The 72,089-nt window shown below is 42.4% G+C and overlaps 2 non-coding genes across 2 annotated transcripts; both read right to left on the bottom strand.

The window, feature by feature from the left end:
- Positions 1-30,199: 30,199 nt before the first annotated feature.
- LOC130959184 (small nucleolar RNA R71) lies at positions 30,200-30,307 on the bottom strand. The gene has a single exon (XR_009078279.1). It is a non-coding gene; the product is annotated as a small nucleolar RNA R71 (small nucleolar RNA).
- Positions 30,308-63,014: 32,707 nt separating this feature from the next.
- Positions 63,015-63,122, bottom strand: LOC130958855 (small nucleolar RNA R71). The gene has a single exon (XR_009077957.1). It is a non-coding gene; the product is annotated as a small nucleolar RNA R71 (small nucleolar RNA).
- Positions 63,123-72,089: the final 8,967 nt, after the last annotated feature.

The following is a 72,089-nucleotide window of genomic DNA, read 5'->3' as shown; positions in this document are numbered from 1 at the left end:
CTTCAACTTTGTCCGACCTCTTTGGTGTGAGGTGGACCTTCAACTTTGTCCGACCTCTTTGGTGTGAGGTGGACCTTCAACGCGTCTGACTTCTTTGGTGTGAGGTGGACCTTCAATTCATCCGACCTCTTTGGTGTGAGGTAGACCTTCAACGCATCCGACCTCTTTTGTTTTTGATTGGGCGAGTTGATGGGATCTTCTCAGTATTGCATATTTCTCGGTAGACATCTACAACAGACACCCAAAGGGGGTGTGATTGTGGTATTTTCAAGGCTTCTCTCCATGCTGATCTTCTTTTTTCTTGGACTCTTTATCCTTATCCCGAGAGGAGTAGGAATGTTCGGTTTTTGAGATCTCTCCTAGTCGAGAGTTTTCCTCCATGTTGATGTACTTCTCTGCTCGTTCTTGTACCTCGTTTAGAGATGTTTGGGTGCTTCCTGGATATTGAGTGGCTAAAAGGTCCTTCTCGTAGACCATTGATGAGGCCCCTGATAGCTGCTTCTATTGGCAGACTTTGTATGTCCATACATGTTTTGTTGAATCTTTCCATGTTGTTGCGAAGGCTCTCTCGATCTTCTTGCTTGATCCCTAATAGGCTCGGTGCGTGTTTGGCTTTGTCCTTCTGGATGAAGAATAACGGATTGCATCTGAGGCCTCCGTGAAATACATCCTGTTTCTGAAATTGCTAAGATGATGGCTTGGATCTGATGTGCCGTCGTACGGGGTCATGTCTGGAGCTTTGAAGTCCTTTGGGACCTTTAGCTTTCATGATCTCTTTGGTGAATGGATCTTGGTCCTTGCAGGATCATCATAAGAGGATTGATTAGCTTTGGCCTTGAGATCGGCTTCGAGTTTTAGGAGTTTGTCCTCCAATTCCTGGCGTCGCTTTATCTCCCTTTGTAGGTCTTTCTCAGCCTCTCGTTGATGTAGGGCTTCTTCTTCCAGTTATTTTAAACGGTCTTGAAGTGCCTCCATGGCTCCCGTATTTGGAGAATCCTTTTCATTGTTAAGTTGAGGAGTATCCTTTGGTGTAGTGTTTGCGTTTTTGTGCGGCGTTCTATCCTCTAGATCTGAATCGTGGTTATTGTCATGATTGTCTGCCATGGTGGTGGGACGACTTCCAAGTTCCCCGGTAATGGCGCCAATGTTTAGAGGGTTACCTGAAACTAGAGGTCGATCTCGGACGAGATCTTCTATGCTGGTCGGAGCTGCGGAGTCTGATCTTGATAATGGTGATCGGAGTCACTGTGCCCGACTCATTGGTCTTGGTGATGATGCTGATCCTTCATCCCCGGAGGGTGGGGGGTAACTGCAAGGGACTCCGATGCTTAAGTTAGCAAGGGTATTAAGCAGGTATTGAGTAGAATCAGAGTATGAGTTATACCTGGGTGCTCCAGTATATTTATAATGGTGAGGAGTGACCTTTCTGGAGATAAGATAATTATCTTATCTTATCTTATCTTTATCTTTGAGTGAGGTCATCTTATCTTTAGGGAAACCGCCTTTATCTTTCTGCGCTTTGGCTGCCTTTAGATTGGGCTGTGTTCCTTCGTTTTGGGCATGCTTTGGGCTCCTTTGGCGATTTGGCCAAGCTCTTTGAAAAGAGGTCGGGCATTGGCCGAGCTCTTTGAGAAGAGGTCGGATAGTCTGACCTGAAGAGGTCGATCGGCTTGTCGCTAAACATCCCGGGTCGGACAGCTTGACCCAGGGTATGAACAGGCTTGAAGCTCTTCCTTAAAATAATTGACCCTGTTTCAGTACCTGTTTCGAGGGTTACTTGAAACTGTAGGTCAATCTCGGACGAGATCTTCTGTGTGGGTCGGAGCTGTTGTGTCTGACTTGTTGGACTTGGTGATGGTGCTGATCCTTCGTCCTCGGAGGGTGGGGGGTACCTGCAAGGGACTCCGATGCTTAAGTTAGCAAGGGTATTAAGCAGGTATTGAGTAGAATCAGAGTATGAGTTATACTTGGGTGCTCCAATGTATTTATAATGGTGAGATGTGGCCTCCTGTGGATAAGATAAGTTAGTTATCTTATCTTTAAGTGAGGTCATCTTTATCTTTTAAGGGAACCGCCTTCATCTCTACGGGCTTGGGCTGCCCTTGGATTTGGGACGTGTTCCTCTATTTGGGCCCTTTGTTTGGGCTTTCCTGTGGCTTGGCCGAGCTCTTTAAGAAGAGGTCAGGTTGTCCTGACCTGAAGAGGTCGGTCGCTTTGTCTGTAGAACATCCCGGGTCGGACAGCTCGACCCAGGATATGAACAGTACCCATAAGTGTTTTTTACCATTGAGGATTTTTTCCTACTCCAATTTTTTTTTGTATAGACATTGTACTTCTTATTCTTACTTGGGCCTGCATCTCAACCAGCCTATTATGCATGTCCAAATCTTCATGGGGTTCCTCCTGTTTCTAATTCATATTCACATCATCCACGTGATCCTCAAATAGAGCATTGAAACACGATCCACTTTCCATGCTAGGATTAGGTACCAAAATTTTCTCCTCCCTAATATGGTGGGATTCGATACTACTCAGAGCCACCTTTTTATCTGGAATATGTCTCTCTTGCTTCTTCTAGATATACCGTTTCACAATCATTCAAAACCCAAAATTAGGAGGTTCTTGGTTAATGCTAGAATCACGACCCGAGTTGGGATCCTTGATATTGTTAATCCCGATGGGAACTACAAACACATACACCACACACTCTTGGTGGACCTTCCAATTAGTATTATTGTGGTGGCCCTTGAATTCTTGGGAGAGGTTGTTATTAATTTTGGTGGATTTGTTTAAGGATGGTGGTCATTTCTCCCAAAGTCTTGATAAGGGCAGATTCACTTGGGGAAACTTCCATAATAGCCCTTGATGGAGGGTTTCTCACTCACACATGTTGAGTGGATTCGGCTAAGTCAGAGATGAGTTGCCAAGCTTCCTCTGTTGTCTTGTACTTCACAAGAGAGCCATTACTAGAGGTATTTAGGAGGATCTTGTCTTGAGGCTTGAGACCTTGGCAAAAGTAGCTTATCAAAACCAAATCATCTATCTGGTGATGAGGACAAGCATCAAGTAGCTTCTTGAACTGTTGTTAGTACTCATGGATCATCTCTGACTCACTTTATATAATGCGAAAATCTCCTTCCTCAATCGACTAGTCACCTTAGGAGGGAATCTAAGTCAGGATAGCGGACTTAGAGCAATTGAAGAGTGATGTCAGGTGTGCCCACCTCCTTGAGAGTAATTCTCCTTGCAGCAGCTAGAAGAGTCAATAAGGGAATAAAGAGTTCCTTCATTGAATGATGATTCTAAGTCAACCTCAAAAGGGGTTGGTGAATCGATGAAAGCCGCTTCACTACTCCAAAGGCCAACTGACACCGAGCTTGCCTAATATGCAATAAGGTTCGTTCAATTTCATAATCAAATGGGGCTAAGCTCAGTTCTGGCAACTAACGCGTTATTCAACATAGGAAACATAGAGTTCATGCAAGTATTGTGACAAAAGAGATAACCAAGGAAAGGTAACTACCAACTACTACTAACTATAAATCTTAACTATTAACCACAAACTAAGAAACAATAAAAAAGTAGCTATTAACATATATATGCACATATGCACATATTCATACTAACCAATAATATGGCACGCATGCAAGTCCCTAGCAACAACGCCAAAAACTTGATGGAAAATTAATGTCGGTTTAGAAATTTCACAAGTTTCCAAATCCAATTGTGTCGCAAGTATAGTCTAAACCGACAAGCAACTCTTAATCAAAGTTTAGAAAAGGTGTCACAAAAGTCAAATCAAATTCCAGGAGTAGAATCCCGAGTCATTTTTCCTAGGACTTACAATCGAATGCACATCATTGGTTAGAAAATTTAGGGAGTTTGAAGGCAAATGTGCAAAAAGTAAAGCAACTAGAAATTAAGAGCAATTAACAATTAACCAATAAATTGCAACAACTAGAAATTAAGAGCAATTAACAATTAACCAATAAATTGCAACAAGAAAATGATAAGCAAGTAAATAACTATCTAGCAAGCATGTAATTAAAATGATAGCAATAAAAATATAACTATTCCAGGAAATAGCGGAGTTATGCTAAAAGAACAAAAAAGACAAAGCCAACAAAAGGGATATCAATCAAGGGGCGCGTACGCGGCTATAGTCTCGTGTACACGAGACTGTCAAAATTCAGGCAATGCATACGCGGCTGTGATCTCACGTACGCGGGCTGGCAAAACTCCCAAGCTATTAATCTTCATGATTCCCCACTTTTGCATGCTCTTCTTCACTTTTCCGCGCCATTCTTACCCTATATATCCTGAAACACTTGACATACATATCAAGGCATTGAATAGAATGAAAAAGTGAAATAAATTAATCAATTAAAGCCTCAAAAAGCATGCTTTAGTCATTTAAGCAAAATAGGAGGGAATCATAAAAACATGCAAATTCAATGAACAAGTGTGAGAAGAACCGACAAATTCCACCCAATTAAAGCAGATAAATACCATGAAATGTGGATTATCAATACGTGTTACAAATCCCGAATAGTTAGATAATGAACTTAACAAATTCTCTGTTAATTTTTGTGTTAACCTATTAATTTAAATCGATCAATCATAGTCATTATTAACTGAAAAAGAAAGTATACAACAATTACTCTGGTGGTCTTTATAGTTTTACCAAATTTGTAATTAGGTTCTTGTTCATACCCTGGCCTAAAAACATAAAGTCAGACCCAAAAAGAATAAAAGCTCACCCAGAACGGTGGCCTCATCTACCTACCCAATGTTATAGAGGTCGGATATAACAACAGTAGGCCAGTCTTAATTATCTGAATGATTAACTAACTCCTAAGATATCTCCCACCTTTCTAGAAGGAAGATATCATCAACTTCCCTAGAAAAAGAAAATAGTTATCCACCAATAAAGGTGAAACTACTCTAAAAGGTGGTTCAACATTCTATTATAAGTACACTAACACTCTCAGGTATATTTCAAACTCGATCTACTAAAAAAACTGTTTAAACCGTTGCTAACTTAGGCATCGGAGTCTCTTGGAAGTACCACCCCCCACCTCCACACAAGAAACTCGGACAATGGCACCTCGGCGCTAAAAAAAGTTAGACACTGCCACAAAGGGAGCCTGGAGCTCACGTCTTGGCCCCAAAAACAACCCAGTTTTAGGTAACCCACGGAATATTGGCACCGTTGCCGGAGACCTGGAAGTCTACACCTACATATGGCGGACAATCAGTTTGAGGATGGTCATACGACATCCGAATCAAAACCAGAGCCTTACAATCATGACCGAGCACTTGCATTACCTCCACCACGGGAAAGAACAGGCACCCTCCATGGGGAAGAAATATCACGAAACCCCTATCCATGATAAATTCACTCAAAAGTCCATTCACTTGAAGAAGAAGAACCTCCTCATCCGACGAAGATATTAGGACTGCTACATACACATCGTGACCGATTGGAATAGCTCGAGAAGGAGGCCGAATGACAGCGAGAAGCAGAAAGAGAATTACGAAAAGTAGTGTGGTGACGAAGAGAGCTGGAGAAAAAGCTCTTGAAGTTAGAGGGCGACCTTCGAAGCTGGAGCAATCGGGCGAATCGGGAGGAAAGTCCAGTCGGGGGGGGGGGGAAGATATGTTTATCGAAGAAATCATGTAAGTCAGAGTACCCAGGAACTTTAAAACCCCCAGCATGGATCTCTATGATAGAACGACCAACTCGAGACACCACCTTAGCAATTTCAAAAGTCGGATATACTTAGCTGATGTGTCTGATGTGACTTATTGCAAGGCCTTCCCAACAACGCTGACCAAAGCAGCGATGAAGTGGTTTGATAAATTACCATTCAGGTCAGTGGCTTGCTTTGATGACTTGGCAAGGAAGTTCCTTACCCGATTTTTAATTCAGAAAGATAAAGTCAAACATGCTCTAAGCCTCTGTGGAGTCAAACAAGAAGTCAAAGAAACACTCCAAGATTATATGAAAAGATTCAACAAAGCTTACTTGAAAATACAAAATTTACCTCCTGAAGCAGTGATAATGGGGTTGGTTAACGGCCTTAGAGAAGGGTCATTTTCCAATCTATATCTAAGCGACACCCGACTTTTTGTACGAAGTACAAGAACGGGCAGAGAAATATATCAACATAGAAGAGAACTCCCGACTTAGAGATCCAGCCCCAAGGCCAAACCTTCTCTATGAAGCTTGGGATAAGGAGAATGAGACAAAGAAAAAAGAGGAGTATAGCTCGGAGAAATCTCGAAAGTATCACAACTACACCCACTCCAAGTTTTTCTTCTTGATATATATAGAGAGATCTATCACACTAAAAAACTTTTGCCTCCTCGTCCCATTAAGCACAAAAAGGCTGGAAGTTGGACAGAATATTGCGAGTATCACAAGCTATATGGACATTCTACTAACGACTGTTATGACTTAAAGAATGTCATAGAAAGCTGGTTAGAGAAGGTCGGCTAGAAAGGTACCTGATTGAGAGGTCAGACGACGAAAGAAAAAGGAAAAGAGATAACGATGACGGAGGGCGGCGTGATCGACTCCCCCAAACTTCTAAGAGGAACATACACATGATAAATAGAGGATTTTAGGAGGGAGAATCACTAAATCCTAGCATAAAAGGCATCCTAAAGAAGTGTATCAAATCAGGGAAGATAGTAGAGTTCCCGACTTACTAACAATCTCATTCACCAAAAAGGATACACATGGGGTAACATCTAGCCACGATGACCTTGTGGTAATTACCATGACCCTTGCTAATGCAAACCTCTATAGAACTTTGGTGGACCAAGAGAGTTCGTCCGATATACTATTTAAACCCGCTTTTGGCAAGCTCGGGTTAGAAGAAAAGGACTTGAATGCGTACCCGGACAACCTTTTTGGGTTAGAGGATACACCGGTCTGACCTTTTGGTTTTATCTCGCTGTATACAACCTTTGTCAAAGGCATACAGTCAAGGACTTAAGCATTAATTACATCATGATTGATGTCATCTCCACTTACAATGCCTTAATAGGTTGGACTACCTTAAACCGACTAGCTGCTGCTGTCTCTACACCCCGCCTATGTATGAAATTTCTAACTATAGAAGGAATCGCTATTGTAAAAGGAGACTAGAAGTTGGCAAGAAAATGTTACAATAAAACTCTCAATTTAAGGGGTAATACAAGTGGTAAGGAAGTCAATACTATTGAGCTCGGCAGTGTCCGAGTTCAGGAAGAACTACTCCTCCAACTTGAAGGAAAGATAGAAAAGGTACAAATCAGAGATTAGGCAGAAAGGACAATGAGTATAGGGGCCAACTTGGAGGAAGATCTAAAAGCATAACTCGTTGATCTCTTACAAAGGAATTCCGACTTCTAAAAAGCCTCCGACATGCCTGATATAGATCCCGACCTCATGTCTCACAAGCTTGCCATTTATCCAGGTTTCCGACCTGTTCAATAGAAGCGACGGAAGCTCGATCCTGAAAGAACACAGGTCGTGAAAGAACAGGTGCAAGCCTTATTAAAAGCTGGGTTTATAAGGGAGGCAAAGCATCCCTTGTGGTTGGCTAATGTGGTCCTTGTTAAAAAACAGAACGGGAAATGGAGAATGTGTGTTGACTACACTGACCTCAATAAAACTTGTCCTAAGGATCCATACCCTCTCCCCATTATTGATGCCCTGGTTGACTCAACCTCAAGCTATAGATACCTGTCCTTTATGGATGCGTACTTGGAATACAACCAAATTCTGATTTACAAATTGGATTAAGAAAAAACCTCTTTTATTACTCCAAAGTCTAACTACTGTTATGTAGTAATGTCTTTTGGATTAAAGAATACCGGAGCTATATACCAATGACTGATGAAGAAGGTATTTTCATCTCATCTTCAAAAGATAATGGAGGTATATGTGGATGATATGTTCATCAAGATCAGAGATGATGTTGCCCTTTTGACTGACTTGTCCGAGGTGTTCTCCACAATAAAGAAGTAAGTTATGAGATTGAATCCCTCAAAATGCACCTTTGCAGTGGAGGTCAGGAAGTTTTTAGGCCTTATGCTCACTCAAAGAGGCATTGAGGCCAACTCGGATAAGTGCACATTGATATTAGAGATAAAAAGCCTGACTTGTCTCAAAGAAGTCCAATACTTAAATGGGAGGTTGGCTGCGTTGTCCAGGTTCCTAGCAGGATCAACCCAAAGTCCCTACCCTTGTTCTCAATTCTTAAAAAAGGGAACTATTCATACCCTGGGTCGAGCTGTCTGACCCGGGATGTTCTACAGACAAAACGACCGACCTCTTCAGGTCAGGACAACCCGACCTCTTCTCAAAGAGCTCAGCCAAGTCACAGGAAAGCCCAAACAAAGGGCCCAAATAGAGGAACACATCCCAAATCCAAGGGCAGCCCAAGCCCGTAGAGATAAAGGCGGTTCCCTTGAAGATAAGAGGACCCCATTCAAAGATAAGATAAAGATAAGATAAGATAACTAACTTATCTCATCTAAAGAGGTCACTCTACACCATTATAAATACACTGGAGTACCCAGGTATAACTCATACTCTGATTCTACTCAATACCTGCTTAATACCCTTGCTAACTTAAGCATCGGAGTCCCTTGCAGGTACCCCCACCCTCCGGGGACGAAGGATCAGCATCATCACCAAGTTGGACACAACACCCCCGACCAGCACAGAAGATCTCGTCCAAGATCGATGATGAGCGGATAATTTATACGCTTTTTGGCATTGTTTTTAGTATGTTTTTAGTATGATCTAGTTAGTTTTTAGTATATTTTTATTAGTTTTTAATTAAAATTCACTTTTCTGGACTTTACTATGAGTTTGTGTGTTTTTCTGTGATTTCAGGTATTTTCTGGCTGAAATTGAGGGACCTGAGCAAAAATCTGATTCAGAGACTGAAAAGGACTGCAGATGCTGTTGGATTCTGACCTCCTTGCACTCTAAGTGGATTTTCTGGAGCTACAGAAGCCCAATTGGCGCGATCTCAACGGCGTTGGAAAGTAGACATCCTGGGCTTTCCAGCAATATATGATAGTCCATACTTTGCCCAAGATTTGATGGCCCAAACCGGCGTTCAAAGTCACCTTCAGAATTCCCAGCGTTAAACGCCGGAACTGGCACCAAAGTGGGAGTTAAATGCCCAAACTGGCACAAAAGCTGGCGTTTAACTCCAAGAAGAGTCTCTACACGAAAATGCTTCAATGCTCAGCCCAAGCACACATCAAGTGGGCCCGGAAGTGGATTTTTATGTCATTTACTCATCTTTGTAATTCTTAAGCTACTAGTTCCCTATAAATAGGACCCTTTACTATTGTATTTTTCATCTTTGGACATCTAGTTCTTAGATCAGATCTTGGTTTTTCTGGTTCCCTCTCTGGGACCGAAGCCAATAATCACTCTTGTTCTTATGTATTTTCAACGGTGGAGTTTCTACACACCATAGATTAAGGTGTGGAGCTCTGCTGTACCTCGAGTATTAATGCAATTACTATTGTTCTTCTATTCAATTCAGCTTGTTCTTGTTCCAAGATATCACTTGTTCTTCAACTTGATGAATGTGATGATCCGTGACACTCATCATCATTCTCACCTATGAACGTGTGACTGACAACCACCTCCGTTCTACCTTAGATTGGGTGAATATCTCTTGGATTCCTGATACACGATGCATGGTTGATCGCCTGACAACCGAGCGCTCGCCTGACAACCGAGCCAGCCATTCCGTGAGATCAGAGTCTTCGTGGTATAGGCTAGAACTGATGGCGGCATTCAAGAGAATCCGGAAGGTCTAACCTTGTCTGTGGTATTCTGAGTAGGATTCAATGATTGAATGACTGTGACGTGCTTCAAACTCCTGAGGGCAGGGCGTTAGTGACAGATGCAAAAGAATCACTGGATTCTATTCCGGCCTGATTGAGAACCGACAGATGGATAGCCATGCCGTGACAGGGTGCGTTGAATATTTCCACTGAGACGATGGGAGGTAGCCACTGACAACGGTGAAACCCTTGCATAAGCTTGCCATGGAAAGGAGTAAGAAGGATTGGATGAAGACAGTAGCAAAGCAGAGAGACGAAAGGGACCAAGCATCTTCATACGCTTATCTGAAATTCCCACCAATGAATTACATAAGTATCTCTATCTTTATCTTTATGTTTTATTCATCATCCATTACCAATTGAGTCTGCCTGACTAAGATTTACAAGGTGACCATAGCTTGCTTCATACCAACAATCTCTGTGGGATCGACCCTTACTCGCGTAAGGTTTATTACTTGGACGACCCAGTACACTTGCTGGTTAGTTGTGCGAAGTTGTAGTGATCACAATTTCGTCCACCAAGTTTTTGGCGCCGTTACCGGGGATTGTTTCGTGTATGGACAACTGACGGTTCATCTTGTTGCTTAGATTATGTATTTTTTTTTCAGAATTTCTTTAAGAATGAATTCTAGAGTTTTATGATGATCTGTTGAAATCTGGCTGGCTGTGAAGCCATGTCTAATCTTATTGGACCGAGGTTTCAACTCATCATCACAAGAGCTTATTGATTTCTATCAATCTTGCTGTTGGAGCAATGATCTGCTGAGGCTTGGCTGGCCATTGGCCATGTCTAGTGTTTTGGACCGAAGCTTTCTTTGAAAGCTTGGCTGGCTGTAAAGCCATGTCTAATTCCTGGACCAGAGTCTTAGACTAGCATTGCAATGATTCCTGGAATTCTAATTAAGAATTCTGAAACCTTTATTTTCTATTTTCATATAATTTTCGAAAAACCACAAAAAAATTACAAAATCATAAAAAACCAAAAAAGATTTTATGTTTCTTGTTGAGTCTAGTGTCTCATTTTAAGTTTGGTGTCTTGCATGCATTGTTTAATTGATCTTGGTTCTATTTTCAAGTCAATAGTACAGGGAACTGAAGATTCAGAACATGCAGCAGAGGAATTACACAGAAAAAGCTGGGCGTTCAAAACGCCCAGTGAAGAAGGACAGACTGGCGTTTAAACGCCAGCCAGGGTGCCTGGTTGGGCGTTTAACGCCCAAAAAGGTAGTGCATTGGGCGTTAAACACCAGAATGTGCACCATTCTGGGCGTTTAACGCCAGGATGGCACAAGAGGGAAGATTCTGTTTTTAATTCAGATTTTTTTCAAGTTTTCAAAGTTTTTCAAAATCAAATCTTTTTCAAATCAAATCTTTTCAATCAAATGTTTTCAAAATCAATTTCTTTTCTTTTTCAAAGATACTTGCTAACAATTAATGATTTGATTGAACATCTTAAGTATGTTGCCTTTTCTGTTGAGAAAGGTTTAATGTTTGAAACATATCTTTTCTTGTTAGCCAAGTCATTAATTTTAAAATCAAATCTTTTTAAAATTGTTTTCAAATCATATCTTTTCAATCATATCTTTTTAAAAGCATAATTTTTCAAACATATCTTTTTAATCACATCTTTTTCAAAAATAGTTTTCAATCATATTTTTTTCAAAAATCACTTGATTTCTTTCCCACTTTTAGTTTTCGAAAATTATCAATCAATTTTTCAAAATGTTCTTAAAATCTTTTTAACTTAATTTTCGAAAAATCTCTTCCCCTCTTCTCACATCCTTCTATTTGTGGAGTACCACTCCTCCTCAATGCACAATTCGAACTCTATCTCACTAAGTTTGAATTCTCTACTTCTTCCTTCTATTTTTCTTTTCCTCTGACACCTCAAGGAATCTCTATACTGTGACATAGAGGATTCCATATTTTCTTGTTCTCTTCTCTTTCATATGAGCAGGAACAAAGACAAAGGCATTCTTATTGAAGCTGACCCTGAACCTGAAAGGACCTTGAAGCGAAAGCTAAGAGAAGCTAAGGCACAACTCTCTGTAGAGGACCTAACAGAAATCTTCAAAGAAGAAGAAACCATGGCAGCCGAAAACAACAACAATGCCAACAATGCAAGGAAGGTGCTTGGTGACTTTACTGCACCTACTCCCGACTTCTATGGGAGAAGCATCTCTATCCCTGCCATTGGAGCAAACAACTTTGAGCTTAAGCCTTAATTAGTTTCTCTAATGCAACAGAATTGCAAGTTCCATGGACTTTCATTGGAAGATCCTCATCAATTCTTAGCTGAATTCTTGCAAATCTGTGACACTGTCAAGACTAATGGGGTTGACCCTGAGGTCTATAGACTAATGCTATTCCCTTTTGCTGTAAGAGACAGAGCTAGGACATGGTTGGACTCACAACCTAAAAAAAGCCTGAACTCATGGGAAAAGCTAGTCAATGCCTTCTTGGCAAAGTTCTTTCCACCTCAAAAATTGAGTAAGCTTAGAGTGGAAGTCCAAACCTTCAGACAAAAGGAAGGAGAATCCCTCTATGAAGCTTGGGAAAGATACAAACAATTAATCAGAAAGTGTCCCTCTGACATGCTTTCTGAATGGAGCATCATAGGTATTTTCTATGATGGTCTGTTGATGAGCGGATATTTTGTACGCTTTTTGGGGGTAATTTCATGTAGATTTTAGCATGTTTCAGTTAGTTTTTAGTAAAATAATATTAGTTTTTAGGCAAAAATCATATTTCTGGACTTTACTATGAGTTTGTGTGTTTTTCTGTGATTTCAGGTATTTTCTGGCTGAAATTGAGGGAGCTGAGCAAAAATCTGACTTAGGCTGAAAAAGGACTGCTGATGCTGTTGGATCCTGACCTCCCTGCATTCGAAATGGATTTTCTGGAGCTACAGGAGTCCAATTGGCGCGCTCTCAACGGCGTTGGAAAGTAGACATCCAGGGCTTTCCAGCAATATATAATAGTCCATACTTTGCGCAAGGATAGACGACGTAACTTGGCGTTGAACGCCAAGTACATGCTGCTGTCTGGAGTTAAACGCCAGAAAAACGTCATGATCCGGAGTTGAACGCCCAAAACACGTCAAAACCTGGAGTTTGACGCCAAGAAAGGCCTCCACACGTGGAAAGCATTAGTCTCAGCCCCAGCACACACCAAGTGGGCCCCAGAAGTGGATTTCTACACCAATTATCTTAGTTTATCCATTTTCTGTAAACCTAGGTTACTAGTTTACTATTTAAACACTTTTACAGACTTATCTTGCACCTGATGACATTTTCAGATCTGAATTACATACTTTGTGACGGCATGAGTCTCTAAACTCCATTGTTGGGGGTGAGGAGCTCTGCAGCGTCTCGATGATTTAATACAATTCCTTTGTTTTCCATTCAACACGCTTGTTCTTATCTAAGATGTTTATTCGCGCTTAATTGTGAAGAAGGTGATGATCCGTGACACTCATCACCTTCCTCAATCCATGAACGTGTGCCTGACAACCACCTCCGTTCTACATCAGATTGAATGAATGTCTCTTAGCTTCCCTAATCAGAATCTTCGTGGTATAAGCTGGATTGATGGCGGCATTCATGAGAATCCGGAAAGTCTAAACCTTGTCTGTGGTATTCCGAGTAGGATTCCGGGATTGAATGACTGTGACGTGCTTCAAACTTTAACCTGCTGGGCGTTAGTGACAGACGCAAAAGAGGGATTCTATTCCAGTAGGAGCGGGAACCAACCGGTGATTAGCCGTACTGTGACAGAGTGCGTGAGCATAGTTTTCACTGCGAGGATGGGAAGTAGCCACTGACAACGGTGACACCCTACATAGAGCTTGCCATGGAAGGAACCTGCGTGTGAGAAGAGGAATTCAAGGAAGAGTTGAAATCAAAAGACAAAGCATCTCCAGAACTCCAACATATTCCACAATCCTTTACAAACAAATAACTCCATTGCTCAAGTAATATTGTTCCCTCTTTTATTTTTATAATCAAATCTAGTAATTTCACTTTTAATCCAAATAATCCTTGCTGACATCCTAACTAAGATTAATAAAATAAATATTGATTGCTTCAAACCAATAATCTCTGTGGATTCGACCCTTACTCACGTAAGGTATTACTTGGACGACCCAGTACACTTGCTGGTTAGTTGAACGGAATTGTGAAAGGGAAGTAATCAGTTAGTTGAGTTAGTTTAACTTTTTGGCACATGCCAAGGAGCCACTAATCAAGAATCACAATTTCGTCCACCATCTGTCTGAACTGTCCAAGATGTCTTTGGATAGCTCTGCTGGAGGATCGCTTCATCTGAAGAAGACGCCTACAGAAGCTCAAGAGCTCATTGAAATGGTTGCAAATAACCAATTCATGTACACTTCTGAAAGAAATCCTGTGAACAATGGGACAAATCAGAAGAAAGGAGTTCTTGAGATTGATGCTCTGAATGCCATACTGGCTCAGAACAAAATATTGACCCAACAAGTCAATTTGATCTTTCAAAGTCTGTCTGGAATGCAAAATGCGCCAAGCAGTACTAAGGATGCTTCATCTGAAGAAGAAGCTTATGATCCTGAGAACCCTTCAATGGAAGAGGTGAATTACATGGGAGAACCCTATGGAAACACCTATAATTCTTCATGGAAAAATCATCCAAATCTCTCTTGGAAGGATCAACAGAGACCTCAACAAGGTTTCAATAACAATAATGGTGGAAGAAACAGGTTTAGCAATAGCAAGCCTTTTTCATCATCTTCTCAGCAACAGACAGAGAATTCTAAGCAGAGCCACTCTGATTTAGCAACCATGGTCTCTGATCTAATCAAAACCACTCAAAGTTTCATTACTGAAACAAGGTCCTCCATTAGGAATTTGGAGGCACAAGTGGGACAGCTGAGCAAGAAAATCACTGAACTCCCTCCTAGTACTCTTCCAAGCAATACAGAAGAAAATCCAAAAGGAGAGTGCAAGGTCATCAACATGGCCGAATTTGGAGAGGAGGAAGAGGCAGTGAACACCACTGAGGAAAACCTCAATGGACGTCCACTGGCCTCCAATGAGTTCCCCAATGAGGAACCATGGGAATCTAAGGCTCAAAATGAGACCATAGAGATTCCATTGGACTTACTTCTGCTTTTCATGAGCTCTGATGAGTATTCTTCCTCTGAAGAGGATGAGTATGTCACTGAAGAGCAAGTTGCTAAATACCTTGGAGCAATCATGAAGCTAAATGACAAGTTATTCGGTAATGAGACTTGGGAGGACGAACCTCCTTTGCCCACCAAAGAACTGGATGACTTGTCTAGGCAGAAATGACCTCAAAAGAAACAAGATCCTGGAAAGTTTTCCATACCTTGCACCATAGGCACCATGACCTTCAAGAAGGCTCTGTGTGACTTAGGGTCAAGTGTGAACCTCATGCCTCTCTCTGTAGTGGAGAAGCTAGGGATCTTTGAGGTACAAGCTGCAAACATCTCACTAGAGATGGCAGACAACTCAAGAAAACAAGCTTATGGACTTGTAGAGAATGTTCTGGTAAAAGTTGAAGACCATTACATCCCTACTGATTTCATAGTCCTAGAGACTGGGAAGTGCAAGGATGAATCCATCATCCTTGGCAGACCCTTCCTAGCCACAGCAAAGGCTGTGATTGATATGGACAGAGGAGAATTGATCATTCAAGTGAATAAAGAATCCTTTGTGTTTAAGGCTCAAGGATATCCCTCTGTCACCATGGAGAGGAAGCATGAAGAGCTTCTCTCAAAACAGAGTCAAACAGAGCCCCCACAGTCAAACTCTAAGTTTGGTGTTGGGAGGCCACAACCAAACTCTAAGTTTGGTGTTGAACCCCCACATTCAAACTCTAAGTTTGGTGTTGGAAGGTTCCAACATTGCTCTAAGCATTTGTGAGGCTCCATGAGAGCCCACTGTCAAGCTACTGACATTAAAGAAGCGCTTGTTGGGAGGCAACCCAATGTTATATTTTATCTATTTTCCTTTGATATTTTATGTTTTCTGTAGGTTGATGATCATGAGAAGTCACAAAATCAATTGAAAAAGCAAAAACAGAATGAAAAACAGGAAGAAAAACAGCACACCCTGGAGGAAGAACCTACTGGCGTTTAAACGCCAGTAAGGCTAGCAGGTGGGCGTTTAACGCCCAGTCTGGCACCATTCTGGGCGTTTAACGCCAGAAAGGGGCACCAGACTGGCGTTAAACGCCAGGAAAGGGCAAGAACCTGGTGTTAAACGCCAGAAATGGGCACCAGCCCGGCGTTTAACGCCAGAATTGGCTCAAAACGCATTTCTTGCATGCCATTTGGTGCAGGGATGACTTTTCCTTGACACCTCAGGATCTGTGGACCCCACAGGATCCCCACCAACCCCACCACCCTCTTTCTTCTTCACCCATTCACCAATCACCTCAATACCTCTTCCCCAAAAACCCTTCACATATCAAATCCCACTATTCTCTTCACCACTCACATCCATCCTTCATAAAACCCCACCTACCTCACCATTCAAATTCAAACCACTTTCCCTCCCAAACCCACCCATAATGACCGAACCCTACCCCTCCCCTCACCTCTATATAAACCCGTCTTCACTCCTTCATTTTCACACACCCTAAACACTACTTCTTCCCCCTTTGGCCGAAACACAAGCCTCCTCTATCTCCTCCATTTTCTTCTTCTTCTACTCTCTTCTTTCTTCTTTTGCTCGAGGACGAGCAAACCTTTTAAGTTTGGTGTGGTAAAAGCATTGCTTTTTGTTTTTCCATAACCATTTATGGCATCAAAGGCCGGAGAAACCTATAGAAAGAGGAAAGGGAAGGCAAAAGCTTTCACCTCCGAGTCATGGGAGATGGAGAGATTCATCTCAAGGGTGCATCAAGACCACTTCTATGAAGTTGTGGACTTGAAGAAGGTGATCCCCGAGGTCCCTTTCAAACTCAAATAGAGTGAATATCCGGAGATCCGACATGAGATTCGAAGAAGAGGTTGGGAAGTTCTTACCAACCCCATTCAACAAGTTGGAATCTTGATGGTTCAAGAGTTCCATGCCAATGCATGGATCACCAAGAACCATGATCAAAGTGTGAACCCGGACCCAAAGAATTGGCTTACAATGGTTCGGGGGAAATACTTAGATTTTAGTCCGGAAAATGTGAGGTTGGCATTCAACTTGCCCATGATGCAAGGAGATGAACATCCTTACACAAGAAGGGTCAACTTTGATCAAAGGTTGGACCAAGTCCTCACTGACATTTGTGAAGAGGGCGCCCAATGGAAGAGAGATTCAAGAGGGAAGCCGGTTCAATTAAGAAGGCATGACCTCAAGCCCGTGGCTAGAGGATGGTTGGAGTTTATCCAACGCTCAATCATTCCCACTAGCAACCGGTCTGAAGTTACTCTAGACCGGGCCATCATGATCCATAGCATCATGATTGGAGAAGAAGTAGAAGTTCATGAGGTTATAGCCCAAGAACTCTATAAGGTGGCAGACAAGTCCTCTACCTTAGCAAGGTTAACCTTTCCTCATCTCATTTGTCACCTCTGTTATTCAGTAGGAGTTGACATAGAAGGAGACATCCTCATTGATGAGGACAAGCCCATCACTAAGAAAAGGATGGAGCAAACAAGAGACCCCTCTCATCATGAGATCCCTGAGATACCTCAAGGGATGCACTTTCCTCCACAATACTATTGGGAGCAAATTAACACCTCCCTAGGAGAATTGAGTTCCAACATGGGACAACTAAGGGTGGAGCACCAAGAACATTCCATCCTCCTCCATGAAATTAGAGAAGATCAAAGAATCATGAGAGAGGAGCAACAAAGACAAGGAAGAGACATTGAGGAGCTCAAGCACTCCATAGGATCTTCAAGAGGAAGAACAAGCCGCCATCATTAAGGTGGACCCGTTCTTTAATTTCCTTGTTCTTTATTTTTCTGTTTTTCGAATTTTCATGCTTGTGTTTATCTATGTTTGTGTCTTATGATCATTAATGTCTTAGTGTCTATGCCTTAAAGTTATGAATGTCCTATGAATCCATCACCTTTCTTAAATGAAAACTGTTTTTTATCACAAAAGAACAAGAAGTACAGGATTTCGAATTCATCTTTAAAACTAGCTTAATTAGTTTGATGTGGTGACAATACTTTTTGTTTTCTGAATGTATGCTTAAACAGTGCATATGTCTTTTGAATTTGTGGTTCATGAATGTTAAAGTTGTTGGCTCTTGAAAGAATGATGAAAAAAGAGACATGTTACTGAGGATCTGAAAAATCACAAAAATGATTCTTGAAGCAAGAAAAAGCAGTGAATACAAAAAAAAGGGAGAAAAACGAAAAAATAGAAGAGAAAAAGAAAAAGTAAGCAGAAAAAGCCAATAGCCCTTTAAACCAAAAGGCAAGGGTAATAAAAAGGATCCAAGGCTTTGAGCATCAGTGGATAGGAGGCCCTACAGGAATAACATCCTGGCCTAAGCGGCTAAACCAAGCTGTCCCTAACCATGTGCTTGTGGCGTGAAGGTGTCAAGTGAAAACTTGAGACTGAGCGGTTAAAGTCGTGATCCGAGGTAAAAAGAGTGTGCTTAAGAACCCAGGACACCTCTAATTGGGGACTCTAGCAAAGCTGAGTCACAATCTGAAAAGGTTCACCCAATTATGTGTCTGTGGCATGTATGTATCCGGTGGTAATACTGGAAGACAGAGTGCTTTGGGCCACGGCCAAGACTCATAAAGTAGCTGTGTTCAAGAATCATCATACTTAACTAAGAGAATCAATAACACTATCTGGATTCTGAGTTCCTAAAGAAGCCAATCATTCTGAATTTCAAAGGATAAAGTGAGATGCCAAAATTGTTCAGAGGCAAAAAGCTACTAGTCCCGCTCATCTAATTGGAGCTAAGTTTCATTGATAATTTGGAGTCTATAGTATATTCTCTTCTTTTTATCTTATTTGATTTTCAGTTGCTTGGGGACAAGCAACAATTTAAGTTTGGTGTTGTGATGAGCGGATAATTTATACGCTTTTTGGCATTGTTTTTAGTATGTTTTTAGTATGATCTAGTTAGTTTTTAGTATATTTTTATTAGTTTTTAATTAAAATTCACTTTTCTGGACTTTACTATGAGTTTGTGTGTTTTTCTGTGATTTCAGGTATTTTCTGGCTGAAATTGAGAGACCTGAGCAAAAATCTGATTCAGAGACTGAAAAGGACTGCAGATGCTATTGGATTCTGACCTCCCTGCACTCGAAGTAGATTTTCTGGAGCTACAGAAGCCCAATTGGCGCGCTCTCAACGGCGTTGGAAAGTAGACATCCTGGGCTTTCCAGAAATATGTAATAGTCCATACTTTGCCCAAGATTTGATGGCCCAAACCGGCGTTCAAAGTCACCTTCAGAATTCCCAGCGTTAAACGCCGGAACTGGCACCAAAGTGGGAGTTAAACGCCCAAACTGGCACAAAAGCTGGCGTTTAACTCCAAGAAGAGTCTCTACACGAAAATGCTTCAATGCTCAGCCCAAGCACACATCAAGTGGGCCCGGAAGTGGATTTTTATGTCATTTACTCATCTTTGTAATTCTTAAGCTACTAGTTCCCTATAAATAGGACCCTTTACTATTGTATTTTTCATCTTTGGACATCTAGTTCTTAGATCAGATCTTGGTTTTTCTGGTTCCCTCTCTGGGACTGAAGCCAATGATCACTCTTGTTCTTATGTATTTTCAACGGTGGAGTTTCTACACACCATAGATTAAGGTGTGGAGCTCTGCTGTACCTCGAGTATTAATGCAATTACTATTGTTCTTCTATTCAATTCAGCTTGTTCTTGTTCCAAGATATCACTTGTTCTTCAACTTGATGAATGTGATGATCCGTGACACTCATCATCATTCTCACCTATGAACGTGTGACTGACAACCACCTCCGTTCTACCTTAGATTGGGTGAATATCTCTTGGATTCCTGATACACGATGCATGGTTGATCGCCTGACAACCGAGCGCTCGCCTGACAACCGAGCGCTCGCCTGACAACCGAGCGCTCGCCTGACAACCGAGCCAGCCATTCCGTGAGATCAGAGTCTTCGTGGTATAGGCTAGAACTGATGGCGGCATTCAAGAGAATCCGGAAGGTCTAACCTTGTCTGTGGTATTCTGAGTAGGATTCAATGATTGAATGACTGTGACGTGCTTCAAACTCCTGAGGGCGGGGCGTTAGTGACAGACGCAAAAGAATCACTGGATTCTATTCCGGCCTGATTGAGAACCGACAGATGGATAGCCGTGCCGTGACAGGGTTCGTTGAACATTTCCACTGAGAGGATGGGAGGTAGCCACTGACAACGGTGAAACCCTTGCATAAGCTTGCCATGGAAAGGAGTAAGAAGGATTGGATGAAGACAGTAGGAAAGCAGAGAGACGGAAGGGACCAAGCATCTTCATACGCTTATCTGAAATTCCCACCAATGAATTACATAAGTATCTCTATCTTTATCTTTATGTTTTATTCATCATCCATTACCAATTGAGTCTGCCTGACTAAGATTTACAAGGTGACCATAACTTGCTTCATACCAACAATCTCTGTGGGATCGACCCTTACTCGCGTAAGGTTTATTACTTGGACGACCCAGTACACTTGCTGGTTAGTTGTGCGAAGTTGTAGTGATCACAATTTCGTCCACCAATCGACCTACAGTTTCAGGTAACTCTCGGAACATTGGCGCCATTGCTGAGGAATCGGAAGTCATCCCATTACCATGGCGGACGATCATGACGACAATCACACCTCAGATCTAGAAGAAAGAACGCCGCATAAAAACACGGACTCCACATCAAAAGATACTCCCCAAATCAACAATAAGAACTCCCCAAACGAGGGATCCCTGGATGCATTTCAAGATCGGTTAAAACAACTTGAGGAAGACGCTCTACGTCAACGAGAGGCCGAGAAGGATCTACAAAGAGAAATAAGGCGACGCCGGGAATTGGAGAACAAACTCCTAAAACTTGAAGACGATGTCAAGACTAAAGCCAGCTGATCCATTCCCGAAGATAGCACCCGCAAGGAGCAAGATCCATTCACCAAGGAGATCATGAAGACAAGAATCCAAAAAAACTTTAAACTCCCAGACATGACCTTGTACGACGACACTACGGATCCCAGCCATCATCTCAGTAACTTCAGGAGCAGAATGTATCTCACCGACGCCTCAGATGCAGTTCGTTGCAAAACCTTTCCAACTACTTTAACAAAAACAGCAATTAGATGGTTCGACAACCTCCCTCCTAGATCCATCTCAAGTTTCGACGATATGGCCAAGAAGTTCCTGGCCAGATTCTCCATCCAAAAGGACAAAGCTAAACATGCGCCGAGCTTACTGTGAATCAGACAAGGAGAAAGGAAAACCCTGCGCAACTACATGGAGAGATTCAACAAGACATGCCTGGATATACAAAACCTGCCAACAGAAGCCGCTATCATGGGCCTCATTAATGGCCTGCGAGAAGGGCCTTTTAGTCAATCTATATCAAAGAAGTACCCCACGTCTCTAAACGAGGTGCAGGAACGAGCGGAAAAATACATCAACATGGAAGAAAACTCCCGATTAGGAGAGACCTCAAAGGTCGGGTTCACCTCTGGGGATAAAGACAAAGATTCCCGAAAGAAGGAAGATCGCCATGGAGAGAAAATAAAAAAATACCACAATTACACCCCTCTCCGGGTGTCTCTTGTGGATGTCTACAGAGAGGTTTGCAACACAGAAAAAATACCACCAGCTTGACCACTCAAAGGGAAAAAAGGAGGAGGAAACCGGGCTGAATATTGTGAATACCATCAGATCCGCGGGCACTCCACCAATGAGTTTTTTGACTTAAAAAATGTCATAGAAAAGCTCGTACAAGAAGGAAAGCTAGATCGATACCTGGCCACCCATGATGACGAACAAAGGAAAAGAAGAAGAGCAGAAGATGTCGGAGCAACCGCGCGATCATCCTGGATGCCAGAAAGACATGTCCACATGATACACGGCGGATTAGCCGGGGGAGGAATCTCCAAATCATCCCGCAAAAGACATCTCAAAGACGATATCACGTCACAGAAAAGGAAGAAGCACCCGACATCCCGGCGATCACTTTTACCAAGGAACATGCATCTGGCGTCGCATCAGGGCATGACGATCCCATGGTCATCACTATTATACTGGAAAATGTAAATCTTCACCGCACGTTGATAGACCAGGGGAGCTCTGCCGATATCTTATTCAAAACCGCTTTCGACAAACTCGGTTTGGAAGAAAAAGAACTCAGAGCATATCCGGACAGCTTATTCGGGCTAGGAGATACCCCAGTTCAACCGATGGGATACATCTCACTCCACACAACTTTTGGAAAAGGAAGTCAGTTAAGAACACTTAAAATAAATTACATCGTCGTCAATGTAAGCTCAGCCTACAATGCCCTAATAAGTCGGGCAACGTTAAATCAGCTCGGCGCAATAGTCTCGACTCCGCATCTATGCATGAAGTTCCCAACTGCAGGTGGAATAGCTACAGTAAAGGCAGATCAGAAGATGGCACGCCGTTGTTACAACGAAAATCTAAACCTCAGAGGCAGAGGAGAAGAATTCCACACAATCGAGCTCGGTGGAGTTCGGAGGCGGGAGGAGCTCCGCCCACAACCTGAAGGAGAAATAGAAAAAATCCAGATCGGAAACACCCCGGACCAAACAACCAACATCGGCACACTCCTAAAAGGGGACATAAAAGAATCACTCATACAGTTCCTACGCGACAACGCCGACATCTTTGCGTGGAAGGATGCAGACATGCCAGGCATAGATCCCAAACTAATGTGTCACAAACTAGCAGTCTACCCAGGATCTCGGCCGGTACAACAAAGGCACAGAAAGCTAGGACCAGAACGCTCTCAAACGGTGGAAGAACAGGTACGAGCTCTACTAGAGGCAGGCTTCATAAGAGAAGTCAAATACCCGCTATGGCTTGCTAATGTCGTTTTGGTAAAAAAGTCAAATGGGAAGTGGAGAATGTGCACCGACTATACCAATCTCAACAAAGCTTACCCGAAAGATTCTTATCCGCTCCCAAACATCGACGCACTAGTAGATGCCTCCTCCAGATACAAATACCTCTCATTTATGGACGCATACTCGGGATATAACCAAATCCCAATGTACCCACCCGACTAGGAAAAAACCTCTTTCTTAACCCCAAAGGCAAATTACTGCTACATCGTTATGCCCTTTGGTCTCAAAAATGCGGGAGCCACTTACCAAAGATTAATGAACAAAGTTTTTTTGGATCACATCGGAAAGATCATGAAGGTCTACGTAGACGACATGCTAGTGAAGATGCAAAATGAAGAGATGTTATTATCCGACCTGACACAAGTATTCAACACCATAAGACGACACGGCATGCGACTCAATCCCACGAAATGTACCTTCACAGTAGAAGCTGGTAAATTCTTGGGTTTTATAATCACACAGAGAGGAATCGAGGCAAACCCGGACAAGTGCAGGGCCGTACTCGACATGAAAAGCCCGACTTGTATCAAAGAGGTACAACAACTCAACGGGCGGTTGGCAGCCTTGTCCAAATTCCTGGCTGGATCAGCAATAAGATCTCTCCCATTCTACGCCATTCTAAGGAAGGGAAAGGAGTTTGAATGGACAGCTGAATGCGAGCAAGCCTTCCAAGACTTCAAAAAATTTTTGGGACGGCCACCTATATTAAGTCGGCCACGGGAAGGAGAACCACTCATCTTGTACCTCGCAGTGGGAAATTGGGCAATAGCCTCAGCACTGGTCTGAGAAGACAACAGTGGGCAACAACCCATATACTTTATTAGCAAAGCGTTACAAGGGTCCGAGCAGAACTACCAGAAAATAGAAAAGTTCGCTTACACTCTCACAATAACATCTCGATGACTTCGCTCATATTTCCAGTCTCACACCATTAAAGTTCGGACCAACCAGCCCATAAAAGGAATCTTACAGAAAACAGACTTGGCAGGCAGAATCTTGCAATGGGCAGTCGAGTTGTCTGAATTCAACCTTCAATACGAAGCTCGGACGGCCATCAAATCTCAATATCTGGACGACTTCATTGCGGAATTTACGGACACATCGGAAATCCCCGTAGAATGGAATCTATACGTGGACGGTTCCTCAAATAAAACGGGAAGTGGCGCAGGCGTAATAATTGAAAGCGACCTGGGGACCCAAATCAAACTCTCCCTCAAATTTGGGTTCCCTGCCTCAAACAATCAAGCGAAATATGAGGCACTACTAGCTGGTTTGAAGCTGGCTAGGGAGGTTGGAGCTCAAAAACTTATCATCTTCAGCGACTCACAGGTAGTGTTCCGAGGGTCACCTGAAACTGTAGGTCAATCTCGGACGAGACCTTCTGTGTTGGTCGGAGCCGACGTGTCCGGCAGGTGTACAGCGGCCGGAGCTGGTGTGTCCGACTTGTTGGACTTGGTGGTGATGCTGATCCTTCGTCCCCGGAGGGTGGGGGGTACCTGCAAGGGACTCCAATGCTTAAGTTAGCAAGGGTATTAAGCAGGTATTGAGTAGAATCAGAGTATGAGTTATACCTGGGTGCTCCAGTGTATTTATAATGGTGAGATGTGGCCTCCTGCGGATAAGATAAGTTAGTTATCTTATCTTATCTTTAAGTGAGGTCATCTTTAAGGGAACCGCCTTTATCTCTATGGGCTTGGGCTGTCCTTGGATTTGGGGAACGTTCCTCTATTTGGGCCCTTCATTCGGGCTTTCCTGTGACTTGGCCGAGATCTTTGAGGAGAGGTCGGGTTGTCCTGACCTGAAGAGGTCGGTCGCTTTGTTTGTCGAACATCCCGGGTCGGACAGCTCGACCCTAGGGTATGAACAGTGCCCCTGCTTGAGCTCGGTCTTTCTGTTGAGGTTGAGTTTTTGACTTCGGTCCTTTCATGATGAAGCCGAACTCAAGCATTTTGTCAATTTCTTCTTTTTGTAGAATCTTTTAAATGTAGAACGTTTCCTCTAAAGGCGCGCGCTTTTATATTGGCGTTTTGGGAATGTGCGAGGGTTTAATGCTTTCCTTAATTTTAGCATTAATTGCCCCGTTTCCTTTTGGCTCTTTATTTTGATTTTTGAAAGCCCAGAAACGGTTTCTCTTCTTTTGCCCTTTTCATAACTTCTCTTCTCCGTTCTCTCCGCTCTTCTACTTTTTTGTTTCGTGCTTCTCCTTTTTTCTGTGTTTGCAGCGTCGTTTGGTGTTTCTGGAGCTTCTGTTTTCGCCTGGAGTTTCACGTTTCTCCCTGCGACATTGCTCTTTGTTCGCGTTTCTTTGCGAGAAGGTGTTCCCAGATTTCCATTTTCAGTTTCTTTGAAGCTCGCTGCTTTTTCAGGTTGGTACTAACTTTCTTTGCTTCTTTCACGGCTTTACTTTTCATTTTTTGGTGAAGCTTTGATTTTGCATGTTTGAAAGTTTGAACCTTTTCATGATCTTGTTTGTTTGTCGCTGTAAACGTGTTTTCCTTGGCTTTCTTTCGTGCGCTCTTTTGATATTTTCGTCGAGGCTTTCTAGGGTTTTGTTGTTGCTTCTGATAGAGAATCTACATCTTGTTCCTTGCTTTGCTTGATCATTTTTGTTTCTGACTTTGAGAAAGTTCATACCTTTAGCAATTTCTGCTTGGCGCGTTTTGACGTTCTGGGAATGCTTTTTGTTTGGTACACTGTGATGACTTATGCTTCTGAAAATGCTTGCTTGTTTGAGGTCTTTTTCTTGTTTGAAAAATGCTAGGATGCAAACTTCACACTATTTTTCTGGAAACCTTGCCTTGTTACTGCCTCCAAAGGATGCCCCATGACTTTGGTTTGAGTCTTGGGGTTTTCCTTTTCTTGCTTTTCATTGCCTGAGAAGTATTGACCGAGTTGTTTTCTCCTTTGTCCGAGATGTTTGTAGTAACCTCATTTTCTTTTCTTACTTGTAGGATTTAGTTGGCCTCATGTCTTCTCGCAATAACATTGTAGAGATGTCTTCCAAAGTTCCCGAGGGGATGTCCGATTGGCTGGACTCCCTTGTTTTGTTGTGTGTTTCCGTCGTGGACGCTGAATTTTGCACAGAGCTGAGGAAGCGTCATAGGATTTGTGGTAACAATGCTCGCGAGGGGGATTACGAGCTTGTTGCTCCTGATTCTAATGAGAGGGTTTGCTTTCCGACTTCCATTGAGAGGGAGCGTCCCTTCTTTTATGCCTATGAATACTTTTTCAGCCAGTTGAATGTTACTTTTCCTTTTACTGCTTTTGAAACCGACCTGTTGTGGTCGTGTAATATTGCTCCATCCCAGCTTCACCCCAATTCCTGGGGTTTTATTAAAATTTTTCAACTTCTCTGCCGTGAACTAGATGTAACACCTTCCCAGACTCTGTTTCTTTATTTGTTTGTTTCTGCTAAGCCTGGCGGTTCTTCAAAAAAGAAGGCTTCCTGGGTTTTCTTCAGGTCTGCCCAGGGCCACAAAGTTTTTGCTATGTATGATGAGTCTTTTAAGGATTTCAAGAATTACTTCTTTAAGGTTCGTGTTGTCGAGGGGGCCCGCCCCTTTTTTCTTGACGAAAATGATGAGCCTTCTTTCCCTCTAGAGTGGCAGAGGGATGTGAGAGTGTCTCGTTATACTTGGGAGATGCTTGATGATGTTGAGCGTGCTTTTGTTGTTGTTCTTGAGGATCTATGGGGGAAACCGCCTGATGAGCGGATAATTTGTACCCTTTTTGGCATTGTTTTTAGTATGTTTTTAGTAGTTTTAATTAAGTTCTTAGTATATTTTTATTAGTTTTTAGTTAAAATTCACTTTTCTGGACTTTACTATGAGTTTGTGTGTTTTTCTGTGATTTCAGGTATTTTCTGGCTGAAATTGAGGGATCTGAGCAAAAATCTGATCCAGAGACTCAAAAGGACTGCAGATGCTGTTGGATTCTGACCTCCCTGCACTCGAAGTGAATTTTCTGGAGCTACAGAAGCCCAATTGGCGCGCTCTCAACGGCGTTGGAAAGTAGACATCCTGGGATTTCCAGCAATATATGATAGTCCATACTTTGCCCAAGATTTGATGGCCCAAACCGGCGTTCAAAGTCACCCTCAGAAATCCCAGCGTTAAACGCCCGAACTGGCACCTAAATGGGAGTTAAACGCCCAAACTGGCACCAAAGCTGGCGTTTAACTCCAAGAAGAGTCTCTACACGAAATTACTTCATTGCTCAGCCCAAGCACACACCAAGTGGGCCCGGAAGTGGATTTTTATGTCATTTACTCATCTCTGTACACCCTAGGTTACTAGTTTCTTATAAATAGGACCTCTTACTATTGTATTTTAAGCTTTTGATCATGTTTTTATGATTGAACTCACTTTGGGAGGCTGGCCATTCGGCCATGCCTAGACCTTGTTCTTATGTATTTTCAACGGTGGAGTTTCTACACACCATAGATTAAGGTGTGGAGCTCTGCTGTACCTCGAGTATTAATGCAATTACTACTGTTCTTCTATTCAATTCCGCTTGTTCTTTGTCCAAGATATCACTTGTTCTTCAACTTGATGAATGTGATGATCCGTGACACTTATCATCATTCTCACCTATGAACAAGGTGACTGACAACCACTTTTGTTCTACAAGCAACCAAGGCTCTAGTGAATATCTCTTGGATTCTTTAACCGGAATCTTCGTGGTATAGGCAAGAACTGATGGCGGCATTCAAGAGAATCCGGAAGGTCTAAACCTTGTCTGTGGTATTCTGAGTAGGATTCAATGATTGAATGACTGTGATGTGCTTCAAACTCCTAGCAGGCGGGGCGTTAGTGACAGACGCAAAAGAATCACTGGATTCTATTCCGGCCTGACCGAGAACCGACAGCTGATTAGCCATATGCTGTGACAGAGCATAGGAACATTTTCACTGAGAGGATGGGAGGTAGCCACTGACAACGGTGAAACCCTACATAAGCTTGCCATGGAAAGGAGTAAGAAGGATTGGATGAAGACAGTAGGAAAGCAGAGAGACGGAAGGGAAGGCATCTTCATACGCTTATCTGAAGTTCCTACCAATGGATTACATAAGTACCTCTATCTTTATCTTTATGCTTTATTCGTATATCACTATACCCATTTGAGTCTGCCTGACTAAGATTTACAAGGTGACCATAGCTTGCTTCATACCGACAATCTCCGTGGGATCGACCCTTACTCACGTAAGGTATTACTTGGACGACCCAGTGCACTTGCTGGTTAGTTGTGCAAAGTTGTGTAGTGATCACAATTTCGCGCACCAAGTTTTTGGCACCGTTGCCGGGGATTGTTTTGTGTATGGACAACTGACGGTTCATCTTGTTGCTTAGATTAGGTATTTTTCTTCGGAGTTCTTAAGAATGAGTTCTAGAGTTTCATGATGATCTGTTGAAATCTGGCTGGCTGAGAAGCCATGTCTAATCTTATTGGACCGAGGTTTCAACTGATCATCACAAGAGCTTGTTGATCTCTATCAATCTTGCTATTGGAGCAATGATCTGCTAAGGCTTGGCTGGCCATTGGCCATGTCTAGTGTTTTGGACCGAAGCTTTCTTTGAAAGCTTGGCTGGCTGAGAAGCCATGTCTAATTCCTGGACCGGAGTCTTAGACTAGCATTGCAATGATTCCTGGAATCCAAATTAAGAATTCTGAAACTTTTATTTTCTATTTTCATATAATTTTCGAAAAAAGCACAAAAAACTTTTCAAAATCATAAAAACCAAAAAAATATTTTATGTTTCTTGTTTGAGTCTAGTGTCTAATTTTAAGTTTGGTGTCTTGCAATGCATTGTTTATTTGATCTTGGTTCTATTTTCAAGTCAATAGTACAGGGAACTGAAGATTCAGAACATGCAGCAGAGGAATTACACAGAAAAAGCTGGGCGTTCAAAACGCCCAGTGAAGAAGGACAAACTGGCGTTTAAACGCCAGCCAGGGTACCTGGTTGGGCGTTTAACGCCCAAAAGGGTAGTATTTTGGGCGTTAAACGCCAGAATGTGCACCATTCTGGGCGTTTAACGCCAGGATGGCACAAGGGGGAGGATTTTGTTTTCAAATCAATTTTTTTCAAGTTTTCAAAGTTTTTCAAAATCAAATCTTTTTCAAATCATATCTTTTCAATCAAATGTTTTCAAAATCAATTTCTTTCCTTTTTCAAAGATACTTGCTAACAATTAATGATTTGATTGAACATTTCAAGTATGTTGCCTTTTCTGTTGAGAAAGGTTTAATGTTTGAATCATATCTTTTCTTGTTAGGCAAGTCATTAATTTTTAAAATCAAATATTTTTAAAATGTTTTTCAAATCATATCTTCTCAATCACACCTTTTTAAAACCAATCATATCTTCTTAACCTCATCTTTTTCAAAATAGTTTTCAATCAAATCTTTTTGACTTCAAATTTCAAAATCTTTTTCAAAAATCACTTGATTCCTTTTCCACTGTGAGTTTTTGAAAATTATCAATTTTTCAAAATGATTTTAAAAACTTTTTAATTAATTTTTGAAAATTCTCTTCCCCTCTTCCCACATCCTTTTATTTATGGAGTACCACTCCTTCTCAATGCACAATTCGAACTCTCTCTGAATTAAGTTCGAATTCTACTACCTCTTTCTTCTATTTTTCTGTTCTTCTGACACCTCAAGGAATCTCTATACTGTGACATAGAGGATTCCACATTTTCTTGTTCTCTTCTCTTTCATATGAGCAGGAGCAGAGACAAAGGCATTCTTGTTGAAGCTGACCCTGAACCTGAAAGGACCTTGAAGCGAAAGCTAAGAGAAGCTAAGGCACAACTCTCTATAGAGGACCTAACAGAAATCTTCAAAGAAGAAGAACACATGGCAGCCGAAAACAACAACAATGCAAACAATGCAAGGAAGGTGCTGGGTGACTTTACTGCACCTACTCCCGACTTCTATGGGAGAAGCATCTCTATCCCTGCCATTGGAGCAAACAACTTTGAGCTTAAGCCTCAATTAGTTTCTCTAATGCAACAGAATTGCAAGTTTCATGGACTTCCATTGGAAGATCCTCATCAGTTTTTAGCTGAATTCTTGCAAATCTGTGACACTGTCAAGACTAATGGGGTAGACCCTGAGGTCTACAGACTTATGCTATTCCCTTTTGCTGTAAGAGACAGAGCTAGGACATGGTTGGATTCACAACCTAAAGAAAGCCTGGACTCATGGGAAAAGCTAGTCAATGCCTTCTTGGCAAAGTTTTTTCCACCTCAAAAATTGAGTAAGCTTAGAGTGGAAGTCCAAACCTTCAGACAAAAGGATGGTGAATCCCTCTATGAAGCTTGGGAAAGATACAAACAATTGATCAGAAAGTGTCCCTCAGACATGCTTTCTGAATGGAGCATCATAGGTATTTTCTATGATGGTCTCTCTGAACTGTCCAAGATGTCTTTGGATAGCTCTGCTGGAGGATCTCTTCATCTGAAGAAGACGCCTACAGAGGCTCAAGAGCTAATTGAAATGGTTGCAAATAACCAATTCATGTACACTTCTGAAAGGAATCCTGTGAACAATGGGACTAGTCAGAAGAAAGGAGTTCTTGAGATTGATACTCTGAATGCCATACTGGCTCAGAATAAAATATTGACTCAACAAGTCAATTTGATTTCTCAAAGTCTGTCTGGAATGCAAAATGCACCAAGCAGTACTAAGGATGCTTCATCTGAAGAAGAAGCTTATGATCCTGAGAACCCTTCAATGGAAGAGGTGAATTACCTAGGAGAACCCTATGGAAACACCTATAATTCTTCTTGGAGAAATCACCCAAATTTCTCATGGAAGAATCAAGAGAGACCTCAACAAGGTTTCAACAACAATAATGGTGGAAGAAACAGGTTTAGCAATAGCAAGCCTTTTCCATCATCTTCTCAGCAACAGACAGAGAATTCTAAGCAGAGCCCCTCTGACTTAGCAACCATGGTCTCTGATCTAATCAAAACCACTCAAAGTTTCATGACTGAAACAAGGTCCTCCATTAGGAATTTGGAGGCACAAGTGGGACAGCTGAGCAAGAAAATTACTGAACTCCCTCCAAGTACTCTTCCAAGCAATACAGAAGAAAATCCAAAAGGAGAGTGCAAGGCCATCAACATGGCCGAATTTGGAGAGGAAGGAGAGGCAGTGAACGCCACTGAGGAAGGCCTCATTGGACGTGCACTAGCCTCTACTAAGTTCCCTACTGAGGAACCATGGGAATCTGAGGCTCAAATTGAGACCATAGAGATTCCATTGGATTTACTTCTGCCATTCATGAGCTCTGATGAGTATTCTTCCTCTGAGAGGATGAGTATGTCACTGAAGAGCAAGTTGCTAAATACCTTGGAGCAGTCATGAAACTAAATGACAAGTTATTTGGAAATGAGACTTGGGAGGATGAACCCCCTTTGCTCACCAAAGAACTGAATGACTTGTCTAGGCAGAAATTACCTCAAAAGAGACAAGATCCTGGGAAGTTTTCCATACCTTGTACCATAGGCACCATGACCTTTAAGAAGGCTCTGTGCGACTTAGGGTCAAGTGTAAACCTCATGCCTCTCTCTGTAATGGAGAAGCTAGGGATCTTTGAGGTACAAGCTGCAAGAATCTCACTGGAGATGGCAGACAACTCAAGAAAACAAGCTCATGGACTTGTAGAGAATGTTTTGGTAAAAGTTGAAGACCATTACATCCCTACTGATTTCATAGTCCTAGAGACTGGGAAGTGCATGGATGAATCCATCATCCTTGGCAGACCCTTCCTAGCCACAGCAAAGGCTGTGATTGATGTTGATGGAGGTGAACTGATCATTCAAGTGAATGAAGAATCCTTTGTGTTTAAGGCTCAAGGATATCCCTCTGTCACCATGGAGAGGAAGCATGAAGAGCTTCTCTCAATTCAGAGTCAAACAGAGCCCCCACAGTCAAACTCTAAGTTTGGTGTTGGGAGGCCACAACCAAACTCTAAGTTTGGTGTTGAACCCCCACATTCAAACTCTAAGTTTGGTGTTGGGAGGTTCCAACATTGCTCTGAGTATCTGTGAGGCTCCATGAGAGCCCTCTGTCAAGCTACTGACATTAAAGAAGCACTTGTTGGGAGGCAATCCAATGATTATATTTTATCTATTTCTCTTTGTTATTTTATGTTTTTTGTAGGTTGATGATCATAAGAAGTCACAAAATCAATTGAAAAAGCAAAAACAGAATGAAAAACAGGAAGAAAAACAGCACACCCTGGAGGAAGAACTCACTGGCGTTTAAACGCCAGTAAGGCTAGCAGTTGGGCGTTTAACGCCCAGTCTGGCACCATTCTGGGCGTTTAACGCCAGAAAGGGGCACCAGACTGGCGTTAAACGCCAGAAAAGGGCAAGAACCTGGCGTTAAACGCCAGGAATGGGCACCAGCCCGGCGTTTAACGCCAGAAATGACTCAAAACGTGATTTTGAATGCCATTTGGTGCAGGGATGACTTTTCCTTGACACCACAGGATCTGTGGACCCCACAGGACCCCCACCAACCCCACCACCACCCATTCACCAATCACCTCAATACCTCTTCCCCAAAAAACCCCTCACTTATCAAATCCCATCTTTCTCTTCACCACTCACATCCATCCTTCATAAAACCCCACCAACCTCACCCTTCAAATTCAAACCACTTTCCCTCCCAAACCCACCCATAATGGCCGAACCCCATCTCCCCCCTCTCCTATATAAACCCTTCTTCACCCCTTCATTTTCACACAACCTAAAACACCACTTCTCCCCCTCTTTGGCCGAATACATAAGCCACTCCCTTCTTCTCATTTCTTCTTCTTCTACTCTCTTCTTTCTTTTGCTCGAGGACGAGCAAATCTTTTAAGTTTGGTGTGGTAAAAGCATTGCTTTTTGTTTTTCCATAACCATTTATGGCATCCAAGGCCGGAGAAACCTCTAGAAAGAGGAAAGGGAAGGCAAAAGCTTCCACCTCCGAGTCATGGGAGATGGATAGATTCATCTCAAGGGTGCATCAAGACCACTTCTATGAAGTTGTGGCCTTGAAGAAGGTGATCCCCGAGGTCCCCTTTTCACTCAAAAAGGGTGAATATCCGGAGATCCGGCATGAGATCCGAAGAAGAGGTTGGGAAGTGCTTACCAACCCCATTCAACAAGTCGGAATCTTGATGGTTCAAGAGTTCTATGCCAATGCATGGATCACCAAGAACCATGATCAAAGTGTGAACCCGGATCCAAAGAATTATCTTACAATGGTTCGGGGGAAATACTTGGATTTTAGTCCGGAAAATGTAAGGTTAGCATTCAACTTGCCCATGATGCAAGGAGATGAACATCCTTACACTAGAAGGGTCAACTTTGATCAAAGGTTGGACCAAGTCCTCACGGTCATATGTGAAGAGGGCGCCCAATGGAAGAGAGATTCAAGAGGGAAGCCGGTTCAATTGAGAAGGCATGACCTCAAGCCCGTGGCTAGAGGATGGTTGGAGTTTATCCAACGCTCAATCATTCCCACTAGCAACCGGTCCGAAGTTACTCTAGACCGGGCCATCATGATCCATAGCATCATGATTGGAGAAGAAGTGGAAGTTCATGAGGTCATAGCTCAAGAACTCTACAAGGTGGCGGACAAGTCGTCCACCTTGGCAAGGTTAGCCTTTCCTCATCTCATTTATCACCTCTGTTATTCAGTAGGAGTTGACATAGAGGGAGACACCCCCATTGATGAGGACAAGCCCATCACCAAGAAAAGGATGGAGCAAACAAGAGACCCCTCTCATCATGAGATCCCTGAGATACCTCAAGGGATGCACTTTCCTCCACAAGGCTATTGGGAGCAACTAAACACCTCCCTAGGAGAACTGAGTTCCAACATGGGACAACTAAGGGTGGAGCATCAAGAACACTCCATCATCCTCCATGAAATTAGAGAAGATCAAAGAATCATGAGAGAGGAGCAACAAAGACAAGGAAGAGACATTGAGGAGCTCAAGCACTCCATAGGATCTTCAAGAGGAAGAAAGAGCCGCCATCACTAAGGTGGACCCGTTCTTTAATCTCCTTGTTCTTTATTCTTCTGTTTTTCGAAAATTAATGCTTATGTTTGTCCATGTTTGTGTCTTGTGATCATTAGTGTCTTAGTGTCTATGCCTTAAAGTTATGAATGTCCTATGAATCCATCACCTTTCTTAAATGAAAACTGTTTTTATTACAAAAGAACAAGAAGTACAGGATTTCGAATTCATCTTTAAAACTAGCTTAATTAGTTTGATGTGGCGACAATACTTTTTGTTTTCTGAATGTATGCTTGAACAGTGCATATGTCTTTTGAATTTGTTGTTCATGAATGTTAAAATTGTTGGCTCTTGAAAGAATGATGAAAAAGGAGACATGTTACTGAGGATCTGAAAAATCATAAAAATGATTCTTGAAGCAAAAAAAAGCAGTGAATACAAAAAAAAAAACCGAAAAAAAAAGAGAGAAAGGAAAAAGAAAGAAATAAAGTTGTGATCCAAGGCAAAAAGAGTGTGCTTAAGAACCCTGGACACCTCTAATTGGGGACTTTAGCAAAGCTGAGTCACAATCTGAAAAGGTTCACCCAATTATGTGTCTGTGGCATGTATGTATCCGGTGGTAATACTGGAAGACAGAGTGCTTTGGGCCACGGCCAAGACTCAATAAGTAGTTGTGTTCAAGAATCATCATACTTAACTAGGTGAATCAATAACATTATCTGGATTCTGAGTTCCTAAAGAAGCCAATCATTCTGAATTTCAAAGGATAAAGTGAGATGCCAAAACTGTTTGGAGGCAAAAAGCTACTAGTCCCGCTCATCTAATTTGGAGCTAAGTTTCATTGATAATTCGGAGTCTATAGTATATTCTCTTCTTTTTATCTTATTTGATTTTCAGTTGCTTGGGGACAAGCAACAATTTAAGTTTGGTGTTGTGATGAGCGGATAATTTGTACCCTTTTTGGCATTGTTTTTAGTATGTTTTTAGTAGTTTTAGTTAAGTTCTTAGTATATTTTTATTAGTTTTTAGTTAAAATTCACTTTTCTGGACTTTACTATGAGTTTGTGTGTTTTTCTGTGATTTCAGGTATTTTCTGGCTGAAATTGAGGGATCTGAGCAAAAATCTGATCTAGAGACTCAAAAGGACTGCAGATGCTGTTGGATTCTGACCTCCCTGCACTCGAAGTGGATTTTCTGGAGCTACAGAAGCCCAATTGGCACGCTCTCAACGGCGTTGGAAAGTAGACATCCTGGGCTTTCCAGCAATATATGATAGTTTATACTTTTCCCAAGATTTGATGGCCCAAACCGGCGTTCAAAGTCACCCTCAGAAATCCCAGCGTTAAACGCCGGAACTGGCACCTAAATGGGAGTTAAACGCCCAAACTGGCACCAAAGCTGGCGTTTAACTCCAAGAAGAGTCTCTACACGAAATTGCTTCATTGCTCAGCCCAAGCACACACCAAGTGGGCCCGGAAGTGGATTTTTATGTCATTTACTCATCTCTGTACACCCTAGGTTACTAGTTTCTTATAAATAGGACCTCTTACTATTGTATTTTAAGCTTTTGATCATGTTTTTATGATTGAACTCACTTTGGGAGGCTGGCCATTCGGCCATGCCTAGACCTTGTTCTTATGTATTTTCAACGGTGGAGTTTCTACACACCATAGATTAAGGTGTGGAGCTCTGCTGTACCTCGAGTATTAATGCAATTACTACTGTTCTTCTATTCAATTCCGCTTGTTCTTTGTCCAAGATATCACTTGTTCTTCAACTTGATGAATGTGATGATCCGTGACACTCATCATCATTCTCACCTATGAACAAGGTGACTGACAACCACTTTTGTTCTACAAGCAACCAAGGCTCTAGTGAATATCTCTTGGATTCTTTAACCGGAATCTTCGTGGTATAGGCAAGAACTGATGGCGGCATTCAAGAGAATCCGGAAGGTCTAAACCTTGTCTGTGGTATTCTGAGTAGGATTCAATGATTGAATGACTGTGACGTGCTTCAAACTCCTAGCAGGCGGGGCGTTAGTGACAGACGCACAAGAATCAATGGATTCTATTCCGGCCTGACCGAGAACCGACAGCTGATTAGCCATATGCTGTGACAGAGCATAGGAACATTTTCACTGAGAGGATGGGAGGTAGCCACTGACAACGGTGAAACCCTACATAAGCTTGCCATGGAAAGGAGTAAGAAGGATTGGATGAAGACAGTAGGAAAGCAGAGAGACGGAAGGGAAGGCATCTTCATACGCTTATCTGAAGTTCCTACCAATGGATTACATAAGTACCTCTATCTTTATCTTTATGCTTTATTCGTATATCACTATACCCATTTGAGTCTGCCTGACTAAGATTTACAAGGTGACCATAGCTTGCTTCATACCGACAATCTCCGTGGGATCGACCCTTACTCACGTAAGGTATTACTTGGACGACCCAGTGCACTTGCTGGTTAGTTGTGCAAAGTTGTGTAGTGATCACAATTTCGCGCACCACCGCCCCATCTTGATACAAAAAGGTTTTTGAATGACCCATCCTTGGCTCGGACTATTTTGGGTATTTGTCTGACTTGTTTCTGTACTTATTTCCTTTTTCTTCCTCTTTTGTAGCTCTTTGTCGTGACTGTTTTTGTGTTTTGTAGAGATGTCAAAGAATAACGACTCTATGAAGGCCTTCAAAAGGGCAAAGAAGGCAACTTCTGCTCTGAACATCTCGGCCAAGGTGGCCGGCGAGGGATCTTCACAGGTCCCCCTGAAGCCCCCGGTACCGAGTTCCCTTGGGCCGAGGAAAGTAATTCCTACTCCCCAGTTTCATCAGGTCGATCCTCCTCAAACTTCCGCTGCTGCTTCTGGTGCCCCACCTTTGAAAAAGCAAAAAACATCCGAACCCTTTAACTTGGATGCTCCAGACTTTGATGCCATTGAATTTGTTGACCAGCAAATTGCCCCCTATGGTGGGCTTTCCATGGACGACGTGTCTCTGTTAAAGCATTTGTATTTTATTACCCAAAATAGTGTGAAGATGGCCCATATGGGTGCAGCTATTTTTCGAACAATTCAGGGGATTCCGGTTCATGCTACCAAATCTTTTATGGAGGAGGCCAAGTCAGAGTTTGATCGAATCAAGGGTCTGAAGGAGGAGTTGGAGGTGAAGTTGGCCAAGGTGGAGAAGGAACTGGAGGGTGAGAAGGCCAGCTCTATTGCCCTTGCTGCTTCTCTGAAGCTGGCCGAAGACATGGCTTTGAAACATAAGGATAGCTATGTCTCGGTTTATAGGGAATTGATGCGTCTTCGGGAGGAGTTGGAAACAGCTCGGGTTAATTATGGTGAGCTTCAAGGTCACCTTGTGGGTAGTGTAACTGCTGCCTCCGAGAACCTGATGGAGCAGTTCCGAGTTGTTGCTCCTGATGCCGACTTGACTCTTATCAGCCTGGATAATGTCGTGAGAGATGGTAAGATTGTCCCTGATGACCAGGATGATGAAGAGATTGATCCTCCCCCAGTGCCTTCTCTCAAGGTGTCGACCTCCTCTGTTCCTCCCGTTACATCCGATCCGGATTGCCAGATTCTGAATGATGGAACCGTAGATGATGATGGAACCGTAGATGCCGTGCCCCCTTCGACTCGTCTCCTTCTCCTCATACTGATGCTGCCGGGAAAGCTCCCGATCTTTAGCTGATCTTTTTCTGGATATTTCGTGTAAATAGCCCGGTTTGTGGGCTTTTTTGAACTTTGTTTTGTTTGACGCTTCTATTTGTCTGTCTTGCAACTCTTTTTTGAAAAACAAAAGTAGCTTCCGAGGTTGGTTTTGTGGTGACCTCTTGAAGCTTTTATCGTTTTATGCATGGTATCTGTTGAAATTTTGCTGTTCTGGCCTCTTTAGGTTGTTTGCGTGCTTTGTAGCTTGGATCCTTTTGAGGCCGTGCCTGTGGGGGGTCCGACTTGTTTCTCGGTTTCCTCGTTCTTTAGCGCCTTATGACCGATTTCTTTATGTTGTTCCCCCTCAAAAGCTATTTTCGTGATCCCCTTTTCTGGGCCTTTACTCGGTCTCTTTCAGGGATTATGTTGATAACTTTTTTAGTGGTAGGAGTCCGATTTGGTTATGTCGGTCTCCTTTAAGTTATTTTTCGTAGTCCTCATTTTTGGATCTTTTGTCAGATCTCTTTCAGGGACTACTTGTATAACTTTTTTAATGGTAGGAGTCCGATTTGGTTATGTCAGTCTCCTTTAAGTTATTTCTGTAATCCTCTTTCTTGGATCTTTGTCAGATCTCTTTCAGGGACTACTTGTATAACTTTTTTAATGGTAGGAGTCCGAAGTTATGTCGGTCTCCTTTAAGTTATTTCTCGTAGTCCTCTTTCTTGGATCTTTGTCTGATCTCTTTCAGGGACAACTTGTATAACTTTTTAGTTTTGGGCTGACTTTGTTATGTCATGCCCTTCTAAGTTAAAGTAATCCTCTTTAATAGGGTTGGCCAGACCTCTTTCCAGGGTTTACTTATAACTTGGGTTGACTTGGTCCGATTTCTGAACGTCGGCCAGTCTTTTAAGTTATTATATTAGCTATCCGTAAGACCTCGTCAGGTTCTTTTTTTGGATTGCTTTCGATAACTTCTTACATTAGTCTGTGTTCATCTTTGCCGATTTGTAGAAAATGGTTGGCGTCTTTAGATCGTCTTTTGGGTGAATCGCGTTTTCACCTTTATCGGACGATTGTCTTTATCGTGGTCGCGCGGTGAATTTGTTTTTCACTTTCTGCCGACCTGTTGCTTTATAATCGGACGATGAATACTTCAAATTAATGCGTCTTGGAATATTTGTAGAATATCTAAATAAACTTTATTTCAAAGAAAAATGCAAATATATACATGTGGGAATTTCCTTGTTCCTAGGTCTCGACATGGTGCCTCATTAAAAAACCTTTTAAGGAAAAAGAGCGCATCCATTTAGTGAGATCCTTTACCTTTTCTAACTGTAGTACCTTCTTAGGTTGCAGGCGTGCCAAGATCGAGGAAGCTCTCGTCCATCAAGCTCGGACAGTCTGTAGTAGCCCTTCCCCAATACTTCAATGACTCGGTAGGATCCTTTCCAGTTTGCTGCCAGCTTTCCTTCTCCGGGTCGAGTTGTTCCAATGTCATTTCTGATTAGGATGAGATCATTCTCTGCAAAACTTCTCGGCACTACCTTTTGATTATATCTGGAAGCCATTGTTGTTTTAGAGCTTCTTTCCTGATCCGAGCTCTTTCTTGGATTTCGGGTAACAAGTCGAGCTCTTCTCTCTGAAGTTGGGAGTTTGCTTGTTCATTGTAGTGGACTACTCGGGGAGATCCTTCTTCGATTTCTATTGGAATCATTGCCTCCACTCCGTATGCTAGTCGGAATGGTGATTCGTTTGTAGTAGAATGGGGTGTTGTTTGATATGCCCATAGGACTTGTGGAAGTTCCTCGGCCCAAGCTCCCTTTGCTTCTTGTAGCCTCCACTTTAATCCGGCCAATATGACTTTGTTGGCTGCTTCGGCTTGTCCATTGGCTTGGGGATGTTCGACGGAGGTGAACTGGTGTTTTATGTTCAAGTCGGCCACCAGTTTTCTGAAGCCTGCCTCTGTAAATTAGGTACTGTTGTCCGTGGTGATGGAGTATGGTATCCCGAACCTCGTAATAATGTTCCTATATAGGAATTTTCGACTTCTTTGAGCGGTGGCGTTGGCCAGGGGTTCTGCCTCGATCCATTTTGTGAAATAGTCTACTCCTACTATAAGGAATTTTACTTGTCTCGATCCCTGTGGGAAGGGTCCGAGTAGGTCGAGTCCCCATTTTGCAAATGGCCAGGGTGAGGTCACGCTGATGAGTTTTTCTAGTGGGGCAATGTGAAAGTTGGCATGCTTCTGGCATGGTGGACATGTCCTTACAAATTCTGTAGCCTCCTTTTGTAGAGTTGGCCAATAGAACCCCGCCCGGAGTACCTTTTTGGTGAGAGCTTGTGCTCCGAGATGATTTCCACAGATGCCACTGTATACTTCCTCCAAGACTTCCTTTGTGTTGGAAGTTGGTACGCATTTTAGTAAAGGTGTTGATATCCCTCTTTTGTACAGCGTGTTGTTTATGATAGTGTAGTACTGTGCCTCCCTTTTCAGCCTCTTTGCCTCCTTTTCATCTGTAGGGAGTTCTTCTGTTTTGAGGTAGTTTATTATGGGGGTCATCCATCCTTGGTCCTGACCTATTATGGCTAGGATTCTTTCTTCTTCCGCTATTGACGGGTTATGTAATACCTCCTGGATGAGGCTTCTGTTGTTGCCCCCTGGTTTGGTGCTGGCTAATTTTGAAAAGGCGTCAGCTCGGGCATTTTGCTCACGAGGTATGTGGTGGATCCTATATTCCCCGAGTTGTCCGAGCTGTTCTTTGGTTTTATCCAAATATTTTTTTATGGTCGGATCTTTGGCTTGGTAGTTTCCTGTGATTTGTGAGGTGATGACTTGTGAGTCACTATAGATGTTGAGCTTCCGAGCTCCAACCTCCCTAGCCAGCTTCAGACCAGCTAATAGTGCTTCGTATTCTGCCTGGTTGTTTGAGGCCGGGAATCCAAATTTAAGGGAGAGCTCCAGTTGAGTTCCTTAGTTGTTCTCAACTATCACACCCGCACCGCTTCCTGTTTTATTCGAGGATCTGTCTACATATATGTTCCATTCTATGGGGATTTTTGGGATGTTTGTAAATTCTGCGATGAAGTCGGCCAGGTGTTGCGATTTGATTGCTGTACGCGCCTCGTATTGGAGGTCGAATTCGGACAACTCGATTGCCCATTGTAGGATTCTTCCTGCTAGATCTATTTTCTGCAATATCCCTTTTAGGGGTTGGTTGGTTCGAACTTTAATGGTATGCGCTTGGAAATATGGGCGAAGCCGCCAGGATGTGAGGATCAGAGCGTAGGCAAACTTTTCTATTTTCTGGTAGTTCAGCTCGGATCCCTGTAGTACTTTGCTAATGAAGTAAACGGGTTTTTGCCCATGTTCGTCTTCTCTGACTAGTGCTGGGGCTATTGCCCGGCTCCCTACTGCGAGATATAATATGAGCGGTTCTCCTTCTCGTGGCCGAGATAGGATAGGTGGCCATCCTAAGAACTCCTTGAAGTCTAGGAAGGCTTGCTCACATTCTGTCGTCCATTTGAACTGTTTTCCCTTTCTTAAAGTAGCATAGAAGGGAAGAGATGTTATTGCAGCTCCTGCTAAGAATCAGGATAGAGTGGCCAACCTCCCGTCACTACAAGAAAATAAGCTTTTTGCCACGCTTTTAAAACGTGCCGAAAAGGGCGAAAAAACGTACCGATAGCTTTTCGCCACGCTTTTTGAGCTATCGGCACGCTTTTAAAAGGGTCACATCTGCGAGCGTGCCGATAGCTCTATCGCCACGCTTTTTTCGATCTACTGGCACGCTTTGTTTTTTGCCACGCTTTGATCTATTGGCACGCTTAAAAGCGTGGCGATATGTATAACCCTGTAGCCACGCTTTTAAAGTGTGCCTAAAAGTAGACATACAGCCACGTTTTTAAAGCGTACCTAAAAATAGACATACAGCCACGCTTTTAAAACGTGCCAAAAAATAGATATATAGCCACGCTTTAAAAACGTGCCAGAAAATGAAAACTTATCGTTACACTTTCAAAGCGTGGCCTAATCCTTTTCAAATAAAAAAAAAAGAAAAATAGAAATAAAATAAAAATATTAATAAGTTAATCTTTAAAATAAAATAAAATACTAAAAAATTAATCTTCCATTGATTTATATGAATTATGTACATAATAAGATATAATGAAACAATTAAGAAAAAATAAATTCAACTTCCAAATAAACATTTAAAAGAATTAACAACTTTATACTAAAAAAAATCTAATCTAACTCCTAGACAACATCCAGCCTTTTCAGCAATCTTCGACGCTGACACCAGGGCTAAGGAACTTCGCACTTGGCAAGAATCTGAAGAGAGAAAAGCAAGTATGTGAACTGAATTGAAAGCCAAAGTAACCAGTGACTTAATGCACGTTGATCAGCACTTTCAGCTATAGATAAATGCATAAATCAATTAAAGTTATATATACTTACAGCAACAACAAAATCTCTAGCGGCAACAGCAAGAATATCAGCACAAAAACACAACACCAAGGCACAAGCTCTCTACTTGGGATTTATGGTATCTATGACTTCAAAACTCTAATAGAATTAGCATTAGGACCTGCTGTCATTTCTCCGGTAAAAGTTGATGTATCATCTAATAGCACTGATGCATCACATCCCCAAAACAAGAAATTATTAACAAAGAACTAAAATTAATTATTTCCTAAACTAAGATTGAAATATGTACGTATGGATTCATTTATTTGCTACCTAAGAAATATAAGCTTCACTGTCAAGTTCTTCTTAAGTAAATTTAACATGGTTTTAAACTAGACTTGGTTTTAGTTTGTTATTAAGCAATTGAATCAAATGTTTGTTAGTGAAAATTAAAGTCCTCTGCCTTTTGTCAGTTTATTATTTGATTACATAATAAGCTAATAACAGACATTTCAGTTTACTGTCTTGAGAAGCTCCAAATGCTGTGCCATTTGTCATTGTTTAACCGAATCAAGAAAACACAAAACCAAATTAGTTTAGAGAAATCAATGTATCTAACTGCAAACAAATAGAAGGAATAAGTAATAAACTAAACTAGTATTAGAGAAATCAATCATGCAAGACATGAAAATTAACACCTACCATCATGTTTCTAAAGGACAGTTTAGAAAGCGACTTTCACCTCGAAGTTGGCGTCTGGACTTGGCGGCCTTCTTTCAGCAGCAATGGCAAGAGTTGATCAGCACTTTAATATGTAGATAAATGCATAAATCGAACGACATAAGATGCACAACACAAAGTAATAGCAAAAGCAAATCTTATTCTATATTAATCAATACTTCAGCAGAAGAACAAAAGTACAATCTTAATTACACGTAGCAGATTCACAAGAATCAATATATTTAAGAGGAAATTACAGGAATGTTCAGCATCTTTATAGAATATCCAACGTGCAGGTGGGAAACAAAACATATCAATATATTTAAGAGTTTTCCCCTTGAATAACAATAAGATCAAGTAGAAAGGGTTCTGGTAATAACATAAGATCAAGTAACTATAAGATACCGTGAACGTCATTAATTGTGACATACCTGAATACCATATCAAAGGTTGCTGCTGCCAACATCTGTGACATATATAATCCATTCAGCTTTCTCTTCATTCGGCTACTGATTTAGTACACTTTAGAAAAACAGCAAGCAGTAACAAATTTAGAAAAATCATATAAAATCCATCTTTGGTTGGATTCTCCTGAATTTTGGTGTGGTGAACTAGATTACATCTTTCACCAGTTCAAATCCCAGAGCATTTTCACTTCTCTAGAAAAGTTATGCCTCTCGAAATATGGTTTTGTTTTAAGAAAAGGGAGCTGTCACAGCAGTGAACAGCCCTGCTTCCAGAAGGCACAACTTTCTCTACAAAATTTGAATTGTCCTAAATTTGGACATAAAAACTAGACATCATAATATTTCACCTCTTTGGTTTCACCTCCAAAGAGTTTCAGAGTATGAGATATGTGGTTTTGAAGTTGCTGTTCCAGAATTCAGACAGCATTCTTTCTGCAGAAAATGACCATTTTCTAAAAATCATATCTCCCAAACCACACATCAGAAAATTCTGAAATTTTAGGACAACAATCTAGACATCTTAAGGTTTCATAGAAAAATAATTTTACTCATTTTGAGTGGCTAGATTGCTCCCAGTTTTGTTCACAAAGTGCTGCCCGAAACTGCCATTCTGCAACATGTAACCTTGGGTTTTGAGAGGTCAAAAATTGATTCCTAGCTTTTCACTCACTCTAACCTTGCATTCTAACTTTATTTTACCTATTGTGACTTGTTAGAAAGATTAAATCAGCCCCATGTGCTCAATAAGATCATCAACCAGCTCAAGGTTTTCAAAACTGAAATAACTTGTACTATATATATATATTATATATATATATATATATATATACAATGGATCCTCATTCATTTTTCAGCAATCTATTTAACTCTCACCAAGTAAGGAGGATCTGCCACTATATTTTGAAGGAATGCTTCAACTCCAGCGGCAACTCCTCAGGCCTCAGGGTGATTGTTGTTTTAAAATGTGTAATCACATCCGTACTGCTCAAAAACGTTTATCATACTCAAAAAGTTGTGCAGGAACATTAGAATCCATGTTCTGAAGATTCAAGAAAGGAAATTTTAAATATCTTACAAAGCAAAAATAGGAACTCAGAAATGGCATCAAACAAATTAAAACAACTCAACAAACCACATCAACATATATTTATCATTACAACTGAGGCATTGCTAATTAATTTCTTCACTCAAAAGGGGTTTAAAGTGTAACTATCATCTTCAATTCTTCACCAAGAGAATCATCCTACTACACTTACACTAATATTAATATGAGGATAAAACAATGCAGAACTTGAAGCTTAAACATGCATATTTCCAACTATTTCCCAATGAAAGTAACTAATAATAATAAAACATCTATATTCACTGAAGTATTAAACATTTGATTAAAACATTAGCCTTGCACTTTTATCACAAATCAGTAACATTTGAACCCAATGAACATTGAGAAAAAAAATTAACTGAAATTCCAAATTCAAAATAAAAAAGGATAACAAGAGGAATAATGAATTACCTTGAGATAAGCATATAGGTTAGGGCAAGCAATGCAGGCAATGGGAGAAATGACGCTGCCATTGCAGAGCTTGAGGACCTCTTCAGCTACGGTCACCCTTTCTGCAAATAACAAAGCAAAAACAATGAAATAACTCAGATTCAACTTGTTCATATACTTTTAGTCATATATGTAGACTATCAATACCTGAAGTTCAAAGAGAAACTACTTTTTATCCATGCCATCAAGTGTGTGCGCTACACAAATCAGTTGCAAGTTGTAACACTCTTTTTAATAAAATCCTATGTTTAAATTTAACAGAATTGCACTTTATCTTTAATTGCTACACTATATGTTTAATTTGCAGAACAATATAACATATTTTGGAGTTACCATCGGCAGGGTTGCTAACAGAATTGGAGGAGCTCAGTTACATTAAATGGAATACATACAAATTGATTGCTAATGAAGGAAACTGCATCTATCAAAACAGTTCTAAGTTCTACTGCAACCAGTTCACTTGTATTGACCATACTTTAATTATTGCAACCAGTTCAAATAGTTATGGCTACTATTGTCATTGAGGCTATTGAAACAAAGTTACTCTGATACCATAAACAAAATACAATTTCAAAACACAAAGCAGTGAAAAAACGTTAAGAAGGTAATAAACCTGAAATTCTCAGCGGTCCAAAATAGAGGAACAGAGAAACAGAAAATCAGAGGAAAGAAAGACTTACAATGAGTGTTTGCGAGAAAGAGCGCGCGCTGCGCTGAGGGAGTAGGAGGGCCAACGAGGGTTAGATAGAGTGAAGCAGAGGATGCTCCACGAAATAGCGAGGGTGAAGCAGAAGATGCTCCGCCAAACAGTGTCGTCGCAGCAGAGGGTTTTGCCCAAACGGTGTCGTGGCAGATGAAGTTCCACAAAGACGGTGTGGAGAACAAGGGAGCCTGAACTCGAGCACCGAAATGGAAGAACCCGAACTCGAAGCTGCCGCAGTGGAAGCCAAAGAAGCAGATCCGAAAGAGACGGAGCTGGAGCAGGAGCCAAGCAGATGCGGTCGCGGACCCAAAACGAAGGAAAATGACGGCGCACAGGCTGCAGAGGAGGAAGGTAGTAGTGGGCCGCTTCCTGCGGTGGAGGATGAAGAAGCGAATGAAAAAGAGAATGGACGAGAAGAAGCAGCGGAGCTAGGGTTTGCGGTGGCAGTAGTGGACGAGAAGAGGGAAGAGGGTTGCGTTCATGGGTACTAGGGTTAGATGAAGGCGATGAACGGTCTCGGACGATGAAGGATGAGGAAAAGGCATGGCTGAGAACGATGAACAATGAAGATGGAGGCGCGGGCAACTTGGGGTTTTCTTGGTGGCTGGGTCTAAAACTAGTGTTCTGTTGTTTGAGGGTTAATTAAAATTGAAAACTAAGGGAAAAAAGCTTAAGTGTTGAAAAAAATTGGGTGGGAAAATAAATTTGGGGGGAGGGAACTCTATGGGTACATTTTTTGTGGGGTGCCAAAATAAATAGAATATGGGCACGCTTTTCAAGCGTGCCGGTTATTTTCTATGGGTACGCTTTTCAAGCGTGCAAAAAAAAAAGGGTGGTCAAATTTTTAATAAGTGGCCACCCTCGTAAAGCGTGGCAATTTTCCTCTATCGCCACGCTTTTCAAGGTGGCAGTAAAAAAGCGTGGCCAAATTTCAAGTAAGTGGGCACCCTCGTAAAAGCGTGCCGATTTCTCTATGGCCACGCTTTTCAAGCGTGGCAAAAAAAAGCGTGGCCAAATCAAGAATAAGTGGCCACTCTCGCAAAAGCGTGCCCATAGACCACTTTTGGGCACGCTTTTAAAGCGTGGCAAGAAAAAAGGGTGCCGACAGGCCTTTTTTCTTGTAGTGCGTTGAGTTGTTGTACTTCTTTGATACAGGTTGGGCTCTTCATGTTGAGTATGGCTCGACACTTGTCTGGATTTGCTTCAATCCCCCTTTGTGTGAGCATGAAGCCCAAGAATTGCCGGGCTTCTACTGCGAAGGGCATTTGTGGGATTGAGCAGCATGTTGTTTTCTGAGTGTGAAACACTTGAGTCAGGTCGGATAACGGGCTCTTCATGTTGAGTATGGCTCGACACTTGTCTGGATTTGCTTCAATCCCCCTTTGTGTGAGCATGAAGCCCAAGAATTTGCCGGCTTCTACTGCGAAGGTGCATTTTGTGGGATTGAGCAGCATGTTGTGTTTTCTGATAGTGTGAAACACTTGAGTCAGGTCGGATAACAATGTATCTTCACTTTGTGTTTTTATCAACATGTCGTCTACATAAACTTCCATGATTTTTCCGATGTGATCTGAGAAAACTTTATTCATTAGCCTTTGATAATTAGCTCCTGCGTTCTTGAGACCGAAAGGCATCACGATGTAACAGTAGTTTGCTTTTGGTGTTAGGAACGAGGTTTTTTCTTGATCTGGTGGATACATGGGGATTTGGTTGTACCCTGAATATGCGTCCATGAATGAGAGATACTTATATCCTGATGAAGCATCTACTAGAGCGTCGATGCTTGGGAGTGGGTAGGGGTCTTTTGGGCAGGCTTTATTGAGGTCGGTGTAGTCGGTGCACATTCGCCACTTCCCATTTGACTTTTTCACCAAGACGACGTTTGCTAGCCATAGTGGATATTTAACTTCCCTTATGAACCCGGCCTCAAGTAGCGCTTGTACTTGTTCTTCTACAGCCTGAGCTCGTTCTGGTCCGAGTTTTCTTCGTCTTTGTTGTACCGGCCAGGATCCCGGATAGACTGCCAATTTGTGGCTCATTAGCTCGGGATCAATACCTGGCATGTCGGCAGCTTTCCATGCGAAGAGATCAACATTATCTCGTAGGAACCATATTAGTGATTCCTTTATGTCTCCTTTCGGGATCGTGCCAATATTAGTTGTTTTATCCGAGGTGTCTCCGATCTGGATTCTTTCTACTTCTCCTTCGGGTTGTGGTCGGAATTCTTCTCGCCTCTGAACTCCACCGAGCTCGATTGTGTGGAACTTTCCTCCTTCACCTCGGAGGTTTAGGCTTTCGTTATAACAGTGACGTGCCATTTTTTGATCTGCCTTTATCGTAGCTATCCCTTCCGCAGTTGGGAATTTCATACATAGATGTGGGGTTGAAACTATTGTGCCGAGTTGATTTAATGTTGTCCGACCTATTAAGGCATTGTAGGTTGAGCTTACGTCGACCACGATGTAGTCTATTTTGAGTGTTCTGGATTGGTTCCCCTTTCCGAAGGTTGTATACAGCGATACGTATCCCAACGGTTGAACTGGGGCATCTCCTAGTCCGAACAGGCTGTTCGGGTATGCTCTTAGCTCTTTTTCGTCTAGACCGAGTTTGTCGAAGGCAGTTTTGAATAAGATGTCGACAGAGCTTCCCTGGTCAATTAATGTACGGTGAAGGTTGGCGTTTGCCAGTATGATCGTAATGACCATGGGGTCGTCATGTCCCGAGATGATTCCGGATGCGTCTTCCTTGGTAAACGTGATTGCTGGGATGTCTGGGGCTTCATTTTTCTCTTCGACGTGGTATACTTTTTTGAGGTGTCGCTTTCGGGATGATTTGGAGATTCCTCCTCCGGCAAATCCGCTGTGTATTACGTGAACGTGTCTTTCCGGTGTGCGAGGTGATCGTTCAGATCGTCCAACATCCTCATCCCTTCTTCTTTTTCTTGGTTCGTCATCCCGATTGGCCAAAAACCGATCTAGCTTTCCCTCTCTTACTAGTTTTTCTATGACGTTTTTCAAGTCGAAGCATTCGTTGGTGGAATGCCCTCGAAGTCGGTGATACTCACAGTATTCATTCCGATTTCCTCCTCCTCTTTTGCCTTTAAGTGGCCGAGCAGGAGGGATTTTCTCTGTATGGCAGACTTCTTTGTAAACATCTACCAAGGATACCCTAAGAGGAGTATAGTTATGATATTTTTTGATTTTCTCTCCGGAGCGATCTTCCTTTTTCTTGGATTCTTTATCTCGGTAGGCAGAGCCGAACCTTGAGGTTTCGCCAAGTCGAGAGTTTTCCTCCATGTTGATGTATTTTTGTGCCCGTTCTTGTACCTCGTCTAAGGATGTAGGGTATCTCTTTGATATAGATTGGCTAAATGGTCCTTCTTGTAGGCCATTTATAAGGCCCATAATGGCAGCCTCTGTTGGTAGACTTTGTATGTCCATGCATGTTTTGTTGAATCTTTCCATGTAGTTGCGAAGGCTCTCCCGATCTCCTTGCTTGATCCCTAGTAGGCTAGGTGCGTGTTTGGCTTTGTCCTTTTGTATGGAGAATCGGGCCAGGAACTTCTTGGCCAGATCGTCGAAACTCGAGATGGATTTTGGAGGTAGGTTGTCAAACCATTTAATGGCTGTCTTTGTGAGAGTTGTTGGAAAGGCTTTACAGCGGACTGCATCTGAGGCATCTGAGGTACATTCTACTTCTAAAGTTGCTGAGATGATGGTTGGGGTCTGAGGTGCCGTCATATAGAGTCATATCCGGAAGCTTGAAATCTTTTCAAATTTTGGTCTTCATAATTTCTCTGGTGAATGGATCTTGATCTTTCTGAGAGCTATCTTCTGCGGATGATCGAGTAGCTTTAGTTTTAAGATCGGCTTCGAGTTTTACAAGCTTATCTTCCAGTTCTCTGCGCCGCCTTATCTCTCGGCGTAGATCTTCTTCCTTTTCATGTCGATGTTGGGCTTCTTTCTCGAGTTGCTCCAATCGATTTTGAAGTACTTCTATTACTCCTGGATTTGATGAATTTTTGTCTCCATTAGTTTCTGGAGTATCTTTGAGTATTGTGTCCGTATTTTTATGCGGCGTTCTGTCTTCCAAACCTGAATCGTGGTCGTTGTCATGGTCATCTGCCATGTCAATGGGATGACTTCCAGGATCCCCGGCAACGGCGCCAATGTTCCGAGGGTCACCTGAAACTGTAGGTCAATCTCGGACGAGACCTTCTGTGTTGGTCGGAGCCGACGTGTCCGGCAGGTGTACAGCGGCCGGAGCTTGTGTGTCCGACTTGTTGGACTTGGTGGTGATGCTGATCCTTCGTCCCTGGAGGGTGGGAAGTACCTGCAAGGGACTCCGATGCTTAAGTTAGCAAGGGTATTAAGTAGGTATTGAGTAGAATCAGAGTATGAGTTATACCTGGGTGCTCCAGTGTATTTATAATGGTGAGATGTGGCCTCCTGCGGATAAGATAAGTTAGTTATCTTATCTTATCTTTAAGTGAGGTCATCTTTAAGGGAACTGCCTTTATCTCTATGGGCTTGGGCTGCCCTTGGATTTGGGGCGCGTTCCTCTATTTGGGCCCTTCATTCGGGCTTTCCTGTGACTTGGCCGAGCTCTTTGAGGAGAGGTCGGGTTGTCCTGACCTGAAGAGGTCGGTCGCTTTGTTTGTCGAACATCCCGGGTCGGACAGCTCGACCCTAGGGTATGAACAGGTAGTCACTTCACAAATAACAGGAAGCTACCAAGCCAAAGATCCCACTATGAAAAAGTACTTGGACAAAACTAGGGAACAGCTCGGACAACTCGGAGAGTATGAGATTCGACACATACCCCGAGAACAGAATGCCCGGGCCGATGCACGCTCAAAACTAGCCAGCACCAAACCAGGAGGCAACAATAGAAGCCTCATCCAAGAAATTCTACAGAATTCATCAATCTCAGAAGAAAAGGTCCTAGCCATAACAGGTCGCGATCAGGGATGGATGACCCCCATAATTAATTACATCACAACAGAAGCCCTCCCTACAGATGAGAAAGAGCCAAAGAGGTTAAAACGGGAAGCACAATACTACACCATCATAAATAATAATTTATACAAAAGAGGGATTTCAACACCATTGCTAAAATGCGTGCCGACTTCCAACACTAAGGATATCCTAGAAGAAGTACACATTGGCATTTGTGGTAATCACCTCGGAGCGCAAGCACTCGCCAAAAAAGTACTTCGGGCAGGATTCTATTGGCCAACTCTACAAAAAGAAGCCATAGAATTTGTAAGGATATGTTCGCCATGTCAAAAGCATGCCAACTTCTACACCGCTCCGCCAGAGGAACTCATCAGCGTAACCTCACCTTGGCCATTCGCAAAATGGGGACTCGATCTCCTCGGACCTTTTCCTCAAGGATCAGGACAAGTCAAATTCCTCATAGTAGGAATAGACTACTTCACAAAATGGATCGACACAGAACCCCTAGCCAATGCCATAGCTCAAAGAAGTCAGAAATTCCTATATAGAAGTATTGTCACAAGGTTCGGAGTTCCATACTCCATCACTACAGACAATGGTACCCAGTTCACAGATGCAGGCTTCAGAAAACTAGCGGCCGACCTGAATATAAAACAACAATTCACCTCTATTGAGCACCCCCAAGCCAATGGGCAAGCTGAAGCTGCTAACAAAGTTATAACGGAGATTACAGGATGCAAAGGGATCCTGGGCTGAAGAGCTCCCGCAAGTCCTATGGGCATATCGAACGACTTCACATTCCACGACAAAGGAGTCACATTTCCGATTAGCCTACGGAATGGAGGCAATGATCCCAGTGGAGGTCGAAGAAGGATCACCCAGAGTAATCCATTTTAGCGAAAAAGCCAACTCCCAAATTCAAAGGGAAGAGCTCGACTTACTTCCAGAAATCTGAGAAAAAGCTCGGATAAAGGAAGAGGCGCTGAAACGACAAATGGCCTCCAGATACAACCAAAAAGTAATACAGTGGGCCTTTGCTAAAAATGACCTCATCCTAATCCGAAACGATATAGGAACAACTCAACCTGGAGAAGGAAAGCTGGCAGCAAACTGGAAAGGACCCTTCCGAGTCATAGAAGTACTGGGAAAAGGGTTACTATAGGCTTTCCGAACTCAACAGGCGAGAGCTTCCTAGATCATGGCACGCCTGCAACCTAAGAAGGTACTATAGCTAGGGATGATAAAAGATCTTGAACAAGGCACACTCTTTTTCCTGAAAAAGGTTTTTTAACGAGGTGTCCCGCCAAGACCTACAAATCACTCGACTTAGGAAATTAACTCCTCATGTATATTTTCATTTTCTTTTAATAAAATTTATTCAGATTCTCTACAAACGCTCAAGTCGTATTATTCTGAAAACATTCATCACCCGATTGTAAAGCTACAGATCGACAGAAAGTGAAAACCGAATTCACTACGCGATCACGATAAAACGAGGGCTAAAAACCCAAATTCTACAAAATCGGCAAAGATGAAAATAGAATAATGCAAGAAGTTATAGAAAGTGATCCATAGAAAGGACCTGACGAGGTCCTAATAAAATGGATTGCTATAAAATAACTTAAAGACTGGCCGGCACAAAAAGTCGGACCAGCCACAACAACCCAAGTTATAAGTAAAGCCCTGGAAAGAGGTCTGGCCAACCCTATAAAAGAGGATTACTATAACTTCGAAGAGCCCGACATGAGGAAGTCGGACTCCTACAAAAAATTTACAAAAGATAATCCTTGAAAGAAACCTGAACAAGGTCCAAGAAAGAGGATTATCAAGTAACTCGACAGGGCCCGACGTGACAAAGTCGGCCTAGAAAGATAAAGTTACAAAAGATAAATCCCTGAAAGAGACCTGAACAAGGTCCAGGAAAGAGGATTATCAAGTAACTCGACAGGGCCCGACGTGACAAAGTCGGCCCAGAAAGATAAAGTTACAAAAGATAAATCCCTAAAAGAGACCTGAACAAGGTCCAAGAAAGAGGATTATCAAGTAACTCGACAGGGCCCGATGTGACAAAGTCGGCCCGAAAAGATAAAGTTACAAAAGATAAATCCCTGAAAGAGACCTGAACAATGTCCAAGAAAGAGGATTATCAAGTAACTCGACAGGGCCCGACGTGACAAAGTCGGCCCGAAAAGATAAAGTTACAAAAGATAAATCCCTGAAAGAGACCTGAACAAGGTCCAAGAAAGAGGATTATCAAGTAACTCGACAAAGCCTGACATGACGAAGTCGGTCCAAGATACAAAGCTACAAAGGTAATCCCTGAAAGAGCCCTGAACAAAGTCCAAGAAAGAGGATTACCGAGTAAATTGATAGGAACCGACACGATAAAGCTACCTATGGAAGAGACCTTAAGTAAGGTCCAAAAAAGAAGGGCTACAAACAAAAACCAAGTTGAAAAATTGACAATCTCAGTATCACGATAAACAACAGTTTAAGATTGATGAGAGCAGCATCAGGCCAAAGAATCAAGTTGATCATGTCAGACAAAAATCTACGAAGGTGCCAAGACGAGTGCAAAGCAGACAGGATATAAAAACTACTAAGTTATGATAATAGCAAGCTTTAAAGGCCACCCAAATCAGCCCAGGAAGCTCGAAAGTCACTTTGTTTTTCAAAACAAAGTTGCTAAACAAGCAACAGAAGTATCAACAGTCAAACAAAACATCATTTACAAAATAAAAGAGTTCAAAGCCCACAGGCCGGGCTATACACAAATACATCAGAAATAATCAAAGAGAGTCCAAAGGTTTCCCAGTAGCAGCATCCCGGGGTGAAGGAGGACGAGTCTGAAGAGGCACTGCATCTACTGTCCCACCATCCCGGTTCAGGATCTGGACATCAGGATCGGACTCAAGCTGAACGACTTCAGCTGCCTGAGAAGAAGAGGGCGGCACAACGGAGACTTTGGTAGAAGGAACAGAAGGAGGCTCAACATTATCGTCATCAGGGTCCTCAGGAACAATTTTCATTCTTCACAATATTATCCAAGCTAAACAAGGCACGGTCAGCCTCCGGGGCAATAACCCGAACCTGTTCCTTCAGGTTCTCATAGGCAGCAGTTATGCTGCCCACAAGATGACCCTGGAGCTCGGAATAATCAACCCGGACCGACTTTAGCTCCCCCCGAAGACGTATCACTTCTCAGTAGGACGTGACATAGCTTTCTTTGTGCTTCAAAGCCACATCCTCAGCCAATCGCACAGAGGCCGCCAGGGCAAGAGAGCTGGCCTTCTCCCTTTCCAGCTCCTTCTTCAGTTTAGTCACCTCCGCTTCAAACTCCTCATTGAGACCCTTCATCCGATCAAATTCTCGCTTAGCTTCCTCCATAAAAGCTTTGGTAGCATGCAGAGGTAGATTTTGGGCAGTACGATACAAAACAGCTCCCATATGAGCCATCTTGACACTACTCCGAGTTATAAAATCCAAGTGATGAAGAAGAGATACATCATCCATTGAAAGAGCACCATAAGGTGCGATCTGCTGGTCCACAAAACCAATAGGATCAAAATCTGGGGCATCTGGATTGAAAGGTTCAACAGTTCGAGGTCTTTTTGGAGGAGAAGCGGCCGAAGAAGAAACCACAGCAGCAGTAGAAGATTGTGGGGGATCCACTAAACGGACCCGAGGTGTAGGAATCATTCTCCTCGGGCCAGGAGAGCTCGGCACAGATGGTGTTCCGAGCGTTATCTGAAACTGTAGGTCGATCTCGGACGAGATCTTCTGTGCTGGTCAGAGCCGACGCGTCCGGCAGGTGTATAGCGGCCGGAGCTGGTGTGTCCGACTTGTGGAACTGAGAGTGATGCTGATCCTTTATCAGCGAAGGGTGGGGGGTACCTGCAAGGGACTCCGATGCTTAAGTTAGCAAGGGTATTAGCAGGTATTGAGTAGAATCAGAGTATGAGTTATACCTGGGTGCTCCAGTGTATTTATAATGGTGAGGAGTGACCTTTCTGGAGATAAGATAGTTATCTTATCTTATCTTATCTTTATCTTTGAGTGAGGTCATCTTATCTTTAGGGAAACCGCCTTTATCTTTCTGGGCTTTGGCTGCCTTTAGATTGGGCTGTGTTCCTTCGTTTTGGGCTTCTTTGAGAAGAGGTCGGATAGTCTGACCTGAAGAGGTCGGTCGGCTTGTCGCTAAACATCCCGGGTCAGACAGCTTGACCCAGGGTGCTCAAGCATCTGTCTTGCTTGTTTCTTCATTACTTTGCAGTCTTGCAGATTTTCTAGAGGTTTGGTACTTCACAGTCCAACCTCTTTTGAGTGGTAGCGTGGGTTTTCTACCCTTGCCTTCTGGATCATGCCTTGCTTTAAGTTTGTATTGACAACCCTCTGCTTTGGCGAAGTTGTCCTTGCGGCTTGATATCCGGACTTTTAGTGATTTGTCCAATGACTTTTTAGTGTTCTTTATATAGAACCCTTTTTTTAGTCTTGGATGATGTTCGTAGCCCTGTTTGAGATTGTGCCTTCTTTGAGTGAAGTTGTATCCTTTTTGGCTAAGCGCATTTGATCCTTAAGTTGTTTCCCAACCTTTTGGCTTGTTCTTTTTTGAAGTCGTACTTGCGCCTCTTCTTTAGCTGACGTCAACCTGTATGACTTTGCCCCTGCTTGAGTTCGGACTTTTCTGTGAGACCGTGCTTTCAGAGTTTCGATCTCTTCGGGGAAGTCGTGCTCAAGCATCCTGACTTTGGTCAATCTTTGAGTAGTTTCTCCTTGTGCGAGTCTGGTATTACCCCTTTTACTTTGTTGAGGGGACTTTTCAGCCTTCTTTCGACTTGTTTGTCTTTGCTGTTCGGGCTTTTTAGTCACAATCCAACAACTTTTTAGGTAGTGTTCCGATGGGGAACCTTTTTATAGTTTGTTTGGATGACTTTTTAGCTCTGTCTTTGAGGCTGTGCTTTTCGCTTTTTAAGTAGTGTCTTTTTTCAAGACTTCGTACCTTTTAGCAAAACATTCCTGGCCTTCCTCTGGCCGTTTGCGAGATGTCGGGTGGTCCTTGGGGCTAATTTTTCCGACGACCTTTTAGTGTTTTCGTAGAACACTTTTCAGTCATTCTGAACAATTTTGATAGCCTTGTCGTGGAGCCGTGGCTTTTTGGGTGGAGCTATGTCCGTTTTAGTGCACGTTTTTTGTTGGTCCGACTTCTTCTTGTCGGTGCAAGTTGTAGCTTTCGTTGGTCTGACTTCTTCTTGTCGGTCCAAGCTGTAGCTTTCGTTGGTCCGACTTCTTCTTATCGGTCCAAGCTGTAGCTTTCATTGGTCCAACTTCTTCTTGTCAGTCCAAGCTGTTGCTTTCGTTGGTCCGACTTCTTCTTGTCGGTCCAGCTGTAGCTTTCGTTTGGTCTGACTTCTTCTTGTCGGTCCAAGCTGTAACTTTCGTTGGTCCGACTTCTTCTTGTCGGTCCAATCTGTAGCTTTCCAAGTTATTTCTGTAATCCTCTTTTTTGGACCTTGTTCAGGTCTCTTTCAGGGATTACTTTTATAACTTTTGTGTTGTGGGCCGACTTTCGTCGTGTCGGGGCTCTCCTGAGTTATTTCTGTAATCCTCTTTCTTGGACCTTGTTCAGGTCTCTTTCAGGGATTACTTTTATAACTCTTTTGTCGTTTGGGCTGATTTTGTCAAGTCGGGCTCTCCTTAGTTTTTCTGTAATCCTCTTTCTTGGACCTTTGTTAGGGCTCTTTCAGTGATTACTTTTATAACTTGTTTTGTAGGAAACCGACTTCGTTAGGTCGATCTCTTCTAAGTTATTTTTGTAATCCTCTTTCTTGGACCTTTGTTATGTCTCTTTCAGGGATTACTTTTATAACTTGTTTTGTAGGAAACCGACTTCGTTAGGTCGATCTCTTCTAAGTTATAGCAATTCCTCTTTAATAGGGTTGGCCAGACCCCTTTCCAGGGATTTGCTGATAACTTGGGTTGACTTGGTCTGACTTTTTAGTGTCGGCCAGTCTTTTTAAGTTATTATATAGCAATCCATAAGACCTCGTCAGGTTCTTTTTGGGATCACTTTCGATAACTTCTTGCATTATTCTGTGTTCATCTTTGCCGATTTGTAGATGGTGGTTTCTGTCCCGGTTTGATCGTCCTTTAGGTGAATCGCGTTTTCACCTTTGTCGGACGATCATTCCTATCGAGATCGTACAGTGAATCTGTTCTTCACTTTCTGTCAATCTGTTGTTTTATAATCGGACGATGAATGCTTCAGATTAATGCGTCTTGATTGAGCAGTGAATTTGGTTTTCACTTTGTCGACCTTTGTCGAAATCAAACGATGAATTCGGTTTTCATCGTGGTCGGGCGGTGAAGTTGGTTTTCACCTTGCCGACCTGTCGCTTTGTAATCGGACGATGAATTTGGCTTTCATCTTGTCGACTTTGTCGTGATCGGGCAGTGAATTTGGTTTTCACCTTGCCGACCTTTGTCGAAATCAAACGATGAATTCGGTTTTCATCGTGGTCGGGCGGTGAAGTTTGTTTTCACTTTGCCGACCTTTGTCGTGATCGGGCGGTGAATTTGGTTTTCACCTTACCGACCTGTCGTAATCGGACGTCTTGGTAGGAAACTTTTTAGGGAATCTGCGAACTTTTAAACAATAAAATGAAGATATGAATAAGAGTGTGTACATGTTAGTGCTTACCCTTCTAGGTTGGGCAATCTTTTAGATCTTGGCCTGGCGCCTTTTGTAGGCATGCCATGACCTTGGTAGCTCTCGCCCCTCGAGGTCGGACACTTTGTGGTGACCTTTCCCCAGTACTTCCGTGACTTGGCAGGGTCCTTTCCAATTAGCTGCTAGCTTTTCCTCTCCTGGTCGACTTGTTCTGATGTCATTTAGGATGAGCTTTTTCGTTGTGGAGGATCGTTTTGGGAGATCCTTCTTCGACTTCTACCGGTATCATTGCCTCCATTCCATAAGCCAATCGGAAAAGTGATTCCTTTGTGGTGAAATGTGGAGTTGTCCGATATATCTATAGGACTTGTGGGAGCTCTTTAGCCCAAGCTCCTTTTGCGTCCTGTAGCCTCCATTTTAACCCGGCTAGTATGACCTTATTGGCAGCTTATGCTTGTCCTATTAGCCTGTGGGTGTTCTACGGATGTGAATTGGTGCTTTATTTTCAAGTCGGCTACCAACTTTCTAAAGCCTGCGTCTGTGAATTGAGTGTCATTGTCTGTGGTGATGGAGTAAGGAACCCCACACCTTGTAACAATGTTTCTGTACAAGAATTTTCGACTTCTTTGAGCAGTGGCATTAGCTAGGGGCTCTGCCTCAATCCATTTTGTGAAGTAATCCACCCCAACAATGAGGAACATGACTTGTCCCGATCCTTGGGGAAGGGGTCCGAGGAGGTCGAGTCCCCATTCTACGAACGGTCAAGGTGATGTTATATTGATGAGTTCCTTTGGTTGGGCAATGTAGAAGCTAACATGCTTTTGATGTAAAGCTTTGACTTTGTATTTGGGTTTTTGCTCTCTTGTTGCCTCCAAAAGGTGCCCCTGGACTTTCGTGTGAGTCCTGGGATTTCTCTTTTACTGTTGTATCTGACACTTGATGTTTTGTTGTTATTGTCCGAGTTGTTTCCTTATTTGTCTAAGTTGTTTGGTAATAACCCCATGGTTGACCTATGTCTTCTTGAAAAAATATTGCTGAGATGTCTACTAAGATCCCGGACGGCATGTCTGATTGACTGGATTCCATAGTTTTAATGCGTGTTACTGTGGCTGACCCTGAGTACTGTGTGCGACTTAGGAGGTTCTGTAGAACTTGTAGGGATAGGGATGAGGAGAAGAATTATGAGCAGGTGTCGCCAGACTCTGAGGAGAGGGTTTGTTTTCCTTCCTTGTTGTGGTCTTGTAATGTAGCCTGGATGAGGCCTCTATTATTGCCCCCTGGTTTGGTGTTGGCTGATTTTGAAATGTCCGAGCTATTTTCTGTTTTTGTCCAGGGTCCCCTATTCATACCCTGGGTCGAGTTACCCGACCCGGGATGATTGGCGATAAAAGCGACCGACCTCCTTAGGTTCGACTAGCCGACCTCTTCTCAAAGAGCTCGGCCAAATCGATAGGAGAGCCCAGTAAAGGGCCCAAACAGAGGAACACGACCCAAATCCTAGGACAACCCAAGCCTATAGAGATAAAGGCGGTTCCATTGAAGATACGCTGACCTCAACTCAAAGATAAAGATAAGATAAGATAACTAACTTATCTTATCCAAAAGGTCACATCTCATCATTATAAATATGCTGGAGGACCCAGGTATAACTCATACTCTGATTCTACAAAAAACCTGCTTAATACCCTTGCTAACTTAAGCATCGGAGTCCCTTGCAGGTACCCCCAACCCTTCGGTGACAGAGGATCAGCAGCACCATCAGTCCAACAAGTCGGACGTACCAGCTCTGGCTGTCATCCACCTGCCGGACACACCAGCTACGACCAGTACGGAAGATCTCGTCCGAGATCGACCTCCAGTTTCAGGTAACCCTCGGAACATTGGCGCCGTTGCCGGGGACCTGGAAGTCATCCCATCACCATGGCGGATGACCATGACAACGACCACGATTCAAGTCTGGAAGATAGAACACCGCACAAGAACGCGGATGTCACGCTGCAAGATACCCCGGAAACCAACAAAGACAAAGACTCACCAAATTCGGGGGCAATAGAAGCGCTCCTAGATCGCCTAAAACAACTTGAAAAAGAAACCCAACAACAACGAGAAATCGAAAAAGATCTACAAAGAGAGGTGCGGCGACATCGAGAGTTGGAAGAAAAACTACAGCAATTGGAAGCCGATCTTAAATTAAAAGCCCCTCGGGCCAATCTCGAAGAAAATTCACGCAAAGAGCAAGACCTGTTGATGAGCGGATAATTTGTACGCTTTTTGGCATTGTTTTTAGTATATTTTTAGTAGTTTGAGTTGAGTTTTTAGTATATTTTTATTAGTTTTTAGTTAAAATTCACTTTTCTGGACTTTACTATGAGTTTGTGTGTTTTTCTGTGATTTCAGGTATTTTCTGGCTGAAATTGAGGGACCTGAGCAAAAATCTGATTCAGAGACTGAAAAGGACTGCAGATGCTGTTGGATTCTGACCTCCCTGCACTCGAAGTGGATTTTCTGGAGCTACAGAAGCCCAATTGGCGCGCTCTCAACGGCGTTGGAAAGTAGACATCCTGGGCTTTCCAGCAATATATGATAGTCCATACCTTGCCCAAGATTTGATGGCCCAAACCGACGTTCAAAGTCACCTTCAGAATTCCCAGCGTTAAACGCCGGAACTGACATCTAAATGGGAGTTAAACGCCCAAACTGGCATAAAAGCTGGCGTTTAACTCCAAGAAGAGTCTCTACACGAAAAATGCTTCATTGCTCAGCCCAAGCACACACCAAGTGGGCCCAGAAGTGGATTTTTATGTCATTACTCATCTTGTACACCCTAGGCTACTAGTTCCCTATAAGTAGGACCTTTACTATTGTATTTTAATCTTCTGATCTTTGGAATCTTGAGATCTTTGAATCTTTTGATCACTGGGAGGCTGGCCTCACGGCCATGCCTAGACCTTGTTCTTATGTATTTTCAACGGTGGAGTTTCTACACACCATAGATTAAGGTGTGGAGCTCTGCTGTACCTCGAGTATTAATGCAATTACTATTGTTCTTCTATTCAATTCCGCTTGTTCTTTGTCCAAGATATCACTTGCTCTTCAACTTGATGAATGTGATGATCCGTGACACTCATCATCATTCTCACCTATGAACAAAGTGACTGACAACCACTTTTGTTCTACAAGCATACAAGGCTCTAGTGTTTATCTCTTAGGTTCCTGATGCACGATGCATGGTTGATCGCCTGACAACCGAGTGCTCGCCTGACAACCGAGCCAGCCATTCCGTGAGATCAGAGTCTTCGTGGTATAGGCAAGAACTGATGGCGGCATTCAAGAGAATCCGGAAGGTCTAACCTTGTCTGTGGTATTCTGAGTAGGATTCAATGATTGAATGACTGTGACGTGCTTCAAACTCCTAGCAGGCGGGGCGTTAGTGACAGACGCAAAAGAATCACTGGATTCTATTCCGGCCTGACCGAGAACCGACAGCTAGATAGTCGTGCCGTGACAGGGTGCGTTGAACATTTCCACTGAGAGGATGGGAGGTAGCCACTGACAACGGTGAAACCCTTGCATAAGCTTGCCATGGAAAGGAGTAAGAAGGATTGGATGAAGACAATAGGAAAGCAGAGAGACGGAAGGGAAAGCATCTTCATACGCTTATCTGAAGCTCTCACCAATGATATACATAAGTATCTCTATCTTTATCTTTATGTTTTATTCATATATCATCTATACCCATTTGAGTCTGCCTGACTAAGATTTACAAGGTGACCATAGCTTGCTTCATACCAACAATCTCCGTGGGATCGACCCTTACTCGTGTAAAGTTTATTACTTGGACGACCTAGTGCACTTGCTGGTTAGTTGTGCGGAGTTGTGATAGAGAGTTGAGATTGCAATGAGCCCACCAAGTCTGTGGCGCCATTGATGATCACAATTCCGTGCACCAAGTTTTTGGCGCCGTTGCCGGGGATTGTTCTGTGTATGGACAACTGACGGTTCATCTTGTTGCTTAGATTAGGTATTTTTCTTCAGAGTTCTTAAGAATGAATTCTAGTGTTTCATGATGATCTATTGAAATCTGGCTGGCTGAGAAGCCATGTCTAATCTTATTGGACCGAGGTTTCAACTGATCATCACAATAGCTTGTTGATTTCTATCAATCTTGCTATTGGAGCAATGATCTGCTAAGGCTTGGCTGGCCATTGGCCATGTCTAGTGTTTTGGACCGAAGCTTTCTTTGAAAGCTTGGCTGGCTGTGAAGCCATGTCTAATTCCTGGACCGGAGTCTTAGACTAGCATTGCAATGATTCCTGGAAATCAAATTGAGAATTCTGAAACCTTTATTTTCCATTTTCATATAATTTTCGAAAAAGCACAAAAAAATTACAAAATCATAAAAACCAAAAATATTTTATGTTTCTTGTTTGAGTCTAGTGTCTAATTTTAAGTTTGGTGTCTTGCATGCATTGTTTATTTAATCTTGGTTCTATTTTCACGTCAATAGTACAGGGAACTGAAGATTCAAAACATGCAGCAGAGGAATTACACAGAAAAAGCTGGGCGTTCAAAACGCCCAGTGAAGAAGGACAGACTGGCGTTTAAACGCCAGTCAGGGTACCTGGTTGGGCGTTTAACACCCAAAAGGGTAGAGTTTTGGGCGTTAAATGCCAGAATGTGCACCATTCTGGGCGTTTAACGCCAGGATGGCACAAGGGGGAGGATTTTGTTTTCAAAATCAATTTTTTTTCAAGTTTTCAAAGTTTTTCAAAATCAAATCTTTTTCAAATCAAATCTTTTCAATCAAATGTTTTCAAAATCAATTTCTTTCCTTTTTCAAAGATACTTGCTAACAATTAATGATTTGATTGAACATTTCAAGTATGTTGCCTTTTCTGTTGAGAAAGGTTTAATGTTTGAATCATATCTTTTCTTGTTAGGCAAGTCATTAATTTTTAAAATCAAATCTTTTTAAAATTGTTTTCAAATCATATCTTCTCAATCACATATTTTTTAAAACCAATCATATCTTCTTAACCTCATCTTTTTCAAAATAGCTTTCAATCAAATCTTTTTGACTTCTAATTTAAAAATCTTTTTCAAAAATTACTTGATTTCTTCCCACTCTTATTTTCGAAAATTAATTAATGTTTTTCAAAATATTTTCAAATTCTTTTACTTAATTTTCGAAAATCATCTTCCCTCCTCTCACATCCTTTTATTTATGGACTAACACTATTCCTCAATGCACAATTCGAACTCCATCTTTCTTGATAAGTTCGAATTTTCTACCTCTGTCTTCTATTTTTCTTTTCCTCTGACACCTCAAGGAATCTCTATACTGTGACATAGAGGATTCCACACTTTCTTGTTCTCTTCTCTTTCATATGAGCAGGAACAAAGACAAAGGCATTCTTGTTGAAGCTGACCCTGAACCTGAAAGGACCTTGAAGCAAAAGCTAAGAGAAGCTAAGGCACAACTCTCTGTAGAGGACCTAACCGAATTCTTCAAAGAAGAAGAACCTATGGCAGCCGAAAACAACAACAATGCCAACAATGCAAGGAAGGTGCTGGGTGACTTTACTGCACCTACTCCCGACTTCTATGGGAGAACATCTCTATCCCTGCCATTGGAGCAAACAACTTTGAGCTTAAGCCTCAATTAGTTTCTCTAATGCAACAGAATTGCAAGTTCCATGGACTTCCATTGGAAGATCCTCATCAGTTCTAAGCTGAATTCTTGCAAATCTGTGACACTGTCAAGACTAATGGGGTTGACCCTGAGGTCTACAGACTTATGCTATTCCCTTTTGCTGTAAGAGACAGAGCTAGGACATGGTTGGACTCACAACCTAAAGAAAGCCTGGATCATGGGAAAAGCTAGTCAATGCCTTCTTGGCAAAGTTCTTTCCACCTCAAAAATTGAGTAAGCTTAGAGTGGAAGTCCAAACCTTCAGACAGAAGGATGGAGAATCCCTCTATGAAGCTTGGGAAAGATACAAACAATTAATCAGAAAGTGTCCCTCAGATATGCTTTCTGAATGGAGCATCATAGGTATTTTCTATGATGGTCTGTCTGAACTATACAAGATGTCTTTGGATAGCTCTGCTGGAGGATCTCTTCATCTAAAGAAGACGCCTACAGAAGCTCAAGAGCTAATTGAAATGGTTGCAAATAACCAATTCATGTACACTTCTGAAAGGAATCCTGTGAACAATGGGACAAGTCAGAAGAAAGGAGTTCTTGAGATTGATACTCTGAATGCCATTCTGGCTCAGAATAAGATATTGACTCAACAAGTCAATTTAATTTCTCAAAGTCTGTCTGGAATGCAAAATGCACCAAGCAGTACTAAGGATGCTTCATCTGAAGAAGAAGCTTATGATCCTGAGAACCCTTCAATGGAAGAGGTGAATTACCTAGGAGAACCCTATGGAAACACCTATAATTCTTCATGAAGAAATCATCCAAATTTCTCATGAAAGAATCAAGAGAGACCTCAACAAGGTTTCAACAATAATAATGGTGGAAGAAACAGGTTTAGCAATGGCAAACCTTTTCCATCATCTTCTCAGCAACATACAGAGAGCTCTAAGCAGAACACCTCTGACTTAGCAACCATGGTCTCTGATCTAATCAAAACCACTCAAAGTTTCATGACTGAAATAAGGTCCTCCATTAGAAACTTGGAGGCACAAGTGGGACAGCTGAGCAAGAAAATTACTGAACTCCCTCCTAGTACTCTTCCAAGCAATACAGAAGAAAATCCAAAAGGAGAGTGCAAGGCCCTCAACATGGCCGAATTTGGAGAGGAGGGAGAGGAAGTGAACGCCACTGAAAGAGACCTCAATGGGCGTGCACTGACCTCCAATGAGTTCCCTAATGAGGAACCATGGGAATCTGAGGCTCAAAATGAGACCATAGAGATTCCATTGGACCTACTTCTGCCATTCATGGGCTCTGATGAGTATTCTTCCTCTGAAGAGGATGAGTATGTCACTGAAGAGCAAGTTGCTAAATACCTTGGAGCAATCATGAAGCTAAATGACAAGTTATTTGGAAATGAGACTTGGGAGGATGAACCTCCTTTGCTCACCAAAGAACTGGATGACTTATCTAGGCAGAAATTACCTCAAAAGAGACAAGATCCTGGGAAGTTTTCCATACCTTGTACCATAGGCACCATGACCTTCAAGAAGGCTCTGTGTGACTTAGGGTCAAGTGTAAACCTCACGCCTCTCTCTATAATGGAGAAGCTAGGGATCTTTGAGGTGCAAGCTGCAAGAATCTCATTAGAGATGGCAAACAACTCGAGAAAGCAAGCTCATGGACTTGTAGAGGATGTTTTGGTGAAGATTGAAGACCACTACATCCCTGCTGATTTCATAGTCCTAGAGACTGGGAAGTGCATGGATGAATCTATCATCCTTGGAAGACCCTTCCTAGCCACAGCAAAGGCTGTGATTGATGTTGATGGAGGTGAACTGATCATTCAAGTGAATGAAGAATCCTTTGTGTTTAAGGCTCAAGGATATCCCTCTGTCACCATGGAGAGGAAGCATGAAGAGCTTCTCTCAAATCAGAGTCAAACAGAGCCCCCACAGTCAAACTCTAAGTTTGGTGTTGGGAGGCCACAACCAAACTCTAAGTTTGGTGTTGAACCCCCACATTCAAACTCTAAGTTTGGTGTTGGGAGGTTCCAACATTGCTCTGAGAAAATATGAGGCTCCATGAGAGCCATCTGTCAAGCTACTGACATTAAAGAAGCGCTTGTTGGGAGGCAACCCAATATTATATTTTAGCTATTTCCTTTTTTATTTTATGTTTTTTAGGTTGATGATCATGAGAAGTCACAAAAACAATTGAAAAAGCAAAAACAGAATGAAAAACAGGAAGAAAAATAGCACACCATGGAGGAGGAACTTACTGGCGTTTAAACGCCAGTAAGGCTAGCAGGTGGGCGTTTAACGCCCAGTCTGGCACCATTCTGGGCGTTTAACGCCAGAAAAGGGCACCAGACTGGCGTTAAACGCCAGAGAAGGGCAAGAACCTGGCATTACTTCAAATTCACCCATTTCACTTCATCACTCACATCCCATCTCTTCTCTTCACCATAAAACCCATCCTACCTCACTTCCTTCATAAAACCCCACCACCTCACCTTTCAAATTCAAACCACTTTTCACTCCCAAACCCACCCATACATGACCGAACCATGAACCCCCCTCTCCTATATAAACCCTTCTTCACCCCTTCATCTTCACACAACCTAAACACCACTTCTCCCCCTCTTTGGCCGAACACAAAGCCATTTGCTTCTTCCTCATTTCTTCTTCTTCTACTCTCTTCTTTCTTCTTTTGCTCGAGGACGAGCAAACCTTTTAAGTTTGGTGTGGTAAAAGCATTACTTTTTGTTTTTCCATAACCATTTATGGCATCCAAGGCCGGAGAAACCTCTAGAAAGAGGAAAGGGAAGGCAAAAGCTTCCACCTCCGAGTCATGGGAGATGGAGAGATTCATCTCAAGGGTGCATCAAGACCACTTCTATGAAGTTGTGGCCTTGAAAAAGGTGATCCCCGAGGTCCCTTTTTTACTCAAAAAGAGTGAATATCCGGAGATCCGACAAGAGATCCGAAGAAGAGGTTGGGAAGTTCTTACCAACCCCATTCAACAAGTCGGAATCTTGATGGTTCAAGAGTTCTATGCCAATGCATGGATCACCAAGAACCATGATCAAAGTGTGAACCCGGAACCAAAGAATTGGCTCACTATGGTTCGGGGGAAATACTTGGATTTTAGTCCGGAAAATGTAAGGTTGGCATTCAACTTGCCTATGATGCAAGGAGATGAACATCCTTACACTAGAAGGGTCAACTTTGATCAAAGTTTGGACCAAGTCCTCACAGACATTTGTGAAGAGGGCGCCCAATGGAAGAGAGATTCAAGAGGGAAGCCGGTTCAATTGAGAAGGCATGACCTCAAGCCCGTGGCTAGAGGATGGTTGGAGTTTATCCAACGCTCAATCATTCCCACTAGCAACCGGTCCGAAGTTACTCTAGACCGGGCCATCATGATTCATAGCATCATGATTGGAGAAGAAGTGGAAGTTCATGAGGTTATAGCCCAAGAACTCTATAAGGTGGCGGACAAGTCCTCCACCTTGGCAAGGTTAGCCTTTCCTCACCTCATTTGTCACCTCTGTTATTCAGTAGGAGTTGACATAGAAGGAGACATCCTCATTGATGAGGACAAGCCCATCACTAAGAGAAGGATGGAGCAAACAAGAGACCCCTCTCATCATGAGATCCCTGAGATGCCTCAAGGGATGCACTTTCCTCCACAAGATTATTGGGAGCAACTGAACACCTCCCTAGGAGAATTGAGTTCCAACATGGGACAATTAAGGGTGGAGCACCAAGAACACTCCATTCTCCTCCATGAAATTAGAGAAGATCAAAGAATAATGAGAGAGGAGCAACAAAGACAAGGAAGAGACATGGAGGAGCTCAAGCACTCCATAAGACCTTCAAGAGGAAGAACAAGCCGCCATCACTAAGGTGGACCCGTTCTTTAATCTCCTTGTTCTTTATTTCTCTGTTTTTTGAATTTTAGTACTTATATTTATCCATGTTTGTGTCTTATGATCATTAGTGTCTATGCCTTAAAGTTATGAATGTCCTATGAATCCATCACCTTTCTTAAATAAACAATGTTCTTAATTGAAAAAGAAAAGAATTGCATGAATTTTGAATTTTATAACAGTTTAATTATTTTGATGTGGTGGCAACACTTTTGTTTTCTGAATGTATGCTTAAACAGTGCATATGTCTTTTGAATTTGTGGTTCATGAATGTTGGCTCTTGAAAGAATGATGAAAAAGGAGACATGTTACTGAGGATCTGAAAAATCATAAAAATGATTCTTGAAGCAAGAAAAAGCAGTGAAAAAAAAAAAGAGGCGAAAAAAAACGAAAAAAAAAGAAAGAAAAAGAAAGAAATAAAGTTGTGATCCAAGGCAAAAAGAGTGTGCTTAAGAACCCTGGACACCTCTAATTGGGGACTTTAGCAAAGCTGAGTCACAATCTGAAAAGGTTCACCCAATTATGTGTCTGTGGCATGTATGTATCCGGTGGTAATACTGGAAGACAGAGTGCTTTGGGCCACGGCCAAGACTCATAAAGTAGCTGTGTTCAAGAATCATCATACTTAACTAGGAGAATCAATAACACTATCTGGATTCTGAGTTCCTAAAGAAGCCAATCATTCTGAATTTCAAAGGATAGAGTGAGATGCCAAAACTGTTCAGAGGCAAAAAGCTAAAAGTCCCGCTCATCTAATTGATACTGATCTTCATAGATGTTTTGGAATTCATTGCATATTCTCTTCTTTTTATCTTATTTGATTTTCAGTTGCTTGGGGACAAGCAACAATTTAAGTTTGGTGTTGTGATGAGCGGATAATTTGTACGCTTTTTGGCATTGTTTTTAGTATGTTTTTAGTAGTTTGAGTTGAGTTTTTAGTATATTTTTATTAGTTTTTAGTTAAAATTCACTTTTCTGGACTTTACTATGAGTTTGTGTGTTTTTCTGTGATTTCAGGTATTTTCTGGCTGAAATTGAGGGACCTGAGCAAAAATCTGATTCAGAGACTGAAAAGGACTGCAGATGCTGTTGGATTCTGACCTCCCTGCACTCGAAGTAAATTTTCTGGAGCTACAGAAGCCCAATTGGCGCGCTCTCAACGGCGTTGGAAAGTAGACATCCTGGGCTTTCCAGCAATATATGATAGTCCATACTTTGCCCAAGATTTGATGGCCCAAACCGGCGTTCAAAGTCACCTTCAGAATTCCCAGCGTTAAACGCCGGAACTGACACCTAAATGGGAGTTAAACGCCCAAACTGGCATAAAAGATGGCGTTTAACTCCAAGAAGAGTCTCTACACGAAAAATGCTTCATTGCTCAGCCCAAGCACACACCAAGTGGGCCCGGAAGTGGATTTTTATGTCATTTACTCATCTCTGTACACCCTAGGCTACTAGTTCCCTATAAGTAGGACCTTTTACTATTGTATTTTTAATCTTCTGATCTTTGGAATCTTGAGATCTTTGAATCTTTTGATCACTGGGAGGCTGGCCTCACGGCCATGCCTAGACCTTGTTCTTATGTATTTTCAACGGTGGAGTTTCTACACACCATAGATTAAGGTGTGGAGCTCTGCTGTACCTCGAGTATTAATGCAATTACTATTGTTCTTCTATTCAATTCCGCTTGTTCTTTGTCCAAGATATCACTTGCTCTTCAACTTGATGAATGTGATGATCCGTGACACTCATCATCATTCTCACCTATGAACAAAGTGACTGACAACCACTTTTGTTCTACAAGCATACAAGGCTCTAGTGTTTATCTCTTAGGTTCCTGATGCACGATGCATGGTTGATCGCCTGACAACCGAGTGCTCGCCTGACAACCGAGCCAGCCATTCCGTGAGATCAGAGTCTTCGTGGTATAGGCAAGAACTGATGGCAGCATTCAAGAGAATCCGGAAGGTCTAACCTTGTCTGTGGTATTCTGAGTAGGATTCAATGATTGAATGACTGTGACGTGCTTCAAACTCCTAGCAGGCGGGGCGTTAGTGACAGACGCAAAAGAATCACTGGATTCTATTCCGGCCTGACCGAGAACCGACAGCTAGATAGCCGTGCCGTGACAGGGTGCGTTGAACATTTCCACTGAGAGGATGGGAGGTAGCCACTGACAACGGTGAAACCCTTGCATAAGCTTGCCATGGAAAGGAGTAAGAAGGATTGGATGAAGACAGTAGGAAAGCAAAGAGACGGAAGGGAAATCATCTTCATACGCTTATCTGAAGCTCTCACCAATGATATACATAAGTATCTCTATCTTTATCTTTATGTTTTATTCATATATCATCTATACCCATTTGAGTCTGCCTGACTAAGATTTACAAGGTGACCATAGCTTGCTTCATACCAACAATCTCCGTGGGATCGACCCTTACTCGCGTAAGGTTTATTACTTGGACGACCTAGTGCACTTGCTGGTTAGTTGTGCGGAGTTGTGATAGAGAGTTGAGATTGCAATGAGCCCACCAAGTCTGTGGCGCCATTGATGATCACAATTCCGTGCACCACCTGTTCACCAGGGAAATCATGAAAACCAAAATTTCAAAAGACTTCAAACTCCCGGATATGACCCTGTATGATGGCACCACGGACCCCAACCACCACCTCAGCAACTTCAGAAGCAGAATGTATCTTACCGACGCCCCAGATGCTATTCGCTGTAAAGCCTTTCCAACAACTCTCACAAAGACAGCAGTCCGATGGTTCGACAACCTACCCCCAAAGTCCATCTCAAGCTTTGATGACCTAGCTAAAAAATTCCTAGCCAGATTCTCCATTCAGAAAGATAAAGCCAAGCACGCCCCCAGGGATCAAACAAGGAGATCGGGAGAGCCTCCGCAACTACATGGAGAGATTCAACAAAACGTGCATGGACATACAAAGTTTACCAACAGAGGCCGCCATCATGGGACTCATCAATGGCCTACGAGAGGGACCTTTTACCCAGTCTATATCAAAAAAGTACCCGACCTCCTTAGACGAAGTACAGGAACGAGCAGAAAAATATATCAACATGGAAGAAAATGCTCGGTTAGGAGAAACCTCAAAATTGGGGGCCTCCTACCGAGACAAAGACAAGGAATCCAAGAAAAAAGAAGATCGACATGGGGAGAAAATAAAAAAATACCATAATTACACTCCTCTCAGGGCATCCCTGGTCGAGATATACAAAGAAGTCTGCCATACAGAAAAAATCCCCCCAGCACGGCCACTCAAAGGCAAAAGGGGAGGAGGAAACCGGAAGGAATATTGTGAATATCATCGAGTCCGAGGACACTCCACAAACGAATGCTTCGACTTAAAAAATATCATAGAAAAATTGGTGAGAGAAGGAAAATTAGATCGATTTCTGGCCACCCGAGATGATGATCAAAGAAAGAGACGAAGGGATGAAGATACCGAACGAACCGAACGATCACTTCGGACACCAGAGAGACATGTCCACATGATACATGGCGGATTCGCAGGAGGTGGGATCTCCAAATCATCTCGCAAAAGATATCTCAAAGAAGTATATCATGTCGAGGGAAAGGAGGAAGCACTCAACATCCCGGCAATAACATTCACTAAAGAGGACGCCTCCGGCATCATCTCAGGACACGACGATCCCATGGTCATCACCATCATATTGGCAAACGCCAATCTACACCGCACCTTAATAGACCAAGGGAGTTCCGCCGACATCTTATTCAAAATAGCCTTCGATAAACTCGGCTTAGAAGAAAAAGAACTTAAAGCATATCCAAACAGTCTGTTCGGACTAGGAGATACTCCGGTTCAACCACTGGGATACATACCACTACATACAACCTTCGGAAAAGGGAACCAATCCAGGACCCTCAAAATAGACTACATCGTGGTCGATGTAAGTTCAGCTTACAATGCTCTCATAGGTCGGACAACACTCAACCAACTTGGCGCAATAGTCTCGACTCCACATCTATGTATGAAATTCCCCACTGCGAAAGGAATAGCCACGATAAAAGCAGATCAAAAGATGGCACGTCGCTGTTATAACGAAAGCCTAAACCTCAGAGACGGAGGAGAAGAGTTCCACACAATCGAGCTGGGCGGAGTCCAACGACGAGAAGAGCTTCGTCCACAGCCAGAAGGTGAGATAGAGAAGATTCAGATTGGGGATACTTCGGAAAAAACAACTAATATCGGCACAATCCTAAGAGAAGATTCAAAAGAATTACTAATACAATTCTTACGAGATAATGTTGATCTCTTCGTGTGGAAAGACGCAGACATGCCAGGAATAGACCCTAAGCTAATGAGTCATAAGTTGGCGGTCTACCCAGGATCTCGGCCGGTACATGATGAGCGGATAATTTATACGCTTTTTGGCATTATTTTTAGTATGTTTTGAGTATATTTTAGTTAGTTTTTATTACATTTTTATTAGTTTTTAGTTAAAATTCACTTTTCTGGGCTTTACTATGAGTTTGTGTGTTTTTCTATGATTTAAGGTATTTTCTGGCTGAAATTGAGGGACCTGAGCAAAAATCTGATTTAGAGGCTGAAAAGGACTGCAGATGCTGTTGGATTCTGACCTCCCTGCACTCGAAGTGGATTTTCTGGAGCTACAGAAGCCCAATTGGCGCGCTCTCAATTGCGTTGGAAAGTAGACATCCTGGGATTTCCAGCAATGTATAATAGTCCATACTTTGCCGTGAGATTTGATGGCCCAAACCGGCGTTGCAAATCATCTTCAGAATTCCCGGCGTTTAACGCCGGAACTGGCACAAAAATTGGAGTTAAACGTCCAAACTGGCATAAAAGCTGGCGTTTAACTCCAGAAAAAGTCTCTACACATGAAAGCTTCAATGCTCAGTGGTGCACGAAATTGTGATCACTACTTTTCACAACTCAAATAATCCCTAGTAATGGCCCCAAAGACTTGGTGCTCAATACCATGGCATAAACACAACTTCGCACAACTAACCAGCAAGTGCACTGGGTCGTCCAAGTAATAAACCTTACGCGAGTAAGGGTCGATCCCACGGAGATTGTTGGTATGAAGCAAGCTATGGTCACCTTGTAAATCTTAGTCAGGCAGACTCAAATGGGTATGGGTGATATATGAATAAAACATAAAGATAAAGATAGAGATACTTATGTAATTCATTGGTAAGAACTTCAGATAAGCGAATGGAGATGCTTTGTCCCTTCCGTCTCTCTGCGTTCCTACTGTCTTCATCCAATCCTTCTTACTCCCTTCCATGGCAAGCTGTATGTTTGGGCATCACCGTTGTCAATGGCTACAGTCCCGTCCTCTCAGTGGAAATGTTCAACGCACCCTGTCACGGCACGGCTATCCAGCTGTCGGTTCTTGATCATATCGGAATAGAAT

Source organism: Arachis stenosperma, chromosome 10 (genome assembly GCF_014773155.1).
Source record: "Arachis stenosperma cultivar V10309 chromosome 10, arast.V10309.gnm1.PFL2, whole genome shotgun sequence".
In the NCBI taxonomy this organism is placed as follows: domain Eukaryota; kingdom Viridiplantae; phylum Streptophyta; class Magnoliopsida; order Fabales; family Fabaceae; genus Arachis; species Arachis stenosperma.
The sequence above is the reverse complement of the archived record's forward strand: the minus strand, read 5'-3'. Positions and strand labels throughout refer to the sequence as shown.